The sequence below is a fragment of the Rhineura floridana genome, chromosome 7 (genome assembly GCF_030035675.1).
Source record: "Rhineura floridana isolate rRhiFlo1 chromosome 7, rRhiFlo1.hap2, whole genome shotgun sequence".
Taxonomy (NCBI): domain Eukaryota; kingdom Metazoa; phylum Chordata; class Lepidosauria; order Squamata; family Rhineuridae; genus Rhineura; species Rhineura floridana.
This window is the reverse complement of record NC_084486.1, coordinates 108146461-108216508: the sequence shown is the minus strand read 5'-3', so window position 1 is coordinate 108216508 and position 70048 is coordinate 108146461. Positions and strand designations below refer to the sequence as shown.

General features: G+C 43.0%; 1 protein-coding gene across 7 annotated transcripts; it reads left to right on the top strand.

Moving 5' to 3' along the window:
• The first annotated feature begins 12855 nt into the window (after positions 1-12855).
• On the top strand, positions 12856-64237 carry WDFY1 (WD repeat and FYVE domain containing 1). Of its 7 annotated transcripts, none has more exons than XM_061636799.1 (13): positions 12856-12915; positions 14096-14147; positions 18839-18906; positions 24391-24464; positions 32967-33021; positions 37019-37169; positions 40883-40995; positions 45402-45528; positions 47761-47866; positions 49357-49458; positions 50031-50161; positions 56306-56414; positions 61444-64237. In XM_061636799.1, the coding sequence occupies exons 3-13, from the start codon at positions 18900-18902 to the stop codon at positions 61501-61503; spliced, it is 1035 nt and encodes a 344-aa protein (XP_061492783.1). In that variant the 5' UTR covers positions 12856-12915; positions 14096-14147; positions 18839-18899; the 3' UTR covers positions 61504-64237. The 7 variants fall into 7 exon arrangements, with proteins under 7 accessions (XP_061492783.1, XP_061492779.1, XP_061492781.1 ...); XM_061636795.1 differs by having other exon boundaries at positions 24388-24464; XM_061636797.1 differs by lacking the exons at positions 12856-12915; positions 14096-14147 and adding an exon at positions 13726-13909 and having other exon boundaries at positions 24388-24464.
• The last annotated feature ends 5811 nt before the right edge of the window (positions 64238-70048 follow it).

Genomic DNA, 70048 nt, shown 5'->3' with positions numbered 1-70048 from the left:
AATATCTTGCAGGGACAAAATAACTGTATGTTAAAGGAAATTCATAAAAAAATGCTGTCTATGACCAGTGAACCATCATACTTAACTTCAGAAGAATTTCTTGCTAACTTGACACTGCCAGCTTCTTTGGGTGAAGCTTTTTTCCTTTGCAAATAAGAAAAAAAAATCCCTTGAATCTGTTGGTTTTTGTATGCTCTAGAAAACAGTCTACATCTTTCCCATCAGCTAAATGAATTTTAGCTGCCCCACCTGAGACCAGACATTTTCTCTGTACTGTGATGTTCCTCATGACGGTGAGTCTTGATGCAATGAAATGGAAACTGTTTCTGGCATCAGTTACCTGGTCATGATGCTTATTGCCTGCTGTGGCAGGGATGCATCTGTGAGAAAACTGGTGGTTATCTTATGTGTAAAGAGAAAAAGAAACTCTGTGTATGTTTTCCATATGAAATATCAGCATGAAATAGTTACTTGTTTTTTAAAATAACCTGTGCTACATTTAACACGACTTTCAACACAGGCTGAAAACTACTAGTACAGGTTACCATCTTGCTTGTTTGGGATATACCAGCTATTACTTGCTAATTTATATTATAGAACTACTTCCCACTTTTTTCAAAATACTAGGCCAGATGTGCACTTTTAACTAGTAAATTTGTAATGCAGGTAAGGAAAATTTGTAAGTTACATTCATCTGTCAGCTGGACATTGGGAATACTAATTTGGGATGCTGAAGAATAGCTGATTCATTCAATGAAGGGAAATCAAGTACTTGCAGAATAGTATAGAATCCTTTAATTGTACAGTGGATGCCTCTTGATACTATACTACAAACTTTTTTCTCTCATCCTGAAAAAGTAGGGGTAAACTGAATTGCCTTTGGCGTGCTGTAATACCTAAAAGCTGGTTCTGGGTTTACCACTGTCCCCTTTGTATTAGATTAGGACTCATTCCAGGTTCATCTCTTGGGTGTTAGAAGAGAAATGAGAAGCAGCTACTTAAACAGTCCCTGTGGCTAGTGCAAAAAAGCCAGAAACTGACCTATTCCTGTTAACCATACTTTTAAACAAGACACAGTTCCCAGAGTTCAGACATCTTGGAACTTTGTCTAAAATGAGACAGGGGGGCAGACCCAAGTCTGATGCTCGCCACAGCTCACTCACATAGCAGGAAACCATTATTTTCCAATACATTTGAATTGGGCTTGTATATACACTCCTTGTTTAATATTAGGGCTTATATAAAGTTTTTCTATCTCATCCCACCCTGAGGATTTAAGGTCATAAAATAGCAACTGCTTTAAACTCAGCTATCAAATACTGATTCAACTGGAATAGCCTTTGGAAAATGGTTGCTCTCTGGAAACTACAGATGAAAACTCTTGACAGTTGAAGCAAAGAGATGTCTCTACACAGCAAGCATGTGTTTAATCATTCCAGGAGTAAATGTGTTGTTTACCTGCTTTTTAAACTGGAATTAAGAGAGGAAAAATAGATACACCATTAAGGTTACTAAAATTTCAAGGATTGCTCAGCGCTCTTTTGTTCAACTTCAATGACAGCAATAGGAGCTAAACTGTTGGTTCCATGTTGTAGACAGAAACTGAGACTGAAAATTACGGGTCAACAATCACCCGATGAATTCAGGCAGTATTAGTAAAATTAGAGCCTAGATTTCTTAGCCAAACTTCAGTGTTTAGTTTTCCTTGGGTCAACTAATTATAGTGCAATAAAACTTCTAGGTTTCTGTGAGGTTGAGAGCTTGCTCTGCTTTTGAACAACAAATAGAGCAAATCCAACTCAGGGGAAGCCAGCATAAGCTGGGCTGCAGCAAGAGAAATCGGCATAAAGTTCTGCCGCATCCAATTGCCATTCAGGAGCCTCAGCCAGGAGCTGCACAGAGGGACCAGAAAGTAAAAGCCTGCTCTCCCAAATACCCCTACTGGGGAGTACAGCCTCTCCATTGACTTCTATTGCAATTATTTTCTTAGACCGACCTTTTTCCCAGTGTAACTTCTGCCTGGATTGAGACCTGCAGAAGTGCTCCGAACATGGATGTGGCTTTAGTCCCCCTACATCGGCCCTTCCCCTGATAAGCCCCTTTTTCAGGGCTTACGCCGACTCCACTTGCGCTGGTCTTGGCTGAGCCAGATGAGGGACTTAAGCATAGTCTGGCTGGGCTGGGACCCAGCTGTAGATCTTTCGCATCCAACTCCCCGCAGCCTGGCGTAAGTGCAAATTGGATTGCGCCCTAAGTGGTCTAGTTCTAAAAAGAAAAATATTCTAATCCTGACTAGTTTGGTCAGTAAGATTAATGTGGTGGTTTCTTACTCCAGTAAACTCAATTTTATTAAGTATTCTGCTCAAACGAGAAATATGTGTGTGGATATATTAACTAGTGTAAGAGGTTTTGTGTACTGCATTGATCCTGCTATTTCCCCAGCTCAATATTTGGTTCAGGGGTAGTCTGCACAAAGATTGATACAGTTTCTGAGGCTTATGAGGAGTAGGGCCTGTTCAATCACAGTCTCTGCAATTCTAAAACCACTCTGAATGGAGCTGTATGTATTGAGAGCTATGCAGACTGATGTCTCCCAGAAAATATTCAAACCTACAAAATTGTAATGCTCTTTTAAAGATACAGTGCCTCTCATATTACTGAATTACAAATGGTACATTGTAATTTTGTTCTGTATGATATTTTATTTTGAAACACAAACTCAAAATCAATTATTGTAAGGTGACATTGGTTTTATGTTGGGAAATAAGAAACATAAAAAACTGAAACATGTTGCTTGCCTAAGTATTCAACCCCTGTGCTGTGGAAGCTTCCAGTTTACATAGATGAAAGAAATTGCCCTATGGAGGACACAGTTACCTTACCATCGGCTTCCACCTGTGAACCATTAAAGTTGCTGTCACATTGTCAGGATAAAAACCCCACTGTTGAAGGATCATTGGTCGGGCTGTGGATCTGAAGGAAAATGAAGACCAAAGAGCCTTCTACAGAAGTGAGAGATAATGTAATACAAATGCATAGATTAGGAAAAGGGTACAAGATAATATCCAAGTGTTTGGATATCCTAGTGAGCACAGTCAGATCAATAATCAGGAAGTGGATGCTGCATCGCACCACCTAGATACTGCCAAAAAAAGGTAGTTTGTCAAAACTCAGTGCTCGAACAAGGAGACTTGTGAGAGAAGCCACAGAGGCTAATAATCACTCTGAAGGAGCTACAGAGTTCAGTGGCTGGGAGTGGAGTAATGGTGCACCAGTCAACCATATCAAGAGCTCTGCATAACACTGGCCTGTACGGGAGGGTGGCAAAAAAGTAGCTGTTACTCAAAAAGTACCATCTGAAAGTACACCTGGAGTTTGCCAGAAAGCACGAGAGTGCCCCAGCTGCGATGCGGGAAAGCATTTTGTGGTCAGATGAGACCAAAATAGAGCTTTTTGGCCAAAACTCAAAGCGCTGTGTGTGGTACAAACCTAACACTGCCCACGCCTCAAAAGACACCATCCCTACAGTGAAGTATGGTGGTGGCAGCATCATGCTGTGGGGATGCTTCTCATCAGCAGGGACTGGACATCTTAAAACTGAAGGAAGAATGGATGGAACAAAATACAGGGAAATGCTGCAAGGGAACATGCTTCAGTCCACTAAAAAACTGAAGATTGGGAGGAAATTCACTTTTCAGCAGGATAATGATCCCAAGCACAAGGCCAAAGCAACATTGGAGTGGCTCAAGAACAAAAAGGTTGCCGCCCTGGGCTCCTGCTGGGAGGAAGGGGGGGATATAAATCAAATAATAAATAAAAAAGGTGAATGTCCTACAGTGGCCCAGTCAAAGTCCTGATCTTAATCCCATTGACAATCTGTGGTACTCTTTGAAAATTGTGGTCCACAAATGACATCCAACCAACCTGAACAACCTAGAATGATTCTGCCAAGAAGAATGGGTTAAAATCCCTCTGTGTGTAAAGCTGGTACATACCTACCCCAAAAGACCTAAAGCTGTTATTGCTGTGAAAGGTGGCTCTACCATGAGAAGACATGATGCATTAGAAAAGAGAACAATGCTAGGAAAAACAAGGGAGTAGAAAAAGAAGGCCAAACAAGAGATGAATTGATTCCATAAAGGAAGCCACATACCTGAAATTACAAGTTTTGAGCAGGGCGGTTCATGACAGATGCTCTTGGAGGTCACTGATTCATAGGGTTGCCATAAGTTGCAATCGACTTGGAGGCACATAACAACGACAACCAAATATTAATGTGTGGGGGTTGAATACTTATGCAAGCAACATGTTTCAGTTTTTTATGTTTATTACAAACATTTCCCAACATAAAACCAATGTCATCTTACAATAATTTTGAATTTCAGTGTTTCAAAATAAAATATCATACAGAACAAAATTACAGTGTACTATTTGTAATTCAGTAATATGAGAGCATTAGTCAGGGGTCTGATTATTTTGCAAAGCACTGTATTTTTTTGGTGAGATACAGCCTGATGTCAGAATATTATAACTAACTAACTTGCTTTCTGAGATTGAATTGCAGAGGATTTCTTTAAAAAAGGGTTATAGCACCATCTTGTGGACAGGTCACAGACATAACATTGAATAAAACATTTCTATTTACATTATGTCTTGTTTATCATGTTTACTGTACTTCACCACAAGCAACACTAGGAAGGAACAACTCGAAAATTCATGGTTTGGCAATACCTTTGTTGGGACCAACTAAAATGTCACACAAGGCTACACAATGCATGGGGTGAAGGAGATGATAATTTTTTAAAAAATTAGACAAATGATCACGATGTTAACTTCTTAAAACCCGAGTTTGCTCTCAGGAGTTGGAAACCAAAACTGTCAAACTAAGACACAAATTATAAAAAAGCAAAAGCTGCAGTTTATTCTGAGCGAAAACTCAAAATACCAGAATTATGTACAAGCGAAAAATGCATGTTATAAAACTCATGAAAATGCTATTTAGTGGTGAATTACTCCATCTGATATCATAATGCAACTTGTTATACATGTGCTACTTCTCTGAGCTGTGGGAAGGCTCAGAGTTCGGATCTTACCTTAGCTTGGTCTCCCTTGGAATGAGGTCACTGTATGCTTACTAGCATGTTGTAATATTTGCATTTATTTATAATTATAAACAGTTCGAGGATAAGTGAAGGTACAACTTTAAACATTTCTGGGAGGGCAGTCTACATATTGATTATCCCAGAACCAGCTTGACTCTCTGAGAAGGGCAGACTGAACAGAATCAAACTGCCATTTCTTTACTCCAAAGTTTGACATTATCCCCAGTTAAAGGAGAAGAAGAGAGATGTATCCCATTCTCTGAAATGGCTCTCCCTTTCCAAAACAGTCTGGCTATTTCTTTGTTGTTGAAAGGAGCGTGGTCTCCACCAGTCCTTATGGCAACCTAACACCTTAGTTTTTCTAACAATAGAATATACCTGCCAAGATCTATTCAGCTGGTCTGTAGCAGTGCTTTTCTTACTATCCACAAGCATAAGGGATGAACATGCTTGTCTTTTTAAAAAAAAATCCTAAAAGATGGAACTCATGGTAATGTAGTCAATACACTAAGTTGCAGAGCCCAGCTACACCCCTATCTGGACAGGGATAACCTGGCTTCAGTTGTCCATGCTCTGGTAACATCCAAGTTAGATTACTGCAATGCACTCTACGTGGGACTGCCTTTGAAAACTGTTCGGAAACTGCAGCTTGTGCAAAATGCAGCGGCCAGATTGGTAACGGACCAGATGGTTTGAACACATAAAACCAATTCTGGCCCACTTGCATTGGCTGCCTATATGTTTCTGAGCTCAATTCAAGGTGCTGGTTTTAACCTATAAAGCCTTACATGGCTTAAGACCACAGTACCTGATGGAACGCCTCTCCTGACACGAACCTACCCGTACATTACGCTCAACATCCAAGGCCCTCCTCCGGGTGCCTACTGCGAGGGAAGCTGGGAGTCTGGCAACAAGGAAGAGGGTCTTCTCAGTGGTGGCCCCCCAATTTTGGAATGATTTCCCTGATGAGGCGTGCCTAGTGCTAACACTTATCTTTTTGGCGCCAGGTCAAGACTTTCCTCTTCTCCCAGGCATTTTAGCATATGTTTTTAAATTGCTTTTTAAAAATGTGTTTTTAAATTTGTATATTTGTTTTCAATGTTTTTAATTGTTGTAAACTGCCCAAAGAGCTTTGGCTATGGGGCGGTATACAAATGCAATAAATAAATAATAAATAAATAAATACTAGCCTGAGAGCCCATTTTTAGTGGTCTGTATTTGCAGGCTGCCAGTAACATGTCCATGACAGTAATTTGATCTTGCTAAATTTCCTACATGCAGAAACATGGGGGGGGGATTGTTCTTACTCTGCTCAAGAATCCATTATAGCAAATGGCCTCTTAAAAAAAGCACATACAAGATATCATTAACATGTTTGGCAACATATTAAGTCTATTTGAGTTTAAGGGTGTGTGGGTTTGGCCCTCCCCACTGCTAGTATGTGGCCTTCTGACAACTTTCCACCAGCTTAATGTGGTTTATTAAAAAGTTTCCCCACCCCTGAAGCAGGGTAATCTAGTGTGGGTGGGTGGTCACACTTACAAGAGGACTAGGAGCTTAGCACTTTCCTTCAAAGTAAAAAGCAAATTGTTAGCCCTTACTGCTTCAACCATACAAATGAAATTGTGTGGGCAATTCCTGCCATCTCAGAAGCCAGACAAGGTGGATGAATGAAGTTTCTAGTGGCTGGGGAAGGAACATCTGCACCTTGTATAACTCCTGGTCCTTCCCCATAATTAGCAAGACCATAATAAGTTATGCATATTAGGATTTACAGGCATAATCTTTTATGGTGCCAACAGTTCCCTGGCTGTTTTTTTTGCGAAATCCTTGTACAGTTGTGCTCTTGCTATTGGGACAGTGTGCTGCCTGGCATGGATTTTAGGGCAGGAGGGCCCCCAGACACAACAGAGGTGGTATAAAAATTTTAAGTGAATGTGAGGCACATTGTATAGCAAAGTAGTATTCCTTTCTAAAGAAGACAGCCCCTGCTCCATAAGACTAGAATAACCTATTTGCACCACTGCTGAGGGTCTGAAGAAAGCAATCTGTCAGTCAGCAGGGGCCAGTGCAGAGAGGCACGTTCCAGAGGTCACTGCTAAATGCTGCAGCCAAAGCCCAGAAGCCGGGCCGGGGGAGAGGACGGGCAGAAGGTGGCATTCATAAAGCAGCACCTAAAGAGCAGGAGAATAAGTAAGAAGCAAGTAATCCAGGATGGGCAGGAGGAGACGCATACAAAGTGACTAAGGATTTTACGTACTCAGGACCCTCTCCAGTGATACAAGCTCCTCTGATGGAGATCATCATATTCTGAGGCTGGGGTTTGATAAGGCCTAGTGGAGCCCAATTGTTCCTTGGCAATAGGAATCTCTGAAGAAAGGATCAAACAATAGGTTTTCAAAGTTTGGAGAGAAGGTAACTCGAGTTGAGGGAGACGCAAGATAGAGTTTCATAGAACTATGAAGGGTCAGGAGAAAATGGAGAGAGGATGTTTCCCCCTTTCCAGCAGTACTAGGCAGAGTTTGTTATATGCCTTCAAGTCGATTTCAACTTATGGAGACCCTATGAATCCTTTGGATGTATTCATAGGGTTCTCATGGTAAGAGGTATTCAGAGGTGGTTCACCATTGCCTTCCTCTAAACCTCCGGCACCTGCGGTCTCCCATCCAACCAGGCCTGACCCTGCTTAGCTTCCGAGATCAGACAAGATTGGGCATGTTCAGGGTAGTATGGCCATAGACTAGACAGAGTAAACATCATATATTTAAAGCACAGGACTTCCTCCAAAGAATCCTGGGAACTGTAGTTTACCCCTCCCAGAGCTACAATTCCTAGCACCCTTAACAAACTACAGTTCCCAGTTTGGAGGAAGTTATGTACCTCAAATGTATGGTTTGTAGAATGGGGCCATCCAATGAAACTTATTTGGGGCTGCCAAAAGAAAGTACTAAACATGACAGAAAATTACTTTTTGGAACTCGCTGTCAGATGGGAATGATGTCCCAGATGTCTTTAAAACGGGATTAGATAAATTCATGAATAAGAAAACTATTGATGGCTATTGGCCCTGGCTGCTCTGTAGGACCTCCAGCAGTATGCCAGTGAACCTGGCCCAGTTGCTGAGGAACAACCCCGGAAGTGGGTTAGTATTTGTAGGTTTCATGAAGGTATCTGTTTGACTAAAGCTGTAAGCAGGATGCTGGGCTAGAAGAATCTTTGGTTTGCTCCAGGTGACTTCTTCATAGTATTAAATCACATAGTTTGCATTCTAACCATGTCTACTTAAAAGTACATCCTACTTAATTCAGCAGGGCTTACTTCTAGGTAAGTGGGGTTAGATTTACATCTTTAGATGATTATTATTATTGTTGTTATTATTGTTGTTGTTATTATTATTATTATTATTATTTATTTATTTATATACCACTTTTTGGCCAAAAAGCCCCCAAAGTAGTGAACAAAATATTATAAAACATATTACCAAAAAAAAATACATAAGAAATAACCAGTAAAAAATATACAGTAAAAATACAATGCAACAAAAACAATGTTCTTGTGGTGGTGTTCTTACGGAAGATGCTTCTGTCTATAAGATGTGTGCCAAAAAGCCAGCACCAGAGGTAAGGTGCCGGATCCTGGCTGTTGGGAGGTCCATACTTTCTGCTGTTACAGATTTCTTTCCTCTTGGGACAGGCAGGTGAGTGGCACTTCCTTAGGGAATAGGGTAGCTGTCAGAAAAGGGATGAATCCTCATCCAACCTTGTCCCCTTTTCACTGGTAAAGACCCATAGCTAAGTGGCAAACATACTTTGAAAGGAAAAGGCGCCAGAATTAACTCCTTGGCAGCTCCAGTTGAAAGAACTGCACTTTTAGGCTCTTGCAGGCCTACAGATAGGTACCTGAACTGAGCCTAGGGTTGCCAGGTCTCCGTTTTCCTGCCGGAGTCTCCGGCAAAAGGGGGCCGTCTCCGGCCTCCGGCAATAGTTTCATTAAACAGGTGGATCTCTGGCTTTTAATTGGCCCCCTCAGCCACGCATGCGTGATTGACACACGCATACGTTGGGCTGTGGCTGGCCACCTTCCCGCCCTTTGTCAGTCAGGCAGGCCACAGGGACTGCAGAGACAGGAGGACTTGAGCAGCCACCGCCCCTGCAGAGACCCCCCCAGGAGCAGCCCCTGCCCGCTAGCGAGCGGCACACAGCCGCAGCTGCAGCAGCAGCCACCGCCCAGCGCCCACACACAACTGCAGGTGAGGGTGCTGGATGTGGAGCCCGCAGCCGCCTGGCTGAGCGAGGGCAGCCTCCTGGCCCGCGTCTGCCACGACATGGGCTCCGTCCAGCCGCCGCCCCTTCAGGGACCCACCCCAACAGCAGCCCCCACGGGAGCGGTTGCTAGAAGACGGCATCTGAGCGGCTTCGGCCTGGCAGCCTCAGCAGGAGCCGTGAAGAGGCGGTGGCAGTGAGGCTGGGCCGGCTCCTTCTTAGGCCCAGAGCCAGTTCCCCTGCTCCGGAAAGGATGGCTGTGGGCGACGCTGGGCGGGAGCGGCCGCTGGGCGGGAGCGGCCGCGATTGGGCTCAGCAGTCTCCGGCGTCCACTGCTGCTGTGGGTGGCAGGCTGGAGAGAGAGAAAGAGAGAGAGAGGCTGGAGAGAGAGAGAGAAAGAAAGAGAGAGGCTGGAGAGAGAGAGAGAAAGAGAGAGGCTGGAGAGAGAGAGAGAAAGAGAGAGGCTGGAGAGAGAGAGAGAGAGAGGCTGGAGAGAGAGAGAGAGGCTGGAGAGAGAGAGAGAGAGAGAGGCTGGAGAGAGAGAGAGAGAGAGGCTGGAGAGTGAGAGAGAAAGAGAGAGAGGCTGGAGAGAGAGAGAAAGAGAGAGGCTGGAGAGAGAGAGAAAGAGAGAGGCTGGAGAGAGAGAGAAAGAGAGAGGCTGGAGAGAGAGAGAGAGAAAGAGAGAGGCTGGAGAGAGAGAGAGAAAGAGAGAGAGGCTGGAGAGAGAGAAAGAGAGAGGCTGGAGAGAGAGAAAGAGAGGCTGGAGAGAGAAAGAGAGAGAGGCTGGAGAGAGAGAAAGAGAGAGGCTGGAGAGAGAGAGAGAAAGAGAGAGGCTGGAGAGAGAGAGAAAGAGAGAGGCTGGAGAGAGAGAGAAAGAGAGAGGCTGGAGAGAAAGAGAGAGGCTGGAGAGAGAGGCTGGAGAGAAAGAGAGAGGCTGGAGAGAGAGAGAAAGAGAGAGGCTGGAGAGAGAGAGAAAGAGAGAGGCTGGAGAGAGAGAGAAAGAGAGAGGCTGGAAAGAGAGAGAAAGAGAGAGGCTGGAGAGAGAGAAAGAGAGAGGCTGGAGAGAGAGAGGTGCAGTGGAGGATGCTGTCCTCTTATCCATGTTGAAGTAAGACTCAGTTGCCAGTCTGCCAGAGTTCAGTACATGGAATGGGAGTGAGCGCTGTCTTGCCCTCGGGCAACAAGAGGTTTGCATAAAATTCCAGTATACTAATGTACATGTGCACAGAGAGTCAGTGTGGTGCAGTGGTTAGAGTGTTGGACTATGACCTGGGTGACCAATTAGGTAGGGCAACCACTGGAACCACATTGGTATGGAATGAGACAGCAACACATTTTTCTCTAAACCTTCTCCGTGGCATCATCAGCCACAATCCCACTTTTACCTGTTGGCCCTGAATAAAATAATCAAATTATTGGCACTAGGCCATTCACCACCTCTCATTACTGCAATAAAGAGGATGGCATTGCCTGTTCTTAAGTTTAATGGAACTGGACTGTGTCTCAAGTATTTCTGAGGAGACTGAAATTGTGGCTTCTTTTGCAGAGATAAATAAAATCGGCAGACACATTGCTGTTCTATTACATTTTTCTATTATGTTTTTATTCAGGGTTCAAAGCTTCTTTTAGGCTATACCATGCCATTTCTTAAAAATCTCAATATAAATCTGATATTAAAAAAAAACTATCTGCATTATCACACACATGATGGACATTACCATGTGTAACCTTTAATTTCAGTTGCCAGTATCAACAAGTTCATAAGAGAATTGTATGACAAAGCCTTTGAAATATCCTGGCACCTTAATTTTCAAAAAAATCTGAGGCACCTAGTAGAATTTTTTAAACTCTCATAGTGACTGTATAAGTATTTAATAGAACCCACTAATGAAAAAATATGTTCATGCAAGTATTGAGTATACTGCTATGAAATTACTGCACCCAAGGGGTTGTTTACTGTGCTCACATATTCTGTAATACCTGGAGGCATTTATACTGATGACAAACAAACTGGAAACACCTATTCATTCCAGTTTTGACAACCATGTTTTAGCAAATGGATCAGCTTTTTAACTGTAGAAATTAAAATATGATTAACATAAAGGATGTTGCCATCCAAGATTTTCCAAATCTACTACATTGAACAAGTGATTGAACAAGTACCCTTGCTAAAACTATATGTAGCCTAGTCAGAAAGGATGTCAACTGATCCACCCCAAGAAATGTGGTGAAACAACTGACTTGCTATAACATCTAGTGTTAATACAACAAGCAGTTTCAACTCAGAAGTGAGCAATTAGTATTAACTGCATTCTTCAAAAGCCAGTACAGATTGGGGATTTTGGAATTGTTTTGACTTCAGGATGCAGAAAATAACACAAGGAAGACAGCTGACACAATCCATAGAATTTTGAACACTTAAACATTGCTGATTCATTTTATTTATTTATTAAATGTTTATTCCAGTCTTCTTCCAAGGAGCTGAAAGTGACATACAAGATTCTTTGCCTGTCCCCTTTTATTCTCACAACAATCTGTGTGGTAGGTTTGGCTGCCAGAGTGATTGGCCCAAGTTTACCCAACCCAGTGAGCTTCATTGCTGAGTGGGCTTTGAATCAGAGTTTCTCCAAATTCAACACTCTATCCTCACTACACCACACAGGATCTCAATGAAACTGAAATCTTAAATGTACATAACTGTGCACTGCGATCATGTTTTCAAAAGCAGCCTTACAGCCTAAAGCATGAAAAGTTTTCATAAACTCCCTTTTGCATGCTCAGCATGCAAGCAGTTGGGGCTGTTTTTTTCCCCTCATACAAAATGTGATGAGGAGTTGTTGTTATGTGCCTTCAAGTTGATTATGACTTATGGTGACCCTATGAATCAACGACCTCCAAAAGCATCTGTCATGAACCGCCCTGTTCAGATCTTGTAAGTTCAGGTCTGTGGCTTCCTTTATGGAATCAATCCGTCTCTTGTTTGGTCTTCCTCTTTTTCTACTCCCTTCTGTTTTTCCCAGCATTGTTGTCTTTTCTAGTGAATCACGTCTTCTCATGATGTGTCCAAAGTATGATAACCTCAGTTTCATCATTTTAGCTGCTAGTGATAGTTCTGGTTTAATTTAACATGGCTGCAACCATATCTACTCAGAAGTAAGTCCTATTGAGTTCTATGGGGCTTAGTTCCTTAATAAGCATGTTTACAGTTGCTGCCTTCAGGGGCATCCATCTGTGCTCCCATCTAACATCTCTGCAACACTAGGCTCCTTTCTTCCAATAATGGCCTGGCCTGAGGGCACGTAAAAACCATAAATATGATACACCAAAAATTATGAACAGAGAAATAGATTTTCTTCCTCTTTTATAAATTGAAAAGAATTGGTAGACGATCCCTTTTAGAAAAACACAAGCAATGGTAATGGAATACACAAAACAGCTGAGTAATGATTCATGTGTAAAACGAAGCCTTTTATAAGAGATCTTCAGACATTAGAATAATAAGAGCAAGGTGAATAACAGTAAGAAAGAGACGTGAATAGGAGAAGTGAAGTGTAAGTAATTTTAAAGAGAAAAATATTTTGTTATTAAGGTATAATGTTACAATATAAAAATGATATATGTAAATATGTTTGTATTGTAGCCCCTGACGAAGGCTATTAACAAAAGCCGAAACGGGCTGTTTTATGAAGAAGAAAGTTTTTTATGAAGAAATAAATAAAAAGAAAATACAATAATGTTCATAATTTTTGGTGTATCATATTTATGGTTTTTCAGTAAACCCTCTTTTTTCTCTACTATCAACTGTTCTTTGACCACCAACTGTACTTTTTTATCTGAGGGCACGTAAACCCTTCTTGCCAGAAGCAAGTAAGCCAGTTTAAATGTTCCCTAAAGGCATTGAACTGTGACCTGGCAGACCAGGGTTCGAATCTCCACACATCCATGAAGCTCACTGGGTGACCTTGGGCCAGTCACTGCCTCTCAGACTCAGAGGAAGGCAATAGTAAACCATCTCTGTCTGAATACTGCTTACCATGAAGACCCTATCTGGGATCAACTTGAAGGCAGTCCATTTCCATTTTGCATCCCCCTAAGCTTGTGAGAAAGAATGACCTTGTCACTTCAGATGGACCTAGGAACACCCTGTTTTACGTAAGATTTCTATTTTAATCTCCAATCAGGGAATTTTTTTTGAATGGTATGCTCCAAGCAACTGTGGTTGATACAATGTATCACATTTAATGACATCACTAGGGCCCGCCCCATGACATCACTAGGGCCCGCCCCCATTTTCTCAGGTTTTTGAATGGTTCAGACCTGGCAACCCTAATTGAGCCCCATGTCACTCCATGAGGCATACATTTTCTGAATAAGTGATGTACAGGGTCGCATTGTTAATCATTTACTGAGGACTCTTGGTTGACTTTCGGTTTTGCATGGGAAGGACAGGATTTTCTTTCATTTGTCATTGGCCTCCTTAAATCTTAAGAATTGCCAGTAAATGTAAAAATTTGCCACGATTAAGAGACTGGTTGATATCCAGAGGTAAGTCATACTCAAGACTCTTAAGTCTATTTATATCAGCGGGTCTACTTTCAGAATGACTAAAGTTGGATACCACCCACTGACTATAACTATGTTTTAGTATGCTTTCAAATCTCTTCTAGACCTTTTAAGTTTTGATGATATAATAGCTACCTCAGATAATTTATCACATCCAACTGCAAATAGGCCAAAGATGACTGGCAGGAGGCTTCCCGCTCGCTTCGGTGGCAATAATTCTGTGAGTATATGAGCTGTGTTTCTTGAAGATAGTTTGTAATATGTAATTTCGATCAGAAGTCTATTTTGTAACATTGTGTATCAAAAAAAGTCAAATGAGAGGGGACATTTTATTTATTTATATAATATGCTGTTATCTTTTCGGCGCCAGGTCAAGACTTTCCTCTTCTCCCGGGCATTTTAGCATGTGTTTTAATTGTTTTAAATTGTGTTTTAAATTGTTTTTAAAAAATGTGTTTTTAAATTTGTATATTTGTTTTTAATGTTTACAGTTATTGTAAACTGCCCAGAGAGCTTTGGCTATGGGGCGGTATATAAATACAATAAATAAATAAATAAATAAATTACATACTCTTCATAGGTGTTTGTTCTTGACTTGGCCTAAGATGTTGCGAAACGATGTAATGTAATGAATCACAGGATTTGCATACATTACTGTAACCGCGGCCCTCCAGTTCAAATATAACTATGAAGAACACGCCCATAACACATACGCTTTACGGGAGTTTCTAGACGCACAACGTATAACGCGCGGCTGATCCTGCCATTACGGCGGTCCTTTCTCCTGGCTATTCCGCAGCTTCCGGGGGGGCGGAGCTAGTCCGGACGTTAGGGAAGATAGCTGGACGCTGATGCCTTTCGGAGGCGCCGCTATACCCGCTATTACGGGCCGCTTTCTGGCGCTTCGCAGGCCACTGTCGCCGCCCGTCTGCCTGCGAGATGGCGGCTGAGATTCACTCCCGGCCTCAGAGCAGCCGCCCTGTCCTGCTGAGCAAGATCGAGGGGCACCAGGATGCCGTCAGCACTGCGCTCATCATCCCCAAAGAGGACGGCATCATCACCGCCAGCGAGGATAGGTGGGAAGGAGACCCTGGGGAGGAAGGGAGAGGGCGGGCGGGCAGGCAGGCAGGCAGACGGACCACCAAGCCCCCTTCCCTGGAGGAAAGCAAAAGAAGCTCAGGCGACTCCTTCCCAGGAGGGAAGAGCTAGGGTCTCCCTCCCCACCGCCTATTTCACCCCCCTGGGTCGCGCAGCGCTTCCCCACCGCTCCCCCACCCCCCCACCGCCGTTGCGCTTCAGAGACCGTCTCTTCCCTGCCCTTTTTCAAGAAAGGCGGGCAAGGCTCAACTCTGAGCGTGAAGAACAATAAACCTGTTAGCCTTTGAGGGCCCACAAGAGTTTGGATTTGTTTTCTTGGGGTGTTTTTTTTGGAAGAGAAGGGGTTGCTCTGAAATTTTCTGGCTAGAAAGAGAATTGGGGGTGGGGTGGAAATGAGGGAGGGACACGCCCCCCTCGTGTGTTTTGGAGAGGTCTGTTGTGGACGTTCATGGGATCATTATATAGGCGGTTCACCCCCCCCCCAATGAAATAGTTTTAAAGCGGTAAGATCAATGCAGAGGTCTAAGTGAAAGATTGTGGTATAACACTGTGAGGGAGGGTGGGGACAGGGTTAAAAAATAACATAAAATTAGTAACCTACATTCACATGTGCGCATGAAAGATGCACAGCCAAAAGGTCATGGATAGCAACACCTCATTCCCCTTCCCCCCCCTTTTCCCCAGGTATAGCCAAAAATTTCAAAGGAAGTAGCTGTGTTAAGTCTGATATAACAAATGGAGGGGGGTTCTTCTGAGACTAACAGATTTATTTGGGCATAAGCCTTGGTGGACTAGAGTTTGCTTTGTCAGATGCATGAAGTGTTGTTATTAGTCAGCAGATGCATAAACGGGTTTGCAAATGGGTATCAAAGAAAGCTAAACATTCGGACCAAAAGGCTGTGAAATGCAAGGGGAATAGTTGGTGACAGTTTTATGCCTTGCTAGGCTACAGAGTGCCATCTTCCTCAAAGACATTGAAACTTGAAAAAGAATGTCCACTCACACACACACACACACTCATTTCCCTCTTCCCCAGATTGCCTATGGGAAGTGGGGTGAGCATGCCTTACCCAGGTTAGATGTCTTGAGGTAATAGTGGTTGGGGAGCATAAGAGGAGTCCTGCTGGATCAGGCCAGTGGCCCATCTAGTCCAGCATCCTGTTCTCACAGTGGCCAATCAGATGCTTATGGGAAGCTCGAAAGTAGGACCTGAATACAACAGCACTCTCCCATGGGAGAGAGGGGGTCATATTGCGTAGTCAGGTATGATGTTGTCTGTTTGGTATTCATAACAAAAAGCTGTTATGGTTATGTTTAGTGGCTGTCCATTAATTTCTTGCGATGTTGTTGTTGGGGCCTGGAAAAGTGATAGAAGAAGCCATAGAAACTTGTGTGTGGCCAGAAATACCTTCTTCCTGCTGCTTATCCCTCACAAAGGTTCAGAGCTCCCATGCTCCAGAAATGTCTTTTGGCATTGATTTTGTCACAGTAGGTTGTTCCAAAATATCATTTTGTGGCTCCTTGGCCCATTCAGTTCCTGTGCAGAACTCTTTGGCTTGTTCTGGCCTGTAGATTTGCTGTATGAACTCCACTGTGGTTACTACTTATATTTCACTATTGATATGCATGGCCAAGTTACAGATTCAGATGTTTAATATCCAGAGTTTACATTATTTGCTTTGATTTTGCATACTGCTTTACACTATCAACATAATTTGCCCACTGTCTTCTCTTCAGGTTGCCTGTTGTCAGATGCTAACCAAACCAGCACATAACATTGCTCCACAGATTGCCTTTGTCCTTATTCTGATGGAGCAGAATTTATATATAAGTGTTAGTCTTTGAAGCAGATGGCACACAAGAGAGTGCAGAGAAACTGCCTCTCAAAGCTGTGCTTAAGTAATCAAGATAATAATCGGTTTCATCAGACCAAGGGGTTAATTGTTGCTAGTTCCCTGAGAACCCTCGGGGATTGTAGCGTCTGTTGCATGGGATTACATTTAAGCTAAGAGAAGAATGTGTTTCCTCACAGTGGATGAACAATGTGGCTCAGCAATACAAGACAAGATAATTTGATTCTTAGTTTTTATCTCACACATGAGATGGCCTGTGTGGCGATGCATGAATTATGCAGAAGAGATCAGTCTTGTTGCTACTTGCAATTCTTATCAAGCAGTGTAGCACACCTTATGAGGCATTGCCATACAGGCCATCTTGTGTGAACTGAGAGCTGGGATAGGGTAGTGACCAGGTGTGAGCAGCTGGCTGGCAAATCCTCCATTCAGATCTCACCTCAGCCACAAACCCATTGGGTCTTTATTCTCCGTGTGTGGGGGGGGTGGGTGGGGTGTGGGGTGTGTGTGTGTGTGTGTGTGTGTGTTTTTCATAGGCTTGGAACTTTTTAAATTGCTGCTTTCATTAATAGTTGTTGAATGAACACAAGGAAGCAATGCATAAAATACCATAATAAGGATTTCTCAAAAAATGGTGTCATGAAGCAGGGTGGGTGTGGAAGTCTGTTACCTTCAGTGTTATCACCAGAGTTACTAAAATATTGTGTGTGCTATCCAAGCAATCAACTACTTGCCAAAGTGTGTTGCTACATGAACTATTCAGTTTTACTTGCTTCACTTCTTTCTGTCTGAAACCATCCCCTCCCTTCCCATCTCTCTTAGAGTGCTTCTCAATAAACACCTTTTCTCTTGAGCTTTTATTTATCTAGCTGCATCCGCCCTTGCCAATCATGAAAATGGCAAGTTAAGAGCTTTCCAACTTACAATAATTATTCCAAATCAAATACAAAAGCTTGTTAATTGGCTTGGTGAGTGTTGTAGCTGAGTAGTGATTTGAACACATCCCACATCCTTATTCAGTGTTCTAGGCCAGGGATGGGGAACCTGAGGCCGGGGGGCCAAATGTGTACCTCCAGACCACTTTGGGCCCTTAGAACTCTTCCCAGGCCACACCCCTCACCAGTCCTGCTTTGCATCCTCCTTGAGTGTTTTTGTCTGAAATGGACCCTTAAATGCAGATAATGCCTTTTGCTTGCCTGGATGGAGAGGAAGGATTGTGTGAGTGGGAGGAAACTAGCCTTTGGTACAAAGGTAAAATTCACATGTAGTTGCTCTGCCCACTGTGCCTCTGACCTGCCTATCATTGGCATGCCCCCCCCAAGGTTGTCCAGGTGGGGATGTGAAAAAAAGATCACCAGTCCTGCTCTAGGTGCTGAACCATGCTGTGCTGCTGTGTGGTGTACTTCAAGGATAGTAGGGGCACCAAGTCGGAATGAAATCTGGTTTCTGATTCACCCTTTAATCAGAGCTCAGGGATGCATTTGAAACCAGAAGCCCATCTTTGAATCTTTAGCTTTGGTAGAGGTTTGGGTAAAAGATGCAAAAATAAAAGGAATGAGTATGTATATTTTTGTGGACCCAGTCCTTATACCACTTACATGTTTTAGAACCAGCATGAAAAGTATCCATATGAGCAGTCTTGTTGACAAGCTAGTTGCCTGGCTAAACCGAAAGACAACATGCTGAATAATCATTTACAGTTTAGGTCATATGAGTATTATATAGCTGTGATGCTGATGCTTGTAAAACATCAGCTGAACGGCACTGGTATACTGCAGTGAAGGAAGAGGAAAATAACAATAAAAAGAAATGACTCTTTTGAATATGGGTTTGACTGATCAGCATGAATTAAGATACAGACTTTCCTATTCGAAATATGCCTTATTTTCTAAGTTTTTTACTGCAGAATGAAATTTTCATTTGCAGAATTACTTTTTTTTTGTTTTCCTAAAATTCACAGGACAATTAGAATATGGCTGAAGAGGGACAGTGGCCAGTACTGGCCCAGCATTTACCACACAATGTCATGTAAGTAAGTACAGGTACTGCTTTGCTGATGCCATTGGTTGAGTGTGTCTCTTGGGTGAATCTAGAAAGAGATTTTGTTCTTTTTTAAAAAAACACAAATGTAAATGGCAACAAGTTCTTAATATATGCATATCTGCTAGAAGAGACATGCATGCAGTCGTTGTGCTTTGATGGTCTCAGTATCTTTTCTAAATCCACATGCAGATACAGAGCGGAGCAACCCTCTCTCGTGTACCTGATAAAGCATGCACATGAAGCTTCTTTTGCTTTGGTATCTAGCTTGGGCTGGGTCTTTATTAGTACACTGTTGTGCAACCTAGGGCTGAAAATAGGAAATAGGAAGATGTGTAGGCTGCGCCAGTCTTGTGCTGTCTTTGATTAGTGCTCATAGAATAGTAAAGTTGGAAGAGGCCTATAAGGCCATCAAGTCCAATCCCCCACTCAATGCAGGAATCCAACTTAAAGCATACCTGACAGCAGGGCTGTCAAGTCGGTACACCAAACCTTCAACTCCGACTCCTCTATTTTTCTACTGTCTGACTCCGACTTCACCCAAAATTGCTTCTTGTCAATCAAAATTTATTTGGAAGTCGGAGTCTGTACATTTCTACCGACTCCGACTCCTCCCAAAATTGCTCCCAACTCCGACTCCAGCCAAAATTGCTCACGACTCCGACTCCACAGCCCTGCCTGACAGGTGGCTGTCCAGCTGCCTCTTGAATGCCTCCAGTGTTGGAGAGCCCACCATCTCCCTAGGTGGTTGGTTCCATTGTTGTACCGCTCTAACAGGAAGTTTTTAGAGCAGTACTACAATGGAACCAGTTACCTAGGGAGGTGATGGGCTCTCCAACACTGGAGGCATTCAAGAGGCAGCTCGTTGTTACCATTTCTTATTTTTAATTATTACTGCTGTATTGCCTTTTATCATGTTGTGCGCTGCCCTGTGCTTTATGAGAGGAAGGGCTCAATCATCGTCATTATCATCATTGTCTCAATTGAGATGAAAGCATTTATTTATTCCCTTCTCTTGATCCTTTTGTGGCAGTCAGTGGCAGTGCTGTTTTTAATTCTTCCAGTTTTGAGACTTGTCTGGTGCTGCTTCGGTAGGCTTGTTTTAGCAGTCTGCATGTTAATCCATGAGGCTGTCTTGTGACAAGAATGCATCTTCTGGGTGGTTCCGGAGTCAGACCATGAAATTGCAAAATGACCCTGACTTTCTATGGAAGAAATTTAATTTTGGCACCTATTTAGGAACTTTACAGCTGGAGGAAGCTGACAAATGCAAGAATGTCATTCATGTTTTGTGAAGTTGCATGAGATGAAATTTTTTCATGCTTCAGGGAGGTTCAGTTACTTAATTGGAAGTGTTGGCTTATCTAATATATCTTGCAAGTGAGCATCTGACTTTGCTAATACAATTACTTCTTTTGTGTAACCATTTTTATTTTTGGTTTAAATAAGCTCCTGCTGAACCAAAACAAAAGAGAAAAAATGCTTACTGTGGGGTTATATTTTCCTCACCAAGCTGTTCCCAAGATAATTGAAACCAGAAACATAACTTTAGCAGGGTCAGCTTAACATTAAATCAAACCTAACAAAGGCTTTTACTTCTAAATATGGTTGCCAACTGATGAGGAAAAACAAGCTGGTGTTCTTCTGTGCCTTTAACAGCAGTTTCATCTTTAGAAAATCATCAGATGCTTTTCATAATACGGAGATAAGCATTATTATCTACTAATGTTTGCAGATTAAACTGCTATTCAAGGCATAGGGGCACTACTCTAAGGCAGTATTAGTATTACTATTTAGTTGCTTTCCTTGCAAAGCAACCCAAAGCAACTTACAACAATTACATTAAAACCAATTAAACCCATTAAAACACCAAACACAGCCTAAAGATCAGCACAAATTAAGAGTTCTTGCAAGACCTGTCACTTTAAAAGAGTCTATTGATACCTAAACCCCTTCAAATTAAAGGCCAAAAGCCTGAGTAAAAAGGAAGGTTTTTGCCTGGTGCCTGAAAATTGATGATGATGATGATGAAAACAAGAAAAACGCAAATATAGAAATACATCAATAAAACAATACAATTTATAAAAATTAAATAACAAATAACATTATTAAAAAACAGTGATTACAACTTCCAGTGAAAATGCATCAAATACATATACTAATACATATACTAACACTGTTCGACACCCTGGACTCTCCATTGTGGAGTCCCACAGGGATCGGTACTGTCAACATCTATAGATGTACTTCAACATCTATATGAAGCCGCTGGGTATGGTCATCAGGAGTTTTGGAGTGCGTTGTCACCAGTACGCTGATGACACGCAACTCTATTTCTCCTTTTCATCTTCTTCAGGTGAGGCTGTTAACGTACTAAACCGTTGCCTGGCCGCGATAATGGATTGGATGGGAGCTAACAGACTGAAGCTTAATCCAGACAAGACCGAGACGCTGTTAGTGAGTGCCTTCTCTGCCCAGATGGTGGATGTTCACCCTGTTCTGGATGGGGTTACACTCCCCTTGAAAGAACAGGTTCGTAGCTTGGGAGTTCTTTTCGACTCTTCCTTGTCTCTTGAGGCTCAGGTAGCCTCAGTGGCAAGGAATGCTTTTTACCATCTCCGATTGGTAGCCCAGCTACGTCCCTATCTGGACAGTGACGACCTCGCCTCAGTCGTTCATGCTCTGGTAACTTCTAGATTGGACTACTGCAATGCGCTCTACGTTGGGCTGCCCTTGAAGACAGTTCGGAAACTACAGTTAGTCCAGAATGCAGCGGCCAGATTGTTGACGCGGACAACAAGGTCCGCTCATATCACACCTGTTCTGGCTCGTCTGCACTGGCTTCCTATTTGTTTCCGGGCTAAATTCAAAGTGCTGGTTTTGACCTATAAAGCCTTACACGGCATGGGACCACAATACCTGGTGGAGCGCCTCTCCCAATATGAAACTACCCGTACACTGCGCTCAACATCTAAGGCCCTCCTCCGAGTACCATCCCATCGAGAAGCTCGGAGGGTGGTGACTAGAAATAGGGCCTTTTCGGTTGTGGCTCCCGAACTGTGGAATGGTGTTTCCGATGAGGTGCGCCTGGCGCCGACGCTGCTATCTTTTCGGCGCCAGGTGAAAACCTTTTTATATTCCCAGGCATTTTAATGCGTATTAGTATATGTATTTGATGCATTTTGCTACTGTTTGATTATTTTGTTTACCTTTGTTGGTTTGATTTTATTGTATTATTTTATTTATATATTTTGATTGCTTTATTGTATGTACACCGCCCAGAGAGCCCTTGGGCTTAGGGCGGTATATAAATTAAATTAAATTAAATAAATAAATAAATAAATAAATAAATACAGAGTGGTGCAGGCGCCTGGAGTGGCAGAAACATCTCAGGTTGCCCCCAACAAAGCTGTGAGTTGGTTCTCAGAGCTTGCAAGTCTGACACCTTCAGTTGAACTTCTGATCAGCTTCTCCAGCAGACACGAGAGCTCTCTAGATTCTTTTAATCACCTTTCCTCAGGAATCTCTGCAGTGCTTTTCCTGCAAGCCCAGCCAACCAAGCTGCAAACTCCACCTAATGATGGTACCAGGCATACCTTTGTGGGGAGAGCATTCCACAAGCAGGGAGCCATCACTGAAAAGGCCTGTTCTTGTGTTATCACTCTGCACCTCCCTCAGAGAGGGCACACAGAGAAGGGTCTCAGATGAAGAACTCAGTGTCTAGATTGGTTCATGTGGAGAGAGGTGGTACTTGAGGTATTGGGGTCCTGAGCCACGTAAGACTTTGTAAGTTAAAACCTGCACTTTGAATTGAAACCGGAAACTAATTGGTAGCTAGCGCGGTTGTGCCAGAATAGGTGTTATATATTCCAACCATCCTATGCCAGTTAACAATCTGGTTACAGAATTCTGCAGGAGCTGCAGTTTCAGAACCATCTTCAAAGACAGCCCCATGTATAACACATTGCAGTAATCCAACCTAGAGGTTATCAGAGGTTATCAACTGAAGTTAGGCTGTCCCTGTCCAGATACTGGTGAGCCACCAGTAAAAGCTGATGAAAGGCATTCTGCACCACTGAGGCCACTTGAGCGACAGTAATGGATCCAGAAGTATTCCCCAAGCTGTGTGCCTGTTCCTTTAGAGGGAGTGCAATCCCATCCAGAGCAAGCCATGCCTCACCCATCTGGTCTGGGGAACCACCCATTAACTGCCTCAGTCTTGTCTGGATTAAGCTTCAGTTTGTTGGCACTCATCCAGTTCATTACCAAGGCAAGGCATCGATCTAGCACATCCACTGCCTCTCCTGCAGATGTAAAGGAGAAGCAGAGATGTGTGTCTTCAGCAGGGCTGTGGAATCTGAGTTGGAAGCAATTTTGGGTGGAGTCAGAGTCGGTAGAAATGTTCCGACTTCAAAATAAAATTAATAATTTATTTTTTTTGTTTTAATATATTTTAAGGTCTTTTTATGATGTCTTAAAGTGTTTTATCGTTTCTGTTTGCCGCCCTGGGCTCCTGTTGGGAGGAAGGGCTGGATATAAACCAAATAATAAATAAAATAAATAAATAAATTACATATGCCATTTATGAAGGAGTTGGAGTCGGAGTTGGACAGTAGAAAAATAGAGGAGTCGGAGGTTTGACTCCACAGCCCTGGTCTTCAGCACATTGCTGACAATGAACTCCCAAACTTCAGATGACTCCACTCAGCAGTTTCATGTAGATAATAAAAAGCATGGGGGATAAAATTGAACCCTGCGGAACCCCTCATTGTGGGCTCCGCGGGGCTGAAGAATGGTTCCCAAGTACCGCCCTCTGAAAACAACTATCCAGGTAAGACTGGAACCACTGCAGAGCAGTGCCACCCAGACAGTCATTCAGAAGAATACCATGGTTGATGTTATCAAAAGCTGCTGAGATGTAAAGGATGATTAATAGGGATACACTCACTCCTGACAGAGATCATCATACAGGGGGACCAAGGCAGTTTCTGTAGTACTCTCTAAAGGACCCGATGGCAAGTCACTAAGGCTGCAATCTTATACACTCTTTCCTAGGAGTAAGCCTCATTGAATTCAGTGGGGCTTACTTCTGAGTAAACATGCCTGTGATTGCACTATAGAGGTGGGGGTGTTCTCTGGGAATTCTGGTTTTGCTTGGTAGGGACATGGATAAATAAGAACCTTGTTGCAAAACAATGTCTAAATTTGCTACAGGTTTGATAGACCAGGGTTCAAATCCCCACATAGCCATTAAGTGTACTGGGTGACCTTGGGCCAGTCACTGCCTCTCAGCCTCAGAATGAGGCAATGATAAACCCCCTCTGAATACCTCTTACTTTGAAAACCCTATTCATAGGGTCACCATAAGTCGGAATCAACTTGAAGGCAGTCCATTGTTGATAGGCAAAATTATTTGATTTAGAATAATTCTTACGTAATACTTGTTTTACAAGCTGGTATTTCTTTCAGCAGCGCCTTGTTCAGCTATGGCTTATCATCATGACAGCAGAAGAATATTTGTCGGTCAAGATAATGGAGCCATTATGGTGAGTATCTCATTTTCATGCAATATCCTTTTTAACCCATCCTAAAAATGAACTCTGATGGTCATGAATGCATGCATCAGATTTTCATTATTCCTAAGCTTCCCCCCCCCCAAATATGTTAAAAAATAAATGATGGGAACAGTTGTTCATGAGGTTCCCTTTTCTGAGACTCCTGGAGGAGCAGATTACAGAGCTGCCAAATTACTCACCTAGAGATATTCATATAAATTCATTCTCTGGCAGGCTTAGAGCTGATTTACATGGCCACGAACTGGGCTGGGTTTCAGTCCATCTATATCAGTGAGGGGAGCCAGTAATGTTAAGACTGCCCTGTAAAGAGCAGTATGATTTCTCATGGACTGGTTGTTTCGCACACTATGAGAAGATCAGGAAGAAGGCTGCCTGATGTCTAATTCTTTGTGTGGAGGGATTTTTTTTGGGGGGGAGGAGCTTTGGCAGATTATTCAGGCAAGTGAGCCCCCATCTGCAGTGCTACGGTGTGATGTAGTGTGGTCAGATGGATGTTAAACTCCAGCATCTTTCTTTGTGGGAACTCAGAGTGTCTCTTGAAGAGGAAAAACAACTGGCTTGGAAAAATAGAAGGGCAAGGTGGCAAATATGGCCTTGTGGTGGACCCACTGAGACAGCTTGTTAACTGTGTACATTCGGTCCAGGCTGATGGAAAATAGCAGCCTGGATTGAAAATATAACATTGGCATATATATACATATACATTGCCTGTTAATCATTGCCATCTGTTATGGTGGGATTGCATCTTTTGTCTGGTACAAGTGCTTAACAGCTATAGACAATGAGTTGGATCCAGGTTTAGTAACTTTTTCTTTCCATTGAAATCAATGGAATTAAAGTGTGAACTTAATCTGAATGCAACCCATTGGAATGAATACAGAATCATAAATTCTTTGGGTGGTATCCGACAAAGTAGTTCTTCTAGATCAAGGATTTCTATTTCTGCAGTGGAACATCCTCTTCCCCACAGCCTCCCCAAATCAGCTCAAGAGGGTTGAGGGAATCTCTAGAAATGATTTTGGGGGAACATGCTGGTAGAAAGGAAGGAGAGGTTCCATTGCACAGCCAGAAGTCACTGCGCTAACAAAAGTTTGTTGCATACCACCCTTTGTTTTCAGTGCTTTTAAATATGTGTATTAAATTCAATCTTAAATGTAATCAGTCGGGAATATTGCATAATAGGTGCAGTGTGTCCCTTGCCTGCAGTTTTGCATCCACCTGCTTAATAAAAATTGATATGCAAACTTCTTTTTTCATGTAGCTGTAGTGTATACATTGTCCTGGTTGGCACATCATGCTAAGCCAAGCCATGGTTTAGCATAAGCTTCTACCGAGGAGATTGTGGCTGCTTTATTCCTTAGTTCTGCTGTTGCACTGTGCCAAGCTGAACTGTTGTTGTTGTTTATACAGCCACGAGAGTGGGTGTATACTATAGCCAGTGTGGATTTTTCACATTCCGCAGTGTTAAATTGAAAATACCCCCATGCCATTCTGATGCTTCCCATAAGCTCATTTCAAAACAAAACCTTACAGTCCTGAACTTATAGTCCTGAACTCAGAAACGCTTGCTTAACAACACTCTCAATTTTCATGGCAATACACAAAACAGTCAGAGAGAATCGAGAGTTCAAAGTCTAAAAAGGGGGGGGGAACCCAGAGCCCTTTTGGACTTATCTTAAGCATGATTGCACAGAAGTAAATACCATTGAACTCTATAAGCATGCAAATGATCAAACCTGCCCTCCCCTTCCTGTGCCCCCCTCCAATATGCTCCTCCACCCCCATGGTCAGTTTTTCCTATCCTAACCATGATTGCATAGGAGTAAATCCCATTGAGCTCAATAAGCATGCAAATGATCAGACCTACTTTTCCCCTCCTTCCCCTCTCCCTTCCTCCTCCCCTCTTCCTTCCTCCTCCCCCCCCTGCCCACTCCAGTCGTCCCGCCCTCCCCCCTGGTCAGTTTTACCTATCCTAAGCATGATTGCACAGGAGTAAATTGCACTGAATTCAATAAACATGCAAATGATCAAACCTGTCCTCCCCTCCCCGTCCTGCCTGCTCCCATCCCAGTCCTCCCCTCTGCGTTTCTTCTCCTCCTCCTCCTCCCCTCCCCATCCCTGTGGTCAGTTTCACCTAACCTAAGCATGATTGCAGGGGAGTAAATCCCACAACTCGGTAAGCATGCAGATGATTAGTCCATTCTCAGCAAACTTGTGCAGGATCCCATTTCTTACCTTCTGGATTAAAAACCAGGGAAATTCACTAATAGGCAAAAAACCTTGCGGTTTAAGAACGTACCTATACCCACAGATATTTCTATCAAACTTTAAAAAGCAAGGAAATTGGGCAGCTATAGTGAATGCACCAGGGGAGCAGGAGACCTCACCTCCTCTCTGAGATATTTTATTGCCCTACAAATTTGTCAAAATGCAAATACAATTTGGGTTGCTCTTTCACAGTCCAATCCACTTGCTGTGTAGCTTGGAAGAATTTGGTAACATGTGCCTCTGAGCATATGGTGAGTGGTGGCAGCACCTGCACTCAGCCCAAATAATAGAAAGAAGACATGTGCTGTGCTGATCTTGTTTTAGCAGGGAGGAAGCAACATTAAGACAGTTGATATAGTTCAGATGGTCACTTTGAATATGTCTGATTTCCTTTGCAATTTTAGTGAAGTTTCCTATAGGAAATCATTTTCTTTTGTTTCTATTTCTGTGAATATGTGAAGTACAGCAACACTTTGCAAAATTTACACTAAAAAATCTCTAAACATAATTGTGGAATAATGGCACTGACTTCTGCAGAATAGTCTCCAGTGGACGTCAGGAGCGTCTCAATTTGCACAAGATAAAACAGTGGAAGGTGAAATATATTCTAGCAAAATGCTAGGTGTGCTCTATGTTTTTAATTGACCATGCGCACCTTGCCTTAAATAAAGTGGTTTAAACATAGTAGGCTGAAAACATGCATCCTCTTTTTCCCAACCGCTAAGAGTCATTGCTGAAGTAGCAACATGTTGTAATCCATTTGATTTTACATCAAACTGCAGTTTCAGATTCAACTGTTAATGGTCCCAAAATAGAAATAGAACATAACCTCCAATTTGAAACACAAAAGGCTGTCTTCACCATCATATGACATTGACCAATAAAAAGGCTTTGAAATTAATAAAAATAAATTTGACACAGATTTCCAGGATGAATAATGAGGGAAATAAAATTTTCTAGGTTAGATTCTCTGTAGAAACATTAATAACACAGGAAAGAAGCAAAGTAAGAAGAACACCAACAAACATACAAAAATGTAATTCTCCATCTTTGGAGATGGCAGGTGTTGCCACCACTCACCATATGCTCAGAGGCACATGTTACCAAATTCTTCCAAGCTACACAGCGAGTAGATTGGACTGTGAAAGAGCAACCCAAATTATGTTTGCATTTTTTCAAATTTGTAGGGCAGTCCAATATCTCAGAGAGGAGGTCAGATACTCCCCTTGTGCATTCACTGTAGGTGCCCAATTTCCCTGCTTTTTAAAGTTTGATAGAAATATCTGTGGGCTATAGGTACATTCTTAAACTGCAAGGTTTTTTGCCTATTAGTGAATTATTTTATAGATTTATATATCACATGTATGCCAAAATGGCTATGGCTTGGCTTAGTTCATTGTCTGAACCAAGGCTTGTGGTTTTGCTTTTTTCCGATTAACCACAAGCTGTAAGCCATAGGACAAACTTTGGTTACAGGTTGTGCTTAGTCTGGAGAGAGCTAAACAATGAGCCCAGTTTTGGACGACATGTCAAGCCATGGCTTAGCTCAGTACAGCAGCAGAGTGGCTGTGATTTCCTCTCCTGGAGGCTAATTTCAGACATGGGGCTTGTTGCATTAGTTTAACAGATTTAAATTTATTTTTATTTTATTATACTTGTATACCGCCCCATAACCGAAGCTCTCTGGGTGGTTTACAGTAACTAAAAACATTAAAACAAATACAATTTAAAACAGATCTTATAAAAACAATTTAAAACACTATTTAAAAATTTAAACAGTATAAAACACATGCTAAAATGCCTGGGAGAAGAGGAAAGTCTTGACCTGGCGCCGAAAAGATAACAGTGTTGGCGCTAGGCGCACCTTGTCAACAAAATCATTCCATAATTTGGGGGCCACCACTGAGAAGGCCCTCTTCCTCGTTGCCATCCTCCGAGCTTCCCTTGGAGTAGGCACCCGGAGGAGGGCCTTTGATCTTGAACGTAGTGTACAGGTGGGTTTGTATCGGGAGAGGCGTTCCATCAGGTATTGTGGTCCCATGCCGTGTAAGGCTTTATAGGTCAAAACCAGCACCTTGAATCTAGCTCGGAAACATACAGGCAGCCAGTGCAAGCGGGCCAGAATCGGTTTTATATGTTTGGACCGTCTGGTCCCTGTTACCAATCTGGCTGCTGCATTTTGCACAAGCTGCAGTTTCCGAACCATCTTCGAAGGCAGCCCCACATAGAGTGCATTGCAGTAATCTAATTTGGAGGTTACCAGAACATGGACAACTGAAGCCAGGTTATCCCTGTCCAGATAGGGACGTAGTTGGGCCACCAACCGAAGTTTGTAGAAGGCACTCCGTGCCACCGAGGCTACCTGAGCCTCAAGTGACCGATGATTCTAGGAGAACCCCCAAGCTACGAACCTGCTCTTTCAGGGGGAATGCAACCGCATCCAGGACAGGTTGGACAGCCACCATCTGGTCAGAAGAACTACCCACTAGCAGCATCTCAGTCTTGTCTGGATTGAGCCTCGGTTTATTAGCCCTCATCCAGTCCATTGTCGCAGCCAGGCACTGGTTCAGCACATTGACAGCTTCACCTGAAGAAGATGAAAAGGAGAAATAGAGCCGTGTGTCATCAGCATACCGATGCCAACACACTCCAAAGCTCCGGATGACCACACCCAACGGTTTCATGTAGATGTTGAACAGCATGGGGGACAGAACTGACCCCTGCAGAACCCCATACTGGAGAGTCCAGGGTGCTGAGCAATGCTCCCCAAGCACGACCTTCTGGAGGCGACCTGCCAAGTAGGGCAGAACCACTGCAATGCGTTACCTCCCACTCCCAACTCAGTTAGTCTCCCCAGAAGGATACCATGGTTGATGGTATCGAAAGCCGCTGAGAGATCAAGGAGAATCAGCAGAGTCACACTCCCTCTGTCTCTCTCCTGACAAAGGTCATCATACAGAGTGACCAAGGCTGTTTCTGTGCCAAAACCTAGCCTGAAACCCAACTGAAATGGATCCAGATAATCGGTCTCATCCAAGAGTGTCTGGAGCTGGCCCGCAACCACTCGTTCAAGGACCTTGCCCAGGAATGGAACATTTGCTACTGGCCTATAGTTATTAAGATTTTTTGGGTCCAGGGAGGGTCTCTTCAGGAGTGGTCTCACTACTGCCTCTTTCAGGCAGCCAGGGACCACCCCCTCTCGCAGAGAGGCATTAATCACCTCCCTGGCCCAGCCGGCTGCTCCATCCCTGCTAGCTTTTATTAGCCAAGAAGGGCAAGGATCCAGCACAGAAGTGGTTGCACGAACCTGTCCGAGCACCTTGTCAACATCCTCAAGCTGCACCAACTGAAACTCATCCAAGAAATCGGGACAAGGCTGTGCTCTGGATACCTCGCTTCATTCACCTGCTATAACACTGGAGTCGTAAGTCCTGGCGGATGCTAAAGATTTTATCCTGGAAGTGCCTAGCAAATTCATTACAATGTGCCTCAGATGGTTCTACCTTGTCCCTGGGGCCAGAGTGTAATAGCCTCCGGACAATTCAGAAGAGCTCTGCTGGGCGGCAGAGTGATGATTCGATAGTGGTAGCAAAATATTGTTTTTTTACTGCCCCTAAATACAGCTTACCATAGGCACTTACCAGTGCATAATTGCATCTGCCAGGAGTTCATCTCCATCTGCACTCAAGCCGTCTCTGATATTGTTTCATCACTCTCAGCTCTGGGGTATACCATGGAGCCGTACGAGCTCTTCACAGGAGAGGGCGCTCAGGAGCAATCATGTCAACCGCCCGGGTCATTTCTGTATTCCACAGTTCAACCATGGTTTCGACAGGAGCGCCAGCCCTATCAGCCGGAAAACTCCCCAGAGCCCTTTGGAAACCATCCGGATCCATTAGTCTCTGCGGGCGGACCAACTTAATAGGTCCCCCACCCTTGCAGAGGGGAAAAGCTGCTGTGAGTCTAAACTTCAGCAAGCAGTGATCTGTCCATGACAGAGGGACTGATGTAAGGCCCCCCACATTCAGATCACCATCTCAATGTCCAGTTACAAAATCTAAGTCTAGAGTATGCCCTGCTACATGTGTTGGGCCAATGGCATGTTGGGACAGGCCCATGGTTGTCATGGAGACCATGAAATCCTGAGCCGCCCCGGATAAGGTGGCCTTGGCATGGATGTTGACATCCCCCAGAACCAACAGTCTGGGGGATCTCAATAGTACACCCGAGACCACCTCCGTCAGCTCAGCTCGGGAGTCTGTTGGGCAGCGGGGTGGGTGGTACACCAACAGAATCCCCAGTCTGTCCCGTTGACCCAACGTAAGGTGCAAACACTCCAGACCGGTAGTCACATGGACAGGGTGCTTGCAGAGGGAGATGAAGCTCCTAAATGGTAGCTCTTCTGTTCCGATTTCTAAAATTCCCTTCACACTGCAGTACCTGTTGCATTAAGGAACAGTAGCTTTTTCAGTGGATATACTGGCATTTAGCGCAAATGTCTTTCACGTGGCTGCAATGAGCAATGTCTTTGCTTTTGTCCCTCACCCATTATAGACATGTGCACTCTATTTCCCCACTGTGTGGGAGGTCTAAGATCTCATCCAGTCGCCATGCAACCCCTCTGCCTTTTGCATCTGACACATTTTAGTTTAGTTTAGTTGTATAGGTACAGGGTGGGTGTGGGAAATGCTGCTGCTATCTGTGTCTACGCTGGAATACCGGTACAATTTTCATCTGGAAAAACAAAGTGTACCTAAAGGGCAGGAACGCACTACATGCTGGGATGCCTGCCACATGAGCAGCTGCACCTAGTGAAAAACTACCCCAATTTTCTGGGTTCCCCGGCTTGCAAATGGATTATTTCTGGTATTACTTATCATGAAAATTAGCACTAAACTTGCACTATATTTCACTAGAATTCCAGAACTAGCTTGTACATCATGTGAAAGATCAGATATAACGCACAAATTGCTAGGTAAGAAATCATCAGAGTAATGGAATAAAGTGCAGTGTGAAAGCAGCCGGAATGTGCATGTTTACACTCAGACATAGTTTGGCTTAGTGTGGTGCCATTGTCTGCAGTTCCCTAGTTGATTTTGATAGAACAGCTTTTAGTACAGGAGAAAACCCCTCCTTGTCCTTATATTCCCATTATATGGGATACAGTGAATTTCCCTGCACCCCATCACTAGTATTTTTTTGTCGAAACAATTCATACCATATATCCTTGATGTAGGGGCCTAGGATGCATTTGATTTCCTATTGTCTGTCTAGGTTGTTGTTGTTTTTTAATCTTGGCAAAAGTTTTGGAGAACAATTCTCTCTAATGTCAAGAATTGCGAAAGTATCTTCAGGGAAGGAAGAATGAAAATGATGACTTAGCATCAGGACCAAACAGCACATAATGTAGGTGTAGCAGAGGCTATTCAATCTGTACAGCTGCTTGACTGCTGTGAACACAGAGGTCTCTGCATTTCCTTAAGATCCTTCCTAGTTCTCCAGGTAGAGCTGACCTACATGTTTGGAAAAGCATATGGGTGGCCCTAGGACTCAAGACAACTTGATAGAGGTAGGGAAGTTCTATTCTTGGGTAGTGCCATGTCAGAAACATCCTTCTAGTGAACATGCTGAGTTGGATAAAAGTTTCTATTCCTAAGGTGTTGGTTTCTGCTGTATAGATTTGATTTTTTTTTTTAACATGTGATGGATTCTTCCAGTGAGCACTCCCCTCACTTACATTCTGAGCTGGCACAGTCCCCAGAAGATTGTGTGTCACACATGCTTTTCTTCTAATTTGTAGGTGTACACCATTCACTTCAGAGTAGATGCATGTCCTTTGTGGCTGTTCTCTGCATTTGTGTGTGGCATTGGCAGAGCATTTTGACTATTTGAGGTACTATATAGACTCTTCTTTAAACAGAAAAAAATACAGTGGTTTTGCTTGGGCCTATGTCCCATATTTAATCACTGCTCTCTCAATAGTGCCATACAACACCTCTTATGTTGTCTCTGAGGTCATTCTTCAAAATCCAGATGAAGCAGCATGGAAGCAATTGAAGAAAAGCGTCACCTAAACATTCCTTTGTATAAAATGTAATTTAAATAGATGGGACTCCCATACAGATTTTATTTTGTTGCCATCAGGGCATCTGAGAAATGATTGTGCTTCTTTCTCTTGATAACACCTTGGTTGCTTGTTTTCAGGAGTTTCATATCTCAGAAGACTTCAATAAGATGAACTTTGTCAAGACCTACCCAGGTAATGAAACAGTGAAGTGTGCATTTTTTTCACAGGTGAGGATTTTTAAATGAATAGCTTGGGATGTGGAATCAGTCTTAACTTACATCAGGTTTTACACAGGTAATTGTTCCTGCTTGGAGAGACAAATGCTGAACTGCCTACATCACCTGAAACAACACTTTTTAATTTGGTAATTTCCGTATACATTTATATCTCAGTTATACATTTTAAATATAATAACATATGAATACAACACATTACTTGCATATGTTCCTTCTGTATACACATCCATATAATCTAGAATAACAAAACCTGAAAATCTATCTAAAAACATCAGTACTATGTATTATCTATTATATGTCAATCCCTATATCTTCTATTACACTGTAGTTATATAATACTAACATATAGTAAAACATATATAAAAATATAAATATACTTTCTAAAAGTTTATATCAAAATGCACAATTTCTTATTTTGCATTATAATAACATGAAATCTACCTAAGCAATACATAATCTTTTTATATATTGTACTACCAGTTTACAGTCTTCTAGCTTTTCTTTATAGTTTGCGTATTTCTTCAACAGTATTGTTAATTTCCCTGATGCCATCTGTTCCTGTAAACAGCTGATTAATTCTTTTTTACTTGGCTTATGCTCTTCTTTCCAGGTCTTTGCAAATAAAATCCTAGCCAGGGTTAGTATATATCTTCCTTGATATATTCTAGTCGCTTGTGTCAGCTCTGCACTGAGACAGCAGTGTCGGTGGGGCTGGAAATGCCTGGGTCGTTAGCAGGGGAGGAAAGTCCTTAGCCGGCAGTCTGGTTGTAAATCTGCCAGGCAAACGAGGAGGGAACCTGATAAGGGCCAGGCCTGTCTGAAGCTTACTTTCCAAGTCCGAAGTCCAGAAGCGAGGTCAGTAGAGGTCCGGGATCAATGGCCAAGGGGTCAGTCCAAGAGATGCTGCAGGGAAACTAGGTATACATGAGCCACGCCTGACATTGCAGTCAGCAACAAGCTGAAGGCAAGGGGTGCCTTATAAGGAGCAGGTTTGACAGCAGGTGTGAGCCCTCAGCGTTTGGACCTTAAGGAGACAGGCCTGCCTCTCTTCTGCCTGACCTTCTGCTGTCTACGTTCTGCAGGTGAGGGGGGAGTATCCTGTTCACTGTCTGTGTCTGGCTGCAGGGCCTCTGCTGTATCTGGGGTGCTCTGCAGCTGAGGGGGAGAAGGAGCTGGATTCTCAGGAGGCTCCTCCGTGTCTCCTTCTGGGTCTGCTGCTCCTGGGTCTGCTGCTGTTACTCCTGAGTCGTCCTCATCTGAGGAGTCCTCTGACGGGGCCATGACAGCTTGCATTATTCAGCAGGCGTAAGAACAGATTGATAGTCAAATATATCCCAAAGATTTGATTTGTAGCTGAGATTACCATTCTCCAGTACCTTTTAGCTTTCTAACAACCCCAGCAAATGTGTATGAAATCACCGTCCATTCATCACAAAACCAGCATTTTTCATTGCTATCCTCCCCTCTCAATTTACTTCTCCATGGTGACCAATGCCATTGCAGAGCTATCTTGAAATTTGTGGCAATTGTAAAATCTGAGACATTTTCCATAAGTTTAGAACAAAAAAATAGAAAATGGTAAAATTTACATTGATGTTTCATAACCATTAAGTTTCAGAATGGTTCTGGGGCTAAAGCAAAAAGTTTGATCCAGATTATGAAATCATTGGGAAAAGTTAGTCATGACTAATTTCAGCCCCACTCAGTTTCAGTAGGACTAAAAGCATGACAGTATGAAGCCAACCCATAGGCTGCAGTCTATGGAAGGGCCATAGCTCAGTGGTGGAGCATCTGCCTTGCATGCAGAAGGTCCCGAATTCAATCCCCAGCATCTCCAGGTAGGACTGACTGAAACCCTGGAGAGCTGTTGCCAGTCAGTGCAAACAATACTGAGTTAGGTGGACCAAGAGTCTGACTCAGTATAAGGCAGCTTCCTATGTTCCTGAGAAATGTTGTTTTGTTTTTAAGCTTTAACCTCAGTACTTCAAAGTAACTTAAACCTATCTCTGTGTGCATGTACTGGCATTATCAGCCCAGACACCTTTCTCTTCTCATCTTGTTCTTAATCTGTTACCTCCAACTTGCCACCCGCCCTAATCAGTGCATCAGTGGTGGTGTCGGAACTACTGATGGCACAGAAACTCAGTCACCCTATAACGTTTGCAAATAATGAATGGATTAAACCATTGTTTGCGGTTAAACTCCAGTAGTTAACTGCCAGACAAAAGTAGTTTAACTGTGTAGTTTGAAGTAGTGATAATTACCAAGTGAATTCCTGTCCATCTCTGACTTTTTCTTCCTTGGATTTTTAATGGGTTCGGAGACCACTTGTGGGATGGACTTGCTGTACCATTCATGAAGCGACTATTTCCCCCCCTGCTGTTCTGTGGACCATTCTGAGGTTAACCACCTATCACAGCAAAATTAACATGGTGTGGCAGTGCAGTCTGGCCATGGGCTATGACAAGACTTCTGACTTTATTTACGCTCCCAGCCTCCCCCCCGTTAAGTCCAACTAAATCAGTTGCAACTTTGGCAGGGGTCATGGGAATCCAAGGAGCAGGAAGAATGTCTGTGCAGGACACAGTGGAGAGGAGGTGAAGGTATAGAATGGGCTCTATTCTTGGGAGCCTGCGCACAGGGAGGGGAGGGGGAGCAATATGTGGAGCAAGGCCAACCCCATCTAAGCTGATCCATCTTATGACTTGTCCGGATGAGAATGTTGGCTTTGAGAGAGACCTTGGGTTAAAGTGACAACAGAAGAGTCTTTATGCCAAGGCAGATGACTCTCTTCCATTCCAAGGGAATGCTTCTCTTCAAACTAACTTCATAGTGGTTCTTCCCACTTCCTCTTTCACTCATCTGTTTTGATCTCACTGTTTAGTCTCATTTGCAATTATGTACGTGCTTCATCCAAGCTTCTGTATTGCCTTCAGGGAGACTGACCTTCGTATATCTGTGTGAAGGAAATGACTCACCACAAGGGCCTTTAAATAAATGAACTTCTGGCAAATGCAAAAAAGAAAATGCACATTGTTTTTCGAACAGTCATAATGAAGGCAATGCTTTTGTCTTCCTGAATGCCAGCAATCTTCAGAGTCGTCCATGAGTACATCAGAAGAGAATTGACATTCGTTATTTTTGTAAGAACGTAAGAAGAGCCTGCTGGACCAGATCGCTGGCCCGTCTAATCCACCATCCTGTTCTCACAGTAGCCACCAGATGGGAAACCCACAAGCAGGACCTGAGAGCAAGGACCTCCCCTCCTGTGGTTTCTATCAACTGGTATTGAGAAGCATACTGCCTCTAACTAGGGTTGCCAGGCTCAGGGCCTGAGAATGATTCTGTATCTTTAAGAGAAGAGAAAATTCAGCCAAGTGCAGGTTTTCTCTTCTCTTAAAGATACAGAATCATTCTCAGGCCCTGAGCCTGGCAACCCTACCTCTAAGCCATGGAGACAGAGCAGAGTCGTCATGGCTAGCCATTGATAGCCTTTATCCTTCATGAATTTATCTAATCCTCTTTTAAAGCCATACAAGTTGGTGGCCGTCGGTGCCTCCTGTAGGAGCAGATTCCATACTATGGTATTCCTCAGGAGGTCTACAGAGTAATGGTAGCCTGATAATGAGTTATTTTTCTCCCTATCTTTTGTTGATACCACTGATACTGGATGGAGTCACTGGTATTATGTCTGTCACCATTTCTTTGCTCCTCAAAATAGCATGGGGAGCCACAGGAACTTCTTGGAGTTCAGGCACACCTTGTATTCCTCATCTCTCTCTCACACCCCTTCCTTGGCAGCCATCCTGTCAAACAGAAACAAGACTTAAATGTATGGATGCAGTGAGGCACCTGTAGAGTAACGCATTGTGCGGAGGTGTGAGCATCCATTGTCTCAATCCAAGTGTATAAATATTTTTGTTGAATGTTCCTCTTCTTATGTGTCTGTACAGCTCACCAGAACCGAGTGTCTGCGATCATCTTCTGCTTGGAAGCAGAGTGGGTTATCAGCACTGGCCACGATAAATGTGTCAGCTGGATGTGTACCAGAAGTGGAAACATGTTGGGACGACACTATTTCACCTCCTGGGCTTCTTGCCTACAGTATCTTTCAAAGTAGTTGTACCAGAGGGTGGACGTGGGATTTTCTTAATCAAAGTTTATATTGCTCTACTGCACATTTTGATCTTCACATGGTGTAGCCTCTGCCAAGAGACTGAAAGGGCTCAACTGTGACAGCTTCTGCTATGAGATCTCATTACCCTGAGAGATTTTAAGAGATACCATAAGGGAGACTATATCTAACAATTGTAGGAAATACTTGTTACTGTTGCCACATGGAATGTTTGTTTGGCAATTCGGAAGTCTCAAGCTATGTGCCACTTGTGCTTCAGAAGCCCTCTTTAAGTATTATGTGAGATTAATTAATTAATTTATATCCTGCCCTTTCTCCCAGTAGGAGCTCAGGGCAGCAAATAAACAAACTTGTCTTTGGGACAAGTGTGCTCCCACTGCCCCCGTCACTGCTCTCATCCTCCTCCATGAGTTAACAGGCGAATGAATGAAGCACGGGAGCCTTCTGATTTCATGGAGGCTCCCCATGCATTTCAGAACTCTGATCTTCTAGGATTCTAAAAATATGCAGAGAACCTACATGAGTACAGGAGTGCAAAGTAACTTTGCTTGCTTGTGTACCACTTGAAGAGGTAGTGCTAGGCACTGTCTTCCTCCAGGGTCAGAATGGCAAGCTGCAAACAGAAAGCTGTTTTCTTGATATCCAAGTCCCCCCCCCCCAAAAAAAAAATAAATCAAAACCAGTTTGGTGTTGATGCCCACAGACCATAGAATGAAAATGCAGTGTGTGTACTGCTAGTGATTGACTAATTTTTTTTTTTAATTTCACACCCATTTTATTGTACTAGCTGGGTGGACGAGCATTAAGTATCTGCTAGTCACTTTTCTCCTTCCTCCCTTGACCCCTCCTCTGCCTAGTGTTGAAGAGACCTCGAGCTAACACTGAGAGGACCCTTTTTGTTGGTGCAGAGCATTATATATAAGAAACAGCTGCTTAGTACGTTTTTGAACAATGTATTTGCCTAGGCAACACATTTTGGGGAGGAAATGTATCAAGAAAGACATGCTGCCAGCATTGATAATCCAAAACCAACAGCCCTCTCTAATCTTCCCCCCTTTCACTGGTAGTTGCTCGAAGCTGTCGCCAAGATCCAAGTCCCCTTGTGCTCTCCATACAAAATGCTTTCCTGCAACTTTTAGCCTATTTTAGGCGTATCGCAGGGATTAGTCCTGTGACACTCTTCGTTACTACTATCCAGTCTCTTTCCCACCTGAAAAAGGCAGCTTAAAGACTAACTTTTTTTTAATGGCATAAGCGTTTATGGGCTACAGCCCACTTCATCTGATGCAAGTAGACTCTTGTCCATAAAAACTTGATGACATAATATGCTGGTTTTTAAGGTGCTACGAGACTCTTTGTTGCTTTTGCTGCAGGAGATTAACCCAGCTACTCCCATGGGAACGGCTTTCAGATGTTGAATGAGTCTCTGAGAGAGCTGTGATTTCAGCCCAGGTCATGGAGGTTCACTCTTTCTTACCCAGTGAGTCACTCTAGCTTTGAACTCTACTAAGAATCTCATATGGTTTTCACAGAAAGCATCTTCTTTAGCTCTTGATAGCAAAGGCTTCCTTTTACTCAGAAGGGTTTCCCCCCCTTCCTCCGGGCACCATACTGTTTGCTGGAGTCATTAATAGCAAGACAGATGATGGTTTCAGAAACATACCCTTGTCAAGCACTTCTGAAATAGAGTAGCTAATGAGGCAGTCAGAGAGAGTTAAGCAAACATGAAATACTGCAGCATAGGCAGGCAGAGTGTTGTCTACTCCATGAAAGCAAATTCTGACTATTTCACAAGTAATGGAATAAAGCTGGTAATAAGGCTGGGCAACAGGCTGGCTCAATGCATGCATTAATCTAAACTTTTAGAGGCCACCTTTTCCCCCTTCTTTTTTTTCCTTTTCAAGTCCCATAGTGTGAAGTCATGCACAATACAGTGTGCTGGCCTTGAGAATGGGGTAGCAGTGAAGCATCAGAGAGGGAAGATCATTGTTCTTCTGCTGTGCCCAACCAGACCATGAGAACTATATCTGGACAGCAGCATCACCTGTGCTTCAGGTTGGATGCCCATGCTGTAGGGCAGGTGTGGGCAACCTTGTCCCTTTAGATGTTGCTGAACTACAGCTCCCATCATCCCTGGTCATTGGCCATGCTTGCTACGGTTGATGGGAGTTACAGTTCAGCAGCATCTGGAGGGCCATAGATTCCTTACTCCTGCTGTAGCCTTTAAAATAATTTTGTACATAGCTCCTGGCATGGGTTCAAAAGAGAAGTGGAAACCAAAGTGCATTAGAAAGCATGGCCTTTTCAAGTAAATTTTAGAATTTTCAAGTAAGTTTTAGAATTACGATCGCAATTAAACTCTCAGCCCAGAATGGGGAACCTCACGCCCAGGGGCTGAATGAGGCCTTCCAGGCCTTTCTCTCTGACCCTCAGGACTCCTGATGCCCCAAAGCCTTTTGAGTGATACTCCTTGCCAGCCCTGCTTTGTTACCCTCCTTTAGTATTTTTCACTGGCTGAAATGTGTCCTTGAGCTCCGGTAATGCTTCTTGCTTGCCTGGATGGAGGACCGAGGGGTGTGCGAGTATGTAGAAACTAGCTGTTTGTACAAAAGTAACATTCACATTTGTTGCTCTGTCCACCTACGCACTGGCATGTGGCCCTTGGAAGGTTGCCCAGAAGGGAATGTGGCCCTCAGGCTGAAAAAGGGCTCCCCACCACTGCTCTAAGCAATTTAACAGTCTCTTTTTTTGTACCTTAGAATTGCATCTATTCCTTTTGCTTTAGCTCTTACTAAAAGCTAAAATAATCACTTTTGGAAGAGGGTGGTGGAGAATCAAACTCAATGATTAAGAATTATTATGTGAATAGAATATATGTATTGTGTGTACGTATATTAGATTGCTTCTCTCCCCCTCCCCCCATGCATCCCCAAGAAGGTGGAATATTTGAGATAATGTCTGGGATAATGAGAAAGGAAGGTGGTGATTCAAGGGATGCAGAGGAAATAAATGAGTAGCGGTATCAGGTTGAGGCCCTACCGGAAGCCATCTAGTTGCAAAGGCCTCAGTTGGGAAGAGGTTTGCCTGGCACCCTTCTTCTCCCTTTCATCAGGATAGAGCTGTAAGAGATTCTTCTTCAGTCTCATGCTGGTTACACTCTGATGATGCCAACTGTGTGGTCACACCTGCTTCCTCTTCCCCCCCCCCCCAATGAAGGTCCCTTAAGACGTTTGGGTTATACTGGCACCGTTTTGCTGTTCTGTTGCCTAGGAGATGGCACTAACACACCTCACCCGACCATGGTGCTAGACTTGTATTTATTCTCAAGCTTGTCCAGTTGCATCTTGACAAAAGACCATTAAGGCAGGATGAGGAGGTTTCCAGTATTAAACTCTCAGAATTATCAGACTAGCATCGCTCTTATCATCTGGAACCTTAGCCAGCATTGCCATGGCTTTTAAAATAGTCATGGAGGATAGAATCTTTTTTGCTTGAAATAAAAGCAGCAGCTGCTAGATCTTTTTTGATTTCTAGGTAGGCACAGTCTCAATGACATTGTTATAATACTGCTTTCAGGACACGTTAGACTATTTTTTACAGCCTTTTACCCTCTGTTCCTGACTTTCTGGAGCATTTCAGACCTTGAACACTGATAACTACTCCTTGACTTGGCTGTGTTAAGATACGACTTTGAAACCCAGCATGCCTTTATCGGTGATTATTCTGGACAGATCACACTGCTGAAGCTTGAACAGAGCACATGCTCGATTATCACAACTCTCAAGGGTCATGAAGGTAATTTTTTTTTATTTCTGATTGATTTTTTCCTTTTGGAATGAAAATAATTATAAAAAGATACAAGTGAGCCTTCCCCATATTCTTAGGGTGGATAGCCACTAAATGCCCTCACAGCTAAGTTTGCCTCCACAGTGTCTTTCGCCAGTTTTCCGGTCTCCCACAAGAAGGGCCTGCTGGATCAGGCTAGTTTCCCATCTAGTCCAGCATCCAGTTCTTTCAGTGGCCTACAGGAAGCCCCAAAGTAGGACCTGAGTACAACCGTGCTCTCCCCACTTGTGATTCCCAGCAACTGGCATTCAGAAGCACACTGCCTCTAACCATGAAGGTAGAACATAGCCATCGTAGGTACCAGCCATTGATAGCTTTATCCTCCTTAAATTTGTGTAATCCTCTTTCAAAGCCGCCCAGGTTGGTGGCCCTCACTACTTTGTATGGAAATGAATTCCATAGTTTAACTATGTGTGAAGGAGTACTTTCTTCTGTCTGTCCTGAATCTTGCAACATTCAGCTTTGTTAGAAGTTCTAGTGTTATAGGAGAGGGAGAAAAGCTTGTCTATCTGCTTTCTCCATCCATCCATGATTTTATCCACCTCTATCATATCTCCCCTTCCTCGCCTTTCCTTCAAACTAAAAAGCCCCAGACATTGTAGCCTTTCCCCATAGTTTCTCCATCCCTTGGATCATTTTGGTTGCCCATATCTGAATAGCATCTCTCGCATCTGCGATTCTCATCTGTTACAGGATTTTAGGTTTGAGCTAGGAAAGATCTGTGCCTGAGACCTTAGAGAGCCACTTCTGAAGATGCTGAATTATATGAACTAATTAGTCCTCTTCGGAAGAACGTCTCATCTGTTCTAGCAGTGTGTGAACAGGGGGCAGGGCTGTGCTAACTAGCCTTGCCTCTTTGCCTCCTGGTACACGTGCAGTGTAAGCATCTGCTGGGAGGAAGCCTTCACACATACAACCATACGTGCAAAGCCCCCACTTGCAGATATTGACATTGCAGATGCCGTAGGACAGGGCTTGTCAATGTGGCCCAGCTCACACGCTAGAAGACAGCAGGGCTGTGGAGTTGGTACGTCAAACCTTCGACTCCTCTATTTTGCTACTGTCTGACTCTGACTCCTTCATAAATGGCAAATGTATATTAATTTATTAATATTCATAAATTAATATTAAAATATTAATTTTATTTTGAAGTCAGAGTCGGTACATTTCTACTGACTCCGACTCCACCCAAAATTGCTTCCGACTCCACGACTCCAACTCTGACTCCACAGCCCTGGAAGGCAGGAGGTGTTCTTCTGAACAGGGCTATGGTTGTTAGGAGTTGTAGTATTTGCTCATGGCATTGAGAAAGTGGATAGAGAAAAGTTCTTCTCCCTCTCTCATAATACTAGAACTCGTGGACATTCAAAGAAGCTGAATGTTGGAAGATTCAGGATAGACAAAAGGAAGTACTTCTTTACTCAGCGCATAGTTAAACTATGGAATTTGCTCCCACAAGATGCAGTAATGGCCACCAGCTTGGATGGCTTTAAAAGAAGATTAGACAAATTCATGGAGGACAGGGCTATCAATGGCTACTAGCCGTGATGGCTGTGCTGTGCCACCCTAGTCAGAGGCAGCATGCTTCTGAAAACCAGTTGCCGGAAGCCTCAGGAGGGGAGAGTGTTCTTGCACTCGGGTCCTGCTTGTGAGCTTCCCCCAGGCACCTGGTTGGCCACTGTGAGAACAGGATGCTGGACTAGATGGGCCACTGGCCTGATCCAGCAGGCTCTTCTTATGTTCTTATGACTGATCATCATGTGGCTTGTCAAACTGAGCCTATGGCCAGTTGGGGCAATGGTGAGGATGGTCTGCCAGGTTTGTAAATGAATTCTGAAATGAAGCTCTCTCAGAACTGTCATTAGAAGCTAAAATGATGAAACTGAGGTTATCATACTTTGGACACATCATGAGAAGACATGATTCATTAGAAAAGATAATAATGCTGTGAAAAACAGAAGGGAGTATAAAAAAAGGAATGCCAAACAAGAGATGGATTGATTCCATAAAGGAAGCCACAGACCTGGACTTACAAGATCTGAACAGGGTGGTTCATGACAGATGCTTTTGCAGGTCACTGATTCATAGGGTCATCATAAGTTGTAGTCGACTTGGAGGCACATAACAACAACAAAAATTTCCAAAATGTAGCGTAATAAACAATTTTAGACACTAGATGGCAGCCTTTCAAGTGCTGAGCCAGTGCTTACTCGTAGAAAACGATGTATCTATTTCGATGTACTATGCCTGCCATTCAGTAGCGTGGTTATCTTTGTATAGAATTTACACACATTATTTTGCACTAAGTGAGCATAAGAACATCTAAATTTTCTGGCGATACTGCTTATTTATTATTTTCTTACACTAATATCCTACCTTTCTACCACCATGGAACCCAAGGGGTCATACGCATGGTTTCCAGATGGTCTCTCATCCATGCACTGACCAGACCCAGGCCTACTTAGCTTCAGCAAAGTGGTGGTCTTTATGTGCCTTCAGACCATCCCCTGGGACTGACAACAGGGAACTTGGTTGTAGATCATTGTTCACCACCACCATCCAGTCACTCTCCTTAGCACCCCACTCAGGGTTTTCACTGCCCATGTGCAGTGATGCGTGGCTTGTGACAAGTGTCTCTCCACTCTGAAAAGCTTTCTCCTGAGCTAGGGCAGGAGCAAGAACCAGCCAGTGGAATGCCATTCAGATTCTGGTTCATAATTTCAAAAGTTGAGACAACACATCTTTGGGGAGTGTTGTCACACCCTGCTTTTGCACTACAAGGTTCAGAGTGGCTTATTTATAGTTCACAACTGCATCCAGAGACTGCCCAGGGCCAAGTCCCCTTAGCCTCAGCAGTTAAGCCATTTCAGCTGTCAGTTCTGCTTTAACTTGGATTCCTGCACTGAACAGGGGGTTGGACTCGATGGCCTTATAGGCCCCCTTCAGATCATTATCTGAAACAGAATGGGAGTGGGTGGGTGTCACTTACTTATCTCCTCTTACTTGGAAGGCTAACAATGACGTAGGCTCCTGCCAGAGTTGATTTTTTTTTTGCACAGCTACAAAGCATTGAGAAAAATGAGGACCAACACTGATTAACTAATTCAACTGTGCTTCTGTGAAAATTGCCAGTTTCTATGTACTTTTGCAGTAGACAATGAATGCTGAACAATGGATTAGGTAGAAATGGTCAATATTGGGGCTTTGCTGTACAAATAGGGATAATAGAGTAAAGTCAGAATACACAGCTGGCTCAGATAAGCTGTCTTGATAAAGAGGGTGATCAATGACAGTAAATTTCAGAGGTCCTTTGTAGGGAGGAAACCAAAAAGCTCTAACTGATTTGAAAGCATAATAGGGTAACTAACCATGGCCGCAAATATGAGGCTTGTGATTTCTGGCAAATGTTTTTGGGTGCCTAACTATTGTTAGTCTTACATTTTGTTCATTGCTTATCAAAAATACTTTCTTGCATTATTGGCTTATGCTGAACTTTCTAATCTCTTGAGTTTAGGCATGTTTGCCTGATGTTCATGAAACCCAGTTCCACTTATTTAGTTATTTATTACATAGTTTGTGAAGATTTAGTTATTTATTAATAGTTGGTGAAGCAGGGAATGATTGTCCAAACCAGGCAAACATATCCCTTTGCAAAAGAGGCCAGAACTCAAGAGCCCTGCTGGATCTGGCCAATGGCTCATCCAGTCCTCCATCCTATTCACACAGTAGCCAACCTGATGCCAATGGAAGCCCACAAATAGGGCCTGAGCACAACAGCACTCTTCCCAGTTGTGCTTCCCAGCAGTTGCTTTTCAGAAGCACACTGCCTCCAACAGTGGAGGTAGAACATAGCCATCATGGGCCACATTCACACTGTACATTTATTCCACTATTATTCCATTTTAAACAGTCATGGTTTCCCCCAAAGAATCCTGGGAAGTGTAGTTTGTGAAGGAAAACCATATTCCCCTTACAGACCTGCCATTCCCAGCATTCTCTGAGAAGAGGGACTGACTGTTAAACCACTCTGGGAACTGTAGCTCTGTGTGGAGAATGGAGGTCTTCTACCAACTCTCAGCACCCTTCACAAACTACACTTCCCAGGATTCTTTGGGGGAAGCCGTTACTGTTGAAAGTGGAATAATAGTGGAATAAATGTACAGTGTGAATGTGGCCATGGTTAGTAGCCACTGATAGCCTTATCTTCTCTTCCATGAATTAGTCTAATCCCCTTTTAAAGCCATCTCTGCGTCTTGTGGTATTATCAAATACTCATCCTTTTTTTCCCCATTTACCTGACTTACGAGGAATCTACAAGCTTGTATGCTTATTCCTCCTCCTTCTCCCCAACCTAGGAAGTATTGCCTCCCTGTGGTGGGATCCTATTCAGCGGTTACTCTTCTCTGGAGCATCTGATAATAGCATAATCATGTGGGATATTGGTGGAAGGAAAGGTCGGACGCTGCTTCTTCAAGGCCATCAGTATGTTACATTTTATTTTCCCAGCTCATACTTCTGCTAGTTTAGCTCTTGGTCATGTTAACATAAGGATGAGGAATATTGCTTTGTTCCCTCTTTGGGGTGACAAAAAAAAAAAAGCAAGGAGGAATCCTGTCTGGAATAGAATATTTCAGTTCTGTTCTCCAAATGGCATTATTTAATTTGTGCACTTGTTAACATTTTCCTAAAAGACAAGCGAAGCTAGAGATTTCATGCTGTATACATTTGTATTTTGACTTTTGATTTTAGCAAGCCATATATTGCACCTTACGGCAGCCATGCTGCTGTTTACTTCTGTAGTGTGCTTAAACATATGCGGTAGATTCATGGATGATACTTGACATAATAGCATTAATTTCTAGGGCTGTACACATTGCCCCCCCCCAGCCAATCCAGGGACCACCGATTCTGCCCTGGATCCATCCCCAAAGCAATTTGGGGGCAGGGTTAATGTTTAATGCCTTCCCATGGGGGAGGCATGGAGCAGCACCCTGCCAACTGCAGGACTGAATACTCTGCTTGGTAGCTGGTGAGCGGGGGATTCAATCCTGCTGGGGTCTGCTTCTCTGCAGGGAGCATGCTGGCAAAGCAAATCCCTGTAGCTTTTCTGCCTGGCACACCACCCCTAATTTTTCCAGGTGGCATGGCTTGGGCCAATCTGAGGCTGGCTTGACGTGGCTTGGCCCAAGCCCAGATTCCCCCCCCCAATTGGCCGGGTTCAGGGTTCAGCCAGATCCAGGGCACCGTCCTATTAATTTTCCAGCATTAGAAAGTTTCAGACTTTTCTTGTCCACTTTGACAATTGTCATTTTTGCAACACGGGGGGGGGGTGCAGTGGGATCGCAATCTTGCAAAGCATGTAATCGTAAAAGGTATGGCACAGTGGCTTTATTCTACTTTATTAATAATCCAGTATTTACCTGTTGCACTAAATGCCTTGCATCAAAAGAGCATAATGCCAGTGTCCTCCCACAAAAAATTGAAGAAAGTCTTGAATAGTTAAAAGGTGCATTTTCCTTCCCTTCTCTCATATTATTAATGAAAATAATATTATATTATATTACCTGCCTATAAGGTCCCAGGGAGGGTTAGATCTAAATAAGATAAAAGATTATACAATAACAAAAAACCACAATCCCAAATACTATACAACACAAACATACATATCAACAAACCTTATGGTGCTGGGGGTAGGAGTGCTAACAGCAATATCAATACCTCCAGGGGTGGCAAGGAGGTACCGCTCAAATTCTGAATCTGCATGATCAAAACATGCACAGACTGCTGAAAAGCGCTATGTACCAAAAGATTTCAAGGCTGGAACCGAGATCTGGCTTTTGGCTGGACAAAGGAAATTAACAGATGAAGTTAGCAAAATGGGTGAAAATTCACTTCTCCAAACCAGTTGGCTGTCCATTTGTTTACAAATGGGGCAGAACTATAATCAGGAAGCAGAAGAGCAGCAGACCTTCTACAGCAGGTGTGGGTAACCTGTGGCCCTCCAGATGTTGCTGAACTACAACTCCCACCATCCCTGGCTATGCTTGCTAGGGGTGATGGAAATTGGAGTTCAGCAACATCTGGAGAGCCAAAGCTTCCTCACACCTGCTGTATCATAGAATCATAGAATAGTAGAGTTGGAAGGGGCCTATAAGGCCATCAAGTCCAACCCTCTGCTCAATGCAGGAATGCTGTAGAAGATCTGCTGCTCTTCTCTTGAGCAAATCTAATCATGGAGGTTTCACTGTGAGCTATTTTATGACCAGTGGCATCAATTGTTCATTCCCCGTCTTTTAAAATCTGAAAGCAAAACAACAACAAAAAGTAAGCAACATGATTTGTGGGACTTTAGGAAAGGTTCTCAGTCAGCATGACTCTTAAGAATGTTGAGATGGAATTCAAGGAGGTATTCAATTAGTCTCTTGCATTAGCAGAACGACTTCAACTAACGAAAGGGGATTTCCTCTCCTGCACCCCCTAAATCTGTTCTGGGGGTTCCCCCAATCCTCTAGAGTAGGTTTGGGGGTGGCAAAGGGTGCATGCGGAAGGAGAAAGGGGGGAGTTCCTTGCACTAGTTGAAAGCATTCCACTAGTGCAAGAGACTAGCTAAATACCGCCCACACTTTTAAAAACCTGCAAAAACATGGTTATAATCCTGTATCAGTTGAAATACTGAAATGGAGCATGCTGTCCATTTATTTACTTATTGTACAGTGACAAGGTGCAGGCCCTTTGCTACCTCCAGCTCACTCGACAACTGGTTTCATGTTCAGCTGATGGCGGGATCACAGTCTGGAATATGGATGTTAGCCGAGAAGAGGTAGGAGTTATCACTAGACCAAGGGCTTTATTTTGTGTTCTTGCAGAGTGCAGGTAAGAAGCTAATTTTTTGTAGCCATGACATCTTTTTTTTTGTTCATATTTCTGTATTCTGTTCATGGGTATCCATCTAACTAGTCGACGGTAGCAATTTGCTAGGGAACAAAGGAATATTGGAATAGTGCATGTAGAAACGTAACTTGGGTGAAGGAAGTGCCTAATGGTGTGCTGCCATATGACATGGATTCCCCACCTCACTCCAATCTCCAGCACTCTGGGCATAGTTTCTTTTTTATAATGTTTTTGCATGACTCTCCTGGATTTCACACTTCATAGTGGGAGCTTGTCACAAGCTGAAGTTTGAATGTGTGTCCCTTGCCAGTTTGAATTTTATTTGCTTTGGGGACAAATTGAAAAGAATATCTAGCTTCTACTGGTGACCAATGTTTTACTTGCCTCAATCATAATAAGGAATTTTCCTTACAAAAATGTTTATATTTGGGGAAATGACCAAACTGGGCTTCTTTCCTGAGAGTTTTTACTGAACAAACAAATAGATAAAAGCTATGTTATCCTCCCATTTTCAAGATTATTTCAGCAGCCACAAAATCTAAAACTTTTCTTCTTAATTCAAGATGGGGGGTAGTAACGAGAGTTTACAGAGCATGCTAAAATGGCTTGCAGGCAATGCATGCAACTTATATTGTTGAGCTCCCTCCTATTAGTGTATAAAAGACTTCTGTCTTTAAAATGTCATCTTGATTAAGCTAAACTTTAGGTGCCTATCTATAGGGAAACAAATCCAGTCCTTCCATGGATTTCAAAGTATCCCCATTTTCAATGCGAACAGGAATAGAAGCTAATGTATATATAGAACATAGGTCCAGGCAATTGTTTACTTAATTGTTTTAAATGGCATCTACAGTGCTCAGAAACAAGAACAGGACATGTTTAACATCAGTTATGAGTGAAAAATGGGATGCATAATTATTTGACTGTGGAAAGCTTCAGTTTTTCCAATTACATGGTGTCTCTTCTTAATCATCCAAACAGTGAAAACTGGGCAGCTTTAAACCCTGCAGCAAACTAATAATTCAGACATGTCGAAGGAGGCTTCCTCATTAACATGGTGGTAACAAAAATGCCACGGCTAAGGGCAAAGTGTGGGAAGTGCATAAAGATCTGGGAGACAGGCAGCATTTCAGCAATCCCTCATGTATGCAGCTTGACACTAAATTAGTCTAATTACGTCTAGAGGGTGGCAATTTTTACATGGCACACTTGTATTTCAGGAACACTGCTTTTTACAGCCTGTTTCTCTCAACTATAGACCTCCAATGTATTTCTAATTTTGTTGCTGATGCAAAGGGAAAAAAAATAAAATGTGGAATCCTTAATTCCAGTGACATTCATGGAATTTGGGCGAGTTTTTTCCTTCCCCTTTTGCAATGACTTATTTAAATTTTTTTCTGTTGCCTCTTGTATTTTTAGGCTCCTCAGTGGTTGGAAAGCGATTCCTGTCAGAAATGCGAGCAGCCTTTCTTTTGGAATATAAAACAGATGTGGGACACAAAGACCCTGGGGCTGAGGCAGGTGAGCCTGTCCTGTTGCTTGCAAACTGTTTTGGTGCCTGCAGTGTTCTCTGTGTCGCTGTATGGAAATCAGTGAAGTTGGCAGCAAGGATTAATGTTTTGTGCTATACTTGGGTCAGCCCAGTAGTGTCCTATTTCTCCCCTACTCCTCAAAATCTGTTAAGTGAGAATAAACTAGTTCTGTTGTTGACCACATATCTATGCAAAGTTAAAAGATCTTTGCAAGGTCCTGATCTCTTTCCGGGCACAACTCAAAGTGCTGGGTTTGACCTATAAAGGTCTAGGTAGTCTGGACCAGCGTTTCTTAAAGACCACCATGCTCTCATATGCACTTGCTTGCCATTCAGGATTTTCATCTTGAGACCTTTTTCAGGGTGCCCTCCCCTTTGGAGGCTAGCAGGGTGAGAACCAGAGACGGAGGGAGTCTCTTTTGTAGTACAAAGATTAAAACAAAGATGCATAGTTGAGTACAGCTAATAATTGAAAACACTATGGATTTGGCTTCCTTTTTATTTTGCTTGGTTTAAGAATGCTAAATCTTGCATGTTTCTGCTTTTCAATTCTTTGATCCAGCATCACTGTAGGAAATGTGGCAAGGCAGTATGTGGCAAGTGCAGCACAAAACGCTCCAGCTATCCCATAATGGGCTTTGAATTCCAGGTCCGGGTCTGTGATGCCTGTTTTGATTCAATCAAAGATGAAGAGTGAGTATCCTTAGAAAAGACTCCTTCATTTTCCGTGATTTAACAAATAATAATAATCAAAGGACATTAAATACAACACAAATCAAAGAAACCCAAAAAGAAAAGAAAAAACAGTATATAGTACCTGAAATACATTATCAGCCAAATTATGTAAAGCTGTATTCAGATATCCATTGCTTTGCTAACAGTTAAGGTTGAAACATATTCAGTAATTTATTTATCATAAAACTTGTTACATTTATTTATATAGAGAGAGAGACTTCTAGAACTTCTGATCTTAAATTGTAGTTTTTTGTTTCAAATATTGCGCAATAATTCCTCCTCTTGTTCTAATGAGTTTTTGGCATAGAACATCCCCCCCACCCCACCTCAAAGTGCTTTTTAAGATATGAGATCTTAATAATCCTTATTTTTTGCCTGACACTGCTTTCTCATTCTTTTAAGGGTGGTACTTTTCTGCATACCATGGATGTAAGATATCAGAGGATTTTATAAAAGTTTTCTCTTGCTACTACATCAGTAAAGTATTTTGGACCATTGCTACATACTTCCTTCTATTGCTTGTCTGTTGAACATACAAAGGCGTTGCATGCATCCTAGACAACAATCCTTTTTGAGATTTACATTTCACCAGTATATTTTCAAAATTAGTCAGTTGCCTTTCTGGCCGTTGTGGCTAAGATAAAGTGCAATTTTTGATGTATTGTCAATCTTATTTTGGAAGAATTTGGCTTGTTGCCCCTTAATGTAGTTAAACTAAGCTAGAAGATCTTTTTCTTGGGTATCATAGGAGTCATTTAGTAAACAAGACAGATTAAAGCTGCAAGTCTATTATGCTTTTATCCATATGCTGTTCTAATGTGCTGTCTTTAAAACTGGTTAATTACAGGGATCTGCAAACTATGGCTGGGATTGGTTGCAGCAAGTTAGTTTCTACCTGCTAGCTGTAAAGTACAGCTCCCCCCATGATAGTGCAGATCAGTATCTGAGACAGATATTGCCTGAATTTGTATAACTCGGGCTTTATATGTAGATGGAGTTTTTCCTTTTTAACCTGAGATGCATTTCATACCTTTGACAGGTTTCCCCCTTTTCATTTTTATGACTGTTTTCTTTGTTTCTCCACCCTCACCTCACAAATATTTTTAAAGGAGATTAAATATTAAACACTTTTTCTGATAACCCTCTCCCCAAGGAAACTGTGGATTTTGACCAGAAATATGTATTACAAAAGACGGCCTACTGGGACAATTGGCTCAGCTAGGTTTTTTTGGTGGGCTCTTGTTGGGTCCATATCAGGTGTTTAGGAGGAGTCTTAGTAAGGAGGGACATGGGTGATGCCACCCCAATTTCAGTGATCACAGGTAGAGGGAAGTATAGCCATGGGGGGATGGTGAATTACCATAGAAGATTAGGGTAACACTATCTACGCCTTGTTCCTCCCTCCCATTCCTCTCATGGATGTGTTCCTCATTGTGCATCTGCTGTGCCCACTGGCCTGTGTGTGTTGCTCTTTAATGCCAGATTGGTACACAATAAGACTATACTCATCCATGATTTGATCATGGATGAAGGTGCCTATTTGGTGTGCATTACCGAGACCTGGGTGGGTGAGCTGGGAGGAGTTGATCTGACCCAGTTTTGCCCACCTGGATACTCGGTGCAGCACCAACACAGGCTGCAGGGATGGGAGGGGGGAGGAGTTGCTGTGGTCTACAGAACTTCCATCTCTGTCACCAGGAAACCACTTTGTCTGGAGCTGGCTGTCAGGGCTTGCACCTGGCGTCTGGCCGAGGAGACAGTAAACTGGGGTTGCTGTTGTGTACCCTAGTTTCCACCCTTCTGCCCAGCAGGTTCTCTGACTGAGCTGGCCGAGGCCATCTCAGCTGTGGTATTGGAGGAGCCCAGAACGATAGTCCTGGGTTATTTCAATGTAGCCTCCATGATGACCATGGGGCTGTCTCAAGTTGTCACCGGCCCAAGGGCAGGGCACACCTTCAACTTGGTTTTTGCTCCAGATGGAGGAAGGGGTGGTCTGGAGATAGGGGGTGGTGGATGTCACTCCATTGTCATAGTCAGACCACTTACTGGTGAAGTTTAGACTTGTAGCTCTGATCCTTCCCTGCAGGGATGGTGGACAGATTAAGATGGTCTGCCCCCGGAGACTAATGGAATCCACTGGATTCCTGAATGCCCTGGGGGGGTTCCCAGTAGATAGAGCAGGTGACCCTGTTGAAGCCCTTGTCACGCTGTGGAACAGCGAGGCCCGTCGGGCTCTTTACACAGTTGTCCCCGAGCGCCCTCTCTGGCACTGTGGAGCCCTGTTTGCACCTTGGTACACCAGTGAGCTAAGGGCAGTGAAACAGACTGGATGATGGCTAGAGCGCAAGTGGTGAAAGATGTGCTGTGAGGCTGATCGGGCACAAGTAAAACATCGTAACCATGCCTACTGTGTGGTGGCGAGGGCAGCAAAAAAGGCTCACTTCTCTGCCTCCATCGCATCCCCAAGGAGCCGTCTGGTGGAGCTTTTCTGTATTGTCAGGAGTCTGTTGACATCAACTCCAAGAAATGGAGTCTTAGTCACTTCCGAGGCCCACTGTGAATTGTTTGCAAGGCACCTTGAGGGTAAAGTTGCTCTCCTCCGTAGCAGTCTTGATGCCCCGTCTGCATCTACTGTAGTCTCCAATGAGGTGTCCAGTGCAACGTCTGATGCAACTGTTTCCATTGATGCAGCCTGATGACGTAGACAAGGTGCTTGCAATGATGCAGCCAGCAACGTGTCCTCTAGATGCTTGCCCTCCTTGGGTTGTTAAAGCTTGCCAAGGGGGTTTGACCAAGTGGATCCAGGGTGTGGTGAACACATCATTGCAGGAGGGAGTGGTTCCAGCCACCCTGAAAGAGGCGGTGATCCGACCACTCCTGGAAAAGCCCACCCTGGACCCATTGGTCTGCAACAATTACTGCCTTTTTAGGGAAGGTGATTGAGAGGGTTGTGGCACAGCAATTGCAAGTACTCTTGGATGAAACAGATTATCTTGACCCGTTCCAGTCTAGGTTCAGGCCTGGCTATGGGACTGAATCGGCCTTGGTCGCCCTGATTGATGACCTTTATCGGGAGAAGGATGGGGGAGTGCAACCCTGTTACTCTTACTTGGTCTCTCAGAGGCTTTTGATACCATTGACCACGGTATCCTTCCAGGCCGATTTGGTGAGATGTGTATTGGAGGCACTGTTTTACAGTGGTTCCAACCCTATCTCCAGGGTCATTTTCAGAGAATAGGATTGGGTGATTGTCTTTCGGCCCCCTGGCAGTTGTGCTGTGGAGTACCATCTTGTCCCCCATGCCATTTAACATCTATATGAAGCCCTTGGGAGTGGTCATCAGGAGATATGGGGCAAGGTGTCAGCAGTACGCTGATGATACCCAGTTCTATTTCTCCATAACATCTGAATCGGGCGAGGCCGTGCAAACCCTGGACCACTGCCTGGACTCGGTGGTGGGCTGGATGAGGACCAATTAACTGAGTATGGATCCTTGTAAGACTGAGGTGCTGTGGATTGGTAGTTCCTGAGTTCAGATAATTCATCAGTTGCCTGCTTTGGATGGGGTTGTACTCCCTCTGAAAGAGTAGGTCCATAGTCTGGGGGTGCTCCTGGATCCATCTTTGTTGCTAGAGTCCCAGGAGACCACAGTGGCTAGTAGTGCCTTTTACCAGCTTCAGCGTTTCTGGACTGGGACAGCCTGACCACTGTTGTCCATGCACTGGTAACATCCAGGCTGGATTACTGTAATGTGCTGTATGTTGAGGTTGGTCCGGAAGCTGCAGCGGCGGCGAGACTGCTCACTGGGGCAGGGTATCGCCAACATGTCACCCTGCTGCTGAAATAATTGCACTGGCTGCCCATTTGCTACTGGACCAAGTTCAAGGTTCTAGTTTTGGTGTACAAAGCCCTATACAGATTGGGACCAGGATACCTGAAAGACCGTCTTATCCCTTATATACCCAGTCGATCACTGCGCTCTGCAGGTGAGGGCTTCCTGCAGATACCATCTTATCAGGAGGTCCATTCTGCACAACATAGGACATGGACCTTTAGTGTAGCGGCACCTACCCTGTGGAATTCCCTCCCCTTAAATATTAGGCAGGCGCCATCTCTGTTATCTTTTCAGCGCCTATGAAAGACCTTCCTCTTTCAACAAGCCTTTTAAGTTGAGACCTTATCCCAGTCTGCTTCCGTGTTGGGATTGCTTTTTAATATGCTTTTAAACCTTTTTTTAAACAATATATTTTGTATCCTTTTAAAAAAAAAATCTTCATAACGTTTTTAAAAAATGTTTTTAAAGTTGTTTTGTTTTGATGTATTTTAATGTCTGTTTTTATGATATTTTAAAGTGTTTTTAGTGCTTTTCTTTGCTGCCTTGGGCTCCTGCTGGGAGGAAGGATGGGATATAAATAAAATAATAAATAAAATAAATAATAGATAAATGTGAATTTTTATAGGCAGTAGTTTCTCCAAGCAGGAACACTGAAACTCTTTCCATGAGGTTTTGCAAAGTGACGCTGGGCTTAATTTTTTTTTTTATTTAAAAAAATTAGAATTCATGATAAAACCAGATTATTGGCCTGGAGGCTTACCCCTTTAGGAAGCTCAGATTGGTAGTTTACTTTTCTCCTTCAGCAGCCTTCATGACAATTGATCTGATCCAAATATACTATCAAAAGCAAATTCCACTTTCCTCTTAATGCTTAGTGAGAAGATCCATAACTCGGCAAGATACAAAATTTATTTACCTGGATTGTCAGAGTAACTTTTCCATAAGCCAAGAAGTTTTATTTCAAAAAGGGGTCAGAAAGGTCTGTTATATTCCATTTATAAAATGCTGCCTAATTTCCAACTGTTCCTGACAAAGCTTGTTGACTCTTCAGCATATTCTGTGCATACATGGTTTGGAGTAAGAGCCACTGAACTCAATAGTTCTTTCTTCCGAATAAACATACATAGATTCCACCAAAATTGTGGGTTAGCATACAAATCCTCTATGGCTAACTAAAATCCAACTTTTAGCTCTTAATTATAAATGCAAAAAAAATTTCCAAGCAGTTTTACTGTTTAGTCTGAAGTAGGAATTCCATCAAAGTAAAGCGGAGTATCCAGTTTGTACATGATTTTCCTCCCCATTTAGTTCCTTGCAGTTCAGGCTAGTCGTTTCAAATGTTAGAATTGAAGGCCTTTTTCCCCAGTGACTCTTGTGACCTGCAGAAGAGCATGTTCCACTTTCCACTACCCCAGCCTTGTTTTTTTAAGCTGGAATCTCTGCTTGCTCCTGTTGATTAACATTGACAAAATGTGCCTCCCCACCTCTTGAATTTGAGCTAAATCAACACAGTCAAACTTAAAACTCACCTGAGCTAGTAATTTATCTTGTCACCTGAGACTAGCTAGAGCAGGAAAGGCTTGTTGCTATAATTACCCTGGTGAGTGGATCCCTCCTCCCATTGCCCCCCCCCAGCAAGTTCATGAAGCAAAACAGAGCTGCTACCACACCAGTTCATATAAATTCCAACTGACCACCACCTACTGATGATGTAGAAGTATCCTGTATAAGCTAGCAGGCCAACCAAATAACTTTCTCAGCCTCACTTAACTTATGGCACTGCAGTAGCCTTCCCTAGGACTGCAAGTCTCAGCAGCCCAGCTAGCATGGCCAATGATCAGGGATGATGAGAGTTGTAGTCCAAAATGTCTGGAGGGCCACAGGTTGGGGAAAGCTGCATTACAGCATTTGCACTAGTCCATGAGAAACAGTGAAGAGTCTTTAACCCATCATATCTTTAAAAAATAAGGAGAAGCATGTAGACAACAATTACTGTTCTTCTCCTTGTATAAAGACTCACAGATCAGCAGTGGAGCCAAAGGTCTGAATATTCCACTCTAGCATATTTAGAACTGATTAGGACCTTAATGAACTGGCTAGTTCTTCAAATGTCATTCAAATAATGATGCTGATCCTAGGCTTGACACATTAGTTTTTCAGAAATCTTATTTCCCTGAAGTATTTTTGTATTGAAGTAATATCCTGTGCCTGGTCTAAGAAACATCTAGCAAGTGGCCGTTATTTAAACTTTTTTTTTCCTCCTCAAGTCGAACTTCTTTGGCAACTTTTCACGAAGGAAAACATAACATTTCCCATATGTCCATGGACATCTCAAGGGGACTTATGGTGACATGCGGAAGTGATCATGTAGTGAAGGTATGATCATTTTTGTTTTCTTTTTCTTCCGTCTTGGCCAAGATAGTTTTAGCTAGTGACTAGCAAGTAGCACATGCAGTTTCATTAACACAGGGTAGCAGATATGAAAATATTCAGATAGGGACTAAGGGGGAACCCAAATAACTGGGGCTCAAGGATAACTAACAATTTTTTCTAGCCTTAGTATAGTTCTACAGAGATACAGTAAGCACAATGTCTTGGTCCACTAAAGCTGTTGAGCATTCTGTCTTTGATGGCAGGGATTTAGTCATCCGGGGTCTCAGGAGGTCTTAGACCCCTTATTTCTTTGGGAGCTGGGTCCCAACAGGGTCCCTATGTCTCCAGCATCCTACAAGTGAATAAGCGTGAAAGGGGAAAGTGTTAGCCAGTGAGAAGAGTCTTCTAACATGCTTCCTTTTCTTTTCCTGCTGATTGGAACCAAGCAGAGTGAAACGAAGCGAGCCAGTCTCTGAGAAGACTCCCCTCAATAGCTAACACTCTCCCCTTTCATGTGTATTGACTCGTAGGATCATCTGTTATTGTGGGAGAAGGCATTAACAAGGATCTCATTCTCAATCCAGCAGCCAAAAGGGGGGGAAGGGTGTGGCTCTGACTATCATGAAGGGACCGTGCACTTCTGAATTTGCCACTGCACTACTGTTTGACGGGTTGCACAAAGTGTCTAGTTGTTTGCCAGGCAATGCCTCTTTTAGCTCCCCGCCTTTTATTTGTGGTTGTTGCAATAAAGCTTTCTCAAACCATTTCTGTATGATTCCTTGTAGCGGGAAAAGTGGCATCCTTCCTGTTAGTATTATGCAGATGCCATTGTAAAAAACCAGTGGCTGCTCTCCAACATTACTCATAGGAAGCTGACTTATACTGAGCCAGACAATCCATCTAGCTCAGTATTATCTGCACTGACTGGCAGCAGCTCTCCGGGGTTTCAGGCAAGGAGTCTCTCCCAGTGTACCCGGAAGTGTTGGAGATTGAAGCTGGGAGCTTCTGCATGAAAGGCAGATGCTCTTCTGCTGAGCTACGACCCTTGCCTTTGTGCTTCTTAGCTGTCAGTGATTAACAAATACTATGCAACCTGTCCTCTATTTTGACTAATTTTCATAAGAATTTGCCTGATAATCTCACCAGTCAGTTTATCTCGTTTTCTGAATAAGTGGTCTATTCATTCTCCAGACGCATGATTTAATTCCTACAATTTTCCCCAAAGTTTTGGAAATATTCCAATATTTTAAGAAGATTAATTGTTATGAAGGTAGTCATTTTCAATGTTATTTTAAAAAATTGCCATGCAGAAAGATTATATCTGCCTTTGAAGCATGAAGAAAATCCCCTGTACTCCTTAAATTCACCATTTAAACTTTTTTTTTTGCTCCATACTCACTACTTGCTAATCAGAATCCAGTCTAAAATCTGGTGTGCTAAATAACAAACTTGTAATAAGCAATGCACAATGCATTTATGATACAAAATACTAGAGTTAAATAACCAACTAACGTATGGAAACTGTAAGTGTAATTGTTCTTACCTTTTATTCATATGTTGCCTGCTAGATTGGCTCCCCAAACCCCATTTTGTTCTATGGTAATGGGCTGTCTTTTAATTATTTATTGTGAGCCCCTTTGGAGGCCTGTATCTGATAGAAAGATAGGATATAAATCATTGGTCTTCAACTAGTAGGTCAGGACCACCCTACTGCATTTCAGCCTGACCTAAGGTGGGCCTCACCAGCAGCACTACTACCTTACAGATATTTGGTAAAAAAAGAAAAAGAAAAAATTAGGCTGCGAGACCCAAATACATGTTTAGTTTTTCTGCTGCTGTTATTATTATTTCAAACATACATTATCAATATCCTTAATAACAAATCAAAGTAAATATTAAGATATACATTATACCAGGGCTGTGGAGTCGGAGTTGGGAGCAATTTTGGGTGGAGTCGGAGTCGGTAGAAATGTTCCGACTCTGATTCCGACTCCTTCATAAATGGCAAATGTATATTAACTAGTAATAACAAATTTACTGTAGTAAAATGGTAGCACAAGGCATTTCATCACCACCATGTGAATCCAGAGCTTGGAAAAGTTACTTTTTTAAACTACAACTCCCACGAGCCCAATCCCTGGGGCTGATGGGAGTTGTAGTTTAAAAAAGTAACTTTTCCAAGCTCTGGATTCACGTGGTGGTGATGAAATGCCGTGTGCTACCATTTTACTACAGTAAATTTGTTATTACTAGTTAATATACATTTGCCATTTATGAAGGAGTTGGAGTTGGACAGTAGAAAAATAGAGGAGTCGGAGTCGAAGGTCTGGCTTACCGACTCCACAGCCCTGCATTATACAGCCACAAGAGCGGCTGTATACTATAGCCAGCGTGGATTTTTCGCATTCTGCAATGCTAATTTGAAAATATCCCCATACCATTCTTATGATTCCCATAAGCTCATTTCAAAACAAAACCTTACGAAACTTATAGTCCTGCTCTCAGAAACGCGTGCTTAACAACCCTCCAAGTTTTCATGGCGATACACAAAACAGAGAGAATCGAGGGTTCAAAGTGTAAAAAGAGAGAAAAGAGAGACCCCTTTGGGACTTTTTTCTGTCAGAGTTCTCATTATCTGTTGAAATTAATTAAAAATCAGCTATGTTCACAGAGTACCTGTAATCCTATTACTGACCTTGCCCCATACTCTGACCTTCATTTTCTACAGTTTAAACATTTAAAAAATGCCTGGCTGATTTTTAATTAATTTACGACATTTTGGCTTGAACTCAATGATAATGTTGGGCATGCTCAGTAAGAACCAACTGTCAGTGTTCTAAAAGCCAGACTCACAGATGCTTGGCTAATCAGGGGGCCACATCCACATCAGACCTTTATTTCACTTGAAATAGTCATGGCTTCCTCCAAAGAATCCTGGGAAGTGTAGTTTGTGAAGGGTGCTGAGAGGAGACTCCTATTCCCCTGACAGAGCTCCAGTGGCCAGAGTGGTTTAACAGTCAGCCACTCTGACTGAAGCTCTGTGAGGAGAACAGGGCATCTCCTAGCAACTCTCAGCACCCTTTGCTAACTACAGTTCCCAGGATTCTTTGGGAGAAGCTATGACTGTCCAAAGTGAAATAATAGCCTTGTGTGGATGTAGCCAGGGATACCTTTGGTTTACATTTGTGTGGGAGGCTATATGTGCCTGCTATAGAATAAAAAGGTGGGGGAAATGCTGAAAAGCAATTATACCGTTCACAGTGTTTTCCTTTTGGAAAGAGGATTTCACTCTGCCCAGTGCCCACCCACACAATCTCCTTCCCTCTCCCTCCCCCCTTTCCCACTCCCAGGTCTGTTTCACCTATCCTAAACATGATTGCACAAAAATTAATCCTATTGCACTCAAAAAGTATGCAAATGATCAAGCCCACTCTCCCTTCCCCCCTCTTGCCCCTTCGTTGGCCCCTCCCTCCCCTCCCCCCATGGTCAGTTTTACCTATCTTAAGTATGATTGCATGGGAGTAAATCCCATTGAACTCAATAAGCATGCAAATTATCAAACCTGCCCTTCCATCCTCCTTCAACCACTTTCCTTTTGCCCCTTCCCTCCCCCTTCGTTTGCCCATCCCCTTCCAATCCCCTCCTTCCCCCCCTTCCCCCACCCTTTCTCCTTCTGCTCCCCTTTCCCCTCCCTTTCTCCTTCCCTTCCCTCTCCTCTCCCCTCCCCCTTCTCCTTCCCTTCCCTCTCCTCTCCCCTCCCCCTTCTCCTCCCTCATGGGCAGTTTTATGTATCCTAACCATGATTGCATGGGTGTAAATCCCATTGAATTCAATAAGCATGCAAATGATCAGACCTGGCTTTCTCCTGTCCCCTCCCTTCCTCCTACCCCCCTCCCCTGCCCACTCCAGCCTGCCTTCCCTCCCTCCCTGTCCCCGGTCAGTTTTACCTATCCTAAGCATAATTGCATGGGAGTAAATCCCACTGAACTCAATCAACATGCAAATCATGAAACCTGCCCTTCTCCTCCCCTCCCCCTCCTGCCTGCTCCCATTCCCATCCTCCCCTCTGCCCTTCCCTTCCCCCTCCCCCCTCCCCATTCCCCCCTCTGTCCTTCCTTCCCTTCCTCCTCCCCCCCCAATCCTGCTGTCAGTTTCACCTATCCTAAGCATGATTGCAGGGGAGTAAATCCCACTGAACTCAGTAAGTATGTAAATGATCAATCCATTCTCAGCAAACTTGCACAGGATCCCATTTCTTACCTCCTGGATTAAAAAGCAGAGAAATTCACTAATGGGCAAAACCAACCTAAATTATGTTTGCATTTTGACAAATTTGTAGGGCAGTACAAAGGAGAGGAGGTCAAGTCTTCTGCTCCCCTGGTGCATTCACTATAGCTGCCCGATTTCCCTGCTTTTTAAGTTTGGTAGAAATATCTGTGGGCTATATAGGTACGTTCCTAAACCATAAGTTTTTTTGCCTATTGGTGAATATACATATATACATGCCAAATAAAGTTATTTAATCAGTAATATGGAAAACACCATCTAGCTCTTAATTATTAAAAAAAACAGAAGAAGGGAAAAGGAGGAAAGAAAAAGAATGAAATAGGAGGCAAAATTCAAATTCAAGCAGAATACGAAAATATATATCTAAAAAGTAACCGTAAATCACATCTCATAGCATCAAAGAAGGGTTATAACTATCCCCCACTGCTTGATATTCCAGTTCTATAAATTGTGCCCAGTCCTGTTCAGATCTCTTTACTTTTTTTTCCTTGTTGACCCAAAATAAATCGAGTAATTTTACTCAGAACAGCCATTTCCCACAATTTGATAGACAATTCTCAAACAAAGAATTTCTTCTTTCTTCCAGTATTTTGCATAGAGAATCCATGCTGCCGCTATCATATGTAATAACCTATCTCCTCCCCCTTTTGGGTCCCCAAATACATGTTTGAACTAAAGGTGGCCATTAGGTCTAAAAGGGTTTAGCCTACTGCCATATATCATCGTGTCTTATTTTGTATTTCAGATATGGGACATGACACCAGTAGTGAGCTGTGGCCTTGCAACTGGCTATGCCTCCCGTTGATCTGGGCACACCTTATGCACCAAATGGATACACTTCCTTCTGTGACTCTTGCCACAAAAATGCCGGCTGCTTGACTCTGTGAATGCTGTTTTCTCAAGTTGGGACAGCCTGTTTTGTTTCTGTGGAGCAGAATTCTTCTATAGGGCTTACCAGGAAACAGCGGAGGGTGCTCAACTACAAGTTCACAGCCTATGGAACAACACAGAAAAGGCTTTAAGTGCAACAAAAACACCTTGCTGAGAGAGACCACTCCTAACTTCATTTACATGTAGTGTTCCATGTGCTTTTCTCTGCTAAAATAATACTGTACAGTGGCTAAGGGTAGAAATGAATGTCGTGACAACAAAGTGTGCAAATAGTTGCAACTTATTCTCAGTCCTTGTGAACCATCCCTGTAGATTACTATTATCTTATGAACGGTCACTGTGAAGGCTGCCTCACAAACATCTGAATATAGCTTTGACAGAAGGAAGAAAGCATCCCTCCACTTCCACTCCCAGCAGCATTGCAGTAAGGGCGAGAATGTTGATAGATTTTGGGGGGAGCATTTTCTGTGAATTCTGTTTATCTTTGCAGAGTTGTTCAGACTGTTTGAAAATTAAGTCCGAGTTGTCTTTTGAGGAGATTTTTGTTGTATCTAGCAAAAACCAAAATCATGACATTTTTTCCGTAATGCTGAAAGCGAACTGACATGTTGCATCATGTGCCTTACAGGTACAGATATGTTACGATAGAGACTAAGTGAAATCAACAGCTTGCACACTTTGAATGAACTTGTGTTCTCTCCCCAGAATATGGAATTTTGTGCTTTTTCTCCTTAAAAAAGCATAATCACAAAGTAGTGTCATCTTCATCTTTTTTAAGGCCAGTGCTGAAATGCTTTTAAAAACATTTCAGCAATAACTAGTTTTGTGCTGGGACCACAGATATGGGCACCTGCAATTAAAAATGGATGGAATGAGTAGTAGCAGAGAGTTGTGAGATTAAAATCCTAATTAACTTTGAAAATAAAACTAATTTGTCATGTTGCACTACAACATTATAGGGAGAAGAGGATTATCTTTTGTAACCTGAGCATTCTTTCAAATCGCTCTATTCATTTGCATCATTAGCACTGTTAAGTTGAAATTCTTGGAAAAAATGTAGCTTGTAAAATCTGGTTGGGAGCTCACAAGCCTTAATGAAATAAAGCTACTGCTAGTTGCTTGAAAGTCTGTTAAAAATAAGTGGCAAAGGTTAGTTCATGTAGGCTAATACATCTGAACTTCTCAAGCTCCCTCCAATTAGATAGCAATATCTCTTGTCTCAATGTATAGTTTGCAGTTTTATCTCTAGGGGTCTTTACTGAACGTTGTGTTAAAGGGGAAAAAAGAGATTCGGTGTTTGTCATGGAAAACTATCATAAGGCCAGTGTTAATTGTACTGTTTTAAAAGTGTGCAAGTAACTAAAGAATCAAGTCTTTGTGTGTGTTAGGGAGATGCATATGAGGAACAGAAGCATAATATTCTGAAATGTAAGATGAAATTATGTGTCTGGTGGAGATCATCATAAGATAGGGACAGATCAATATTACGTGCTATAGATGCGGGTTTCCCAACTGTATACTGAAAATCAAGAAAAAAGATGGCATTAGTCATAAGTTTCTAAGTTAATATACAACTGGGGGTAGAGGAGTAAAAAATAAGTTGGCAGGATCACATGTTTCAGCAACTTCACTTGTATTTTAGTGTAACGTTTAAAGAAAGCACATCTTTATAGAGAATGTTGGCACATTCTTAAAGCCCGGGACAATGGCCCCATCAAACTGGTAAACCCATCCTTCTCAACGCCTTACTGGATTGTATGAGAAGCAGAACTGTACTTGTATGGATTATACCAGAATGAGTTACTTCACCTCAGTGCTCAGAGAGACAGTTTATCTGGAAATATGCATCTGTGTTATGAAAGCTACCTGACTTGAAAGCATTTGTATCTCCCCTCCCTCCTTTTAAATGGCAGTCATCTTGGAGCATACTTTATCCTTTTTCCGTCATGGAAACGTGGGATAACTTGCTGGCAGTACATGGGTGCCCATTGATGGTTATTTCAGCATCAGAATTTGTGCATACAGAGTAAATTCTCTGACCTGATTTTTTACTCTCTTAATTCTTAACAGTATAGACTAGTACAAAACACCTGCTTTCACCTCTTGACAATTGCACTAATAATCTTCTGTCAATATTTTGCCAAAGGATGCTGAATTTGTTCCATGATTGAGGCATTTAAAAAATAAATAGAATTTAACATGGAGGTGTTGGCTGCAGCTGGATACATAGAGAACTTTTGTTGGGAAAACACCATTTTGCTTGTATATTTCCAAACATCAACGTTCTCCAAATAAGTCAAACCCTTCCCTGAACACTACATTGCTTGCTTGCATAGAAAACAAATTTGAGGTGGGCAGGCAGAGAAGGACAAAGATCATGCTGTGCACTGTAACAATAACTGTCCTTGTACACTTTAAATGTGCAATTATTTAGACTTGATTTGACATACTTACCCCGTTTTTTCCCATCAAGCCTTTCTTCATGGGGGAGCAACAAGTACTTATGTATTTTTTGTCTGATAGCTGTGTTCCGTGAAATACTGTATCCATTATCTGAGACACTCTGTTGCTGTTTTTTGTTCTCCCGATTGTCTTTTGAAAAAAAAAACCCTTTGAATATTGTACAATAAAATTATTTCCTGATAGTATTCCCCCCTCTCTTCTGGTGGCCTATCTTTTTTTGAGGGGGGGATGGGGAAATAACTGTTCAGTGTATACATGTGCCTCAAAAGATTGTTCCAATGGATGAGCAGAAATAAATGGCTTGCTATAAAGGCTACAGTAGAAAAACGGTCCACGTTGGAATGGCCATAATGGGGATGGGAGGGAAGGAGGGATAGAGAATGCAACATCAAATGCTTGGTGGGTTATACTTAAATAGTTCAGAAGTAGAGAGGTGAAGAAGGTAACTATTTAAACCATTTGAATTGACTTAATACGTGATGGAATCTAGGATGATTTCTGTGAGCCTGCTATTAAAGAGTCTAGGAAATGGGTAAGGCTGCAAGTCTCAATACTAGAAGAGACATCAAAATCCCCATGTAAGAAACATAAAATGCCAACTGCCCAAGAGTGGGGTGGGGTAAAGAGAGCTTCCACAAACTTGCTTTAGCTGCTCTGGTGGAAGTCATGTCCAACTTATCTACCCGTTTTTCCCTGCAAGAGTTTTATTTCTCTTTCTCATTGGCCTGTGCCCCTGAAAAGATGAGATAAATGATGAATCTGCTTTAAATTTGCCTGTTTCTCAGAATGCGCCATTACTTCATGTTTCCGACTTCATCTTTCTAGCTGTTTGTTGCATATAAATCAATCTATGTCCCTGCTACAGTGACAGAATTTATTCACTCACCATCAGAAATGCACAGTACAATTTTACAACAAACGCCTGAAAAATTTCCTCAAATTATGGCTCCATATGGAAAGATTTTAAAGTGTGTTTTAAGCATAGCAATGTTATGTCAGATTTATTGAAACATTAAGGCATATGTGAAGAATCTTTGGACCTCCAGATGTTGCTGAATTACAACTCCCAGCAGCCCCACCAAGCATAGTCAATGGCCAAGGATGATGGGAGCAACAGCTGGAGTGCAAAAGAATCCCCTCACCTTCATTAAAGTGTGTATAGTTCGTGTTTTCATGTTCATGTTTAATAGTCCCTCCCCTCCATCTTTTAAGCTACTCACATATTTAAATCCTCTGGGAATTCTGGATTTCACAGGTCTGGGTGAACTCGTATGGCTACATTTATTACATAGGCACTGCCATCAAGTAATAACTCACACAATCATTTTACCAAGTAGGAGTCATGACCTATGTTTGGATTAGCATTGTGTCCAAGTCTGTGCTCGTGGCTTGTTTCGCTTTAAATAAACCATGTTCTGTAACCAAGGTTTGTTTTTGACTTACCTGTTGTCTGAGTGAAACAAACCATGACCCGCAGTTCATCTGCAATGCTAAATCAGGGATTGTTGTTTGTCACCCTTTGCATGTTACTTTGAGGGGGGGGGTAGCAAAGCAGGAACAATCTACATGTTCCCTGTTACCTGTGGCTACAAATGTAGCCACTTTTTCAATAGTACCAATTCATGCATTCAAGTGCAAGTAGTAAAATATTGTTTGAATACAGATGTGAATCAGCCCTGAACCAGGTGATTGCATTAACTAATTGCCACACTATATTTGTAAATATGAGAATGATATGAATCCATCCTGGGACAACACAAGGAGCTTGATTACATAATTCTACTCAAAAGCATAGGATATTATGCCTCTTATTATTCCTCCCACATGGCTGTTGTAACCTCTTAGACAAAGGTGGAATTTTGCCAGGAGCAACTTTTTCCTGCAGGAGTGAGAGAAGCTACATGTGTTTCTTCACAAACAACTACTGAAAAAGTAAAGGAGGAGTCCTGTTCTCAATCTCTGGTTACTGTATTCTAAACACCAGCCTTGACAGAGAGATGTCATCTAGTGATGAAGAGGTTAAATGCTAGAGAGAAAACAGGAGGAGAGATTCTGAACTAATGAGCAGTGTTGAAAGATAATACAGCATTGCAATACTGTTCACGGAAGTTAAGCTCATCACCAGCCCCTCCGTGGAATTCCTGCAGATGCCTTGAAGGCGCCAGTAAAAAATGAGTGAACTTGATCTGAAGATGCAAGATGAATGGAGAACTAATATTCTAGTCCAGGGGTGGGGAAACTTTTTCATCTCTAGGACTGTATTCCCTTTTGAGCAACCTGCTGGGGCCATATACGAGTGGTAGATTGGGCCAGAGGCAACAGTAAGCAGAGCAACCAAAGTCAATTTGACCTTTATACAGTAGGCTGCACACTCACACATTCCTCTGTCCTCCATCCAGGCAAACAAGAAGCATTAATAAAGTTTGAGGCCACTAGGGGTGCAAAGAAGAACCAGTGAGGAGTGTGTAGCCTGGGAAGAATCCAAAGGCCAGATAGGCCTGGGGGGGCATATTTGTTCCTCAGGCCTGAGGTTCCCCATCCCTGTTCTAGTTTCTACTGTAAAGGAATGATAGCCAAGGTTGTGGAAAGTATAGGTGTATCAAGTGCATGAAGCAGTAGACTGGACACTGAAGTTGGATCTAACTAATTTGGCGAAAGAAAGTGCATCTGGTATCAGTGAGGGGTGTGGCCTGGGGAAGGGGTGTGATAGAGTCTTGAGGGCCACATTTTGCCCCTGGGCTTGAGTTTCCATCATTTACATGGAATTATCTGTAGGGTGGACCATATGTAAAGACTTCTGTGCTACTTAATACTTATCTTAAATGGGGATGATGATGATTATCCCATCTTTCCCCCAAGGAGCTCAAGATGGCATACAAACATGGTTTTCCCCTCCCCATATTATCCTTAAGAACATAAGAAGAGCCTGCTGGATCAGGCCAGTGGCTCATCTAGTCCAGCATCCTGTTCTCACAGTGGCCAACCAGGTGCCTGGGGGAAGCCTGCAACCAGGACCCGAGGATCCTTACAACAACCCTGTGAGGTAGGCTAGGCTGAGAGAGAGTGAATGGCCCAGCTTCATGGTTGACTTAGGATTTGGACCTTGGTCTCCCAGCTCCCAGTCTGACACTAACCACTACACCAGACTGGCTCTCAGTTGGCTGTCATGTAGGGCAAGGATGAGAAACCCATAGCTCTCCAGATGTTGTTCGACTACAGTTCCCATCAGCCTCAGCCACTATGGTCAATGGTCAGGATGATGGGAATGGTAGTTCAACAACTTGTGGAGGCTGACTGGTTTCCCATCCCTGATGTAGGACTATAAAAAATGGAAACTGCTGAAATCTTCTCTAAAACAACATTACTGGGGCCTTGTTCTCCTTTGAACCTAGCCACCCTATGCAAGTATAACAAACATAAGGGAAATCCCAGTTTAATTAGAGCAGGAGAACTTCTGAAATTATTTTGGTTTTAACTGGTGCTTAAGGTCTTGGCTCATTCGATCTCCTGCTGTTTATTTGTAATTGTTTTATATTGGATTTTAGTTTATTAGAATTGTATGGCTTATTTGTATTATGTTTTTAGACATTATGTTGGAAACTGCCCTGTGGTTATTTTGTAATGCTGACGGGTGGTCTATGCATTTTGCTCTTAAATAAGTTCTTGAAAAGTAGGCCCATCAGATGAACAGGAAAACAAGACCAACACGCTAATAACCGGCCACAAAACTGGGAAGATTTAGATAGATACAATTTCTCAGTTTATGTGACACAATGACCCTGCCAAAATTTATCCTTTCTACAAAATTCTGAAAGGTGCTATCTTCTTTGGTGTCTAATCTTCTTCCAGAACAAGGAGCTGAAGAACTCAGAAGAGAAGCGCAGGCCAGAGAGCACATGTCATCAGTTTCTGCAGCAATCATCAGTGGGCCTGAGAGAGGTGTTGGTGACAGCCACTCCCCTACCTTCCCTGGGGCTTAAGAAAGACCTGTGTGCCCTGAGAGAGGGCAGAAGAGGACAGGCCCAGGTCAGGGAGCACATAACCATCAGCTCCCGATCCAGGTGGCAGGTCAGCCTGCAAGAAGTCTGTTCTATAATATAGAACAGCCGGTCAACACTTACAGGACCCCCATTTTTGGGAGGCAGTGGCTGATCCTAGGCAGCTTGCTGTAAGCGGTGATCAGCGCTGACAGCAAGCCTCCCTTTTCAAGGATCAATCGGGAGCACTTTCCCATTTGTTCACTGGCAGCTGCATCTCCATCTACTCCATAAGAACATAAGAAGAGCCTGCTGGATCAGGCCAGTGGCCCATCTAGTCCAGCATCCTGTTCTCACAGTGGCCAACCAGGTGCCTGGGGGAAGCCCGCAAGCAGGACCCGAGTGCAAGAACACTCTCCCCTCCTGAGGCTTCCGGCAACTGGTTTTCAGAAGCATGCTGCCTCTGACTAGGGTGGCAGAGCACAGCCATCATGGCTAGTAGCCATTGATAGCCCTGTCCTCCATGAATTTGTCTAATCTTCTTTTAAAGCCATCCAAGCTGGTGGCCATTACTGCATCTTGTGGGAGCAAATTCCATAGTTTAACTATGCGCTGAGTAAAGAAGTACTTCCTTTTGTCTGTCCTGAATCTTCCAACATTCAGCTTCTTTGAATGTCCACGAGTTCTAGTATTATGAGAGAGGGAGAAGAACTTTTCTCTATCCACTTTCTCAATGCCATGCATAATTTTATACACTTCTATCATGTCTCCTCTGACCCGCCTTTTCTCTAAACTAAAAAGCCCCAAATGCTGCAACCTTTCCTCGTAAGGGAGTCGCTCCATCCCCTTGATCATTCTGGTTGCCCTCTTCTGAACCTTTTCCAACTCTAGAATATCCTTTTTGAGATGAGGCGACCAGAACTGTACACAGTATTCCAAATGCGGCCGCACCATAGATTTATACAGCGGCATTATGATATCGGCTGTTTTATTTTCAATACCTTTCCTAATTATTGCTAGCATGGAATTTGCCTTTTTCACAGCTGCTGCACACTGGGTCGACATTTTCATTGTGCTGTCCACCACAACCCCGAGGTCTCTCTCCTGGTCGGTCACCGCCAGTTCAGACCCCATGAGCGTATATGTGAAATTAAGATTGTTTGCTCCAATATGCATAATTTTACACTTGTTTATATTGAATTGCATTTGCCATTTTTCTGCCCATTCACTCAGTTTGGAGAGGTCTTTTTGGAGCTCTTCGCAATCCCTTTTTGTTTTAACAACCCTGAACAATTTAGTGTCGTCAGCAAACTTGGCCACTTCACTGCTCACTCCTAATTCTAGGTCATTAATGAACAAGTTGAAAAGTACAGGTCCCAATACCGATCCTTGAGGGACTCCACTTTCTACAGCCCTCCATTGGGAGAACTGTCCGTTGATTCCTACTCTCTGCTTTCTGCTTCTTAACCAATTCCTTATCCGCAAGAGGACCTCTCCTCTTATTCCATGACTGCTAAGCTTCCTCAGAAGTCTTTGGTGAGGTACCTTGTCAAACGCTTTTTGAAAGTCTAAGTACACTATGTCCACTGGATCACCTCTATCTATATGCTTGTTGACACTCTCAAAGAATTCTAATAGGTTACTGAGACAGGACTTTCCCTTGCAGAAGCCATGCTGGCTCTGCTTCAGCAAGGCTTGTTCTTCTATGTGCTTGGTTAATCTAGCTTTAATAATATTTTCTACCAGTTTTCCAGGTAGAGAAATGCCTGAGAAATGGCCATGCCTGACATCACATAGGCAGATGGGTGTGTTTGGGGAAAACAACCTTGACAACCAAATTGGGATCTGTACCGGCCCTAATTAGGCCTGTGGGCTGGAGGTTCCCCACCAATGTTCTGTATTTTGCACTTAAATTTAAAAAAGCCTAGTTTAAACCTGTAATAAGCTTGGCACAAAGGAGGTATATAAGTGTAATAAGCTAAACAAACTCACAGCTGTAGCTATTATTTGAATTGGAAG

Excerpts from the sequence above, each read along its gene's own strand:
- WDFY1 (XM_061636793.1), top strand. The coding sequence starts at position 14,867 with ATGGCGGCTGAGATTCACTCCCGGCCTCAGAGCAGCCGCCCTGTCCTG. Across the intron at positions 45,529-47,760 it reads CTGCTTCTTCAAGGCCATCA|TGACAAGGTGCAGGCCCTTT; the intron begins GTATGTTACATT and ends CTTATTGTACAG. Across the intron at positions 49,459-50,030 it reads AGACCCTGGGGCTGAGGCAG|CATCACTGTAGGAAATGTGG; the intron begins GTGAGCCTGTCC and ends TCTTTGATCCAG.